We start from the raw sequence: 51,672 nt of genomic DNA on the forward strand, positions 1-51,672 counted from the left end.
TTCTTCATAGTATTGGATGAATGTCTGCCTGAGAAGCCTCATCTAACATTGCTTCATTTTCCTCTCATACATTCTCCTGGCAGTGGTTGGGGCAACTAGGCTCCACCTGAACAAGGGCCACATGCATGTTTCTTTTGCTAGCTTTTTGCATTTTTCTGGCTAAATGAACAACAGCATTTTCTTCCAAAAGATGCAAACCAGGCAACTCCCAAACAGTAATTTGTTCTTCTACCACCTGAGACCCTCCAGCTTGCTCTTCTCAAGGAGAGCCCGAACACTTTGGCAAACTAGCTAACTTTCCATCTGAGCTTTCTCCAACAGCAGTTTATCTCTGCTTTTATACATGACAATAACTTGTTAGCCAAATCCAGCCTCTCCCACACACCCCTGCCAGTTCTTTTCCTGGTTTTGTTGGTATTCCTTGTAAATATCTTTCCAAATCTCTAGGTTCTCCCTCCAGTTTTCACAGGGTCCAGTGCTTTTAGCCCATTCTCTTGCTAGGGAGGAATAAGGTAACTCCTCCCATCCTAGGATATCCATTTCCTTCCCTAAAACCCACTTGCCTCCAAATAGAGAGCCGATATTTTGCAATCCTGTTTGTGATGCCAAATGTATCACCAATGCAATATTCACAGTGCCCACGATGACTATGAACATGCTGGTATAGTTCTGAATTGCAAAATATAACAGGCTCTCTATATGGAAGACAGAACCAAAATATGTATTCAAACACCAGAAAGCCAAATCCATCACAGCAACAAAGAAATCCATACACAATAACAATGCAGGGGGCACCACCATTCCCAAGCCCTCCCCCTGCTAGGCCCCTCCCAGAAACAAAAACTCACAGCTAGCTGCTTCCTCCTTCTCCCTCAGCTCTAACTGCTCAGACCAAATTCCTCTGCTCTGCTCACCCTTCCTGTTCCACCCATTCAGCAAGGTCCTTCCACCACAGGCTTCATGTGGCTTAGGCTTCCATGTGACTTAAGCAGTCACATGGTCCTACTAATGGATGGGAAAGATCTTTAAATTAAGCAAAAATGTATTAACAACACACAGCTTTGTTTTATTACTTTGTCTAATCATTTCCCCCTTAGGAAGATATCATCCCTACATTATTATTTGATCACAAATACAGTTAAAATTGTAAGATATTCATACTTGCATCCTACTACAGTAACTCTGTGATGTTCTAGTATCAATCTATTATTTAATAAATTTAGTATTGTACTTACAGAACTTATTGATTATAAAAAATTGTTATAAAAGAAGAATAGGGACATAAATATACAGTAAGGGAATAATGCTTCCTTAACTTTGCGTCAATTCCAGGCAAAAATGATGTAGGTGACCAATTGCATTGAGCCAGCCTTGAAGTTAGCCAAGTGGAAAATTTTCTATTCTGTGTGTCATATTGGGGAAATTGAGTCAGGAGAATCCTACCTTAAACCATGCAAATAGTCATTCTTCCAGCCTTTCTCATGAGAACATCCCCTGCAATTCATAGATATAAAGCTCTATAGGATTGCTGGCATCATGGATCATTGGTTCAATAGTATTCTTTGATGTTTATACCTGGAGCCAGACTCAGAACAATATCAGTTAACAGTCCCAGAAAGTCTTGAATAGCAAGTTTCAATAATCAGAGCTTCAGGTGGGTTCAGCTTTCAAGGATCATGTATCCTAGATAGTAAATGTTGATTATAATTTCACATTGGTAATAGTAAGAGATTCATCATAGAAAAATACTACTGCTCTCAGAATCTCTTTAAACAATGGAAACGTCTTCAAGGTGAGTCTTAAGTAGTATGCCTATATTTCTACACATGTTCTAATTCCAGATTAAATAAAAAACAAACAAACATAAGTAAAATCAGATGATTTTAGATAAATACTGCTTATCATTTTAAGGAAAACTCCATCTATTCCTAGCTCCCTAGTGTTTTTAATAGGAATGGGTGCTGTATTTTGTCAAAAGCTTTTTCAGCATCTATTGAGATAGTCATATGATTTCTGTTTTACTATTTATATGGTCAAGTATGCTGATAGTTTTCCTAATGTTGAACCAGTCCTTCATTCCTGGTATAAATCTCACCTCGTCGTAGTGTATTGTCTTGGTGATAAATTGTTGTAATCTCTTTCTAATATTTTATTTAAAAATTTTGCATCAATATTCATTAGGAAAATTGATCTATAATTTTCTTTCTCTGTGTTGGCTCTTCCTGGTTTAGTGTTCAGCACCATATTAGTGTCAAAGAAGAACTTGGTAGGACTCCTTCTTTGCCTATTTTCCCAAATAGTTTATATAATATTGAAATTAATTACTCTTTAAATGTTTGGTAGAATTCACTTGTAAATCCATCTGGCTCTGGAGATTGTTCCTTGCAAAGATGGTTTGTTCAATTTCTTTTTCTGAGATGGGCTTATTTAAGTATTTTATTTCCTCTTCTGTTACGCTGGGATATTTACAATTTTGTAACTATCCATTCGCTTCACTTGAATTGTCAGATTTATTGGCATAGAGTTGGGCAAAATAGCTTCTAATTATTGTTTTAATTTCCTCTTTGTTAGAGGTGAATTCACTCTTTTCATTTTTGATACTGGTAATTTGGTTTTCTTCCTTCTTTTTTTAAAAATCAAATTAATCAAAGATGTATCTATTTTATTATTTTTTTTTAAAATAAAAGCAGCTCTTAGTTTTACTTATTAGTTCAATAATTTCATTAATTTCAATCGTATTAATCTCTCCTTTGATTTTCAGAATTTCAAATTTGATAATTGGGGATTTTTAATTTGTTCTTTTTCTAGCTTTTTTTAGTTGCATGCCCAATTCATTGATCTCCTCTTTCTCTATTTTATTCATGTAAGCATTTAGAGATATAAAATTTCCCCTAAGAACTACTTTGGCTGCATCCCATAAGTTTCAGTATGTTGTCTCATTATTGTCTTTGTCTTTAATGAAATTATTGATTGTTTAGCATATCTTTCCATGGCCCTTTATTAGATGTAATTTTTTCTTGCATCGTTATCTGACAAGGATGCATTCAGTATTTCTGCCTTTCTGCATTTGATTGTGAGGTTTTTATTCCCTAGAACATGGTCAATTTTTGTGTAGGTGCCATGTATTACTGAGAAAAAGCTATATTCATTTCTATTCCCATTCAATTTTCTCCAAAGGTCTATTATATCTAACTTTTCTAAAATTCTGTTCACCTTCTTAACTTCTTTCTTGTTTATTTTGTGGTTAGATTTATCTAGCTCTGAGAAGGGGAGGTTGAGGTCCCCCACTAGTATAGTTTGGCTGTCTGTTTCTTCCTATAACTCACTTAACTTCTTCTCCAAGAATGTGGATGCTTTACTACTTGATTCATATATGTTTAGTATTAATATTACTTCATTGTTTATTTTATCTTTTAGCAAGATGTAGTTTCCTTCCTTATTTCTTTTAATTAGATCTATTTTTGCTTTTGCTTCATCAGAGATTGAGATTGCTAGCCCTGCTTTTTTTCTTTTTACTTCAGCCGAAGCATAACACATTCTTTTCCAGCCTTTTACCTTTACTCTGTGTGTATCTCTTTGCTGCAAATGTGTTTCTTGTAAACAACATATTGTAGGATTCCAGCTTTTAATCCATTCCCATTTTATGGGATAGTTCATCCCATTCACATTCACAGTTATGATTGTTAACTGTATTTCCCTCCATCCTATTTCCCCATATATGCACTTTTCTCTCTCCTTTCACCCTGTCCCTCTTCACCAGAGTTTTGCTTCTGACCACTGCCTCCTTCAATCTTATCCCTTATCCCTTATACCACCCCCCCTTTTCTTTCCCCTTTCCCCTGCTTTGAACACTTCTATCCATTGCAAGAATAAGTTTCTATGACCGTTGCTGAGTCATTTCAGTCACATCCAACTCTGTATGGGCCCATGTAGGTTTTTTTTCTTTTCTTTTCTAAGATTCTGGCATGGTTTGCCATTTCCTTCTCCAGCTCTTTTTACGGATGAGGAAACTGAGGCAAACAAGGGTGAGTGACTTGCCCAGGGTCACACAGCTAGTAATTGTCTGAGTCCAGATTTGAACTCAGGTCTTCCTGACTTCCTGACTCTATCCACTGCACCATCGAGTTGTACGTCTTCATTTTCTTGGATGTTAGCTGACTCATTACCAGGGGGTGGAGGGAAGGGAGTCGCTATGTTACACCAGGTGGTGGATAACCCAATGGCCACACACCCAGACTCACCCTCCTCTTTTCTGCCTAGGTCACATCCAGCAGGATGGCAGATGATTTACTCATTAGGCCCCACCAGCCAGGGTGGAGCTGATACCAACTTGGATGCATTGATTCCTACCAGTCATGTCTTGATAATCCAGGTAGCATACCAGGCATCTTTGACGGTGACCTGCCCAAGGTCCCAATTATTCACTGCGGAATAGCCAATCTACAGCTCAAGGAACCTATTGGGACCATACAATAAGCTGGAACAGTGATCACAGACAATTCTAGGTAAAGTCAAGGGAGTAATCTGGTGGAAGTTAGTATGTGTTAATAAATAAATTCCAGCTGAGACTGAGGAGACATTGTGGATCCTGCCTACTGGACAGTCTGATAGGAATGAAGGTGACTAGAATTAGAAGGGAAGAGGTGGGCTGCTGGTGAGGAGAGCCCTAGGCTCTGGCCTGCACCCTTCATTGCTTATTTCCACAGGTAACACTGGACACTAGATGGGAACCAGATGGGATGCTCTAACTATTCATTGTCTTCCTTTTGACCTGTCTGATTCTCTCCTTGACTTTCAAGCCTGGCCATCACCCATATAATGAAGGCAACCAGATCCAGGAGCACCATGGAAGTGGTCCTGCTTTTTGCAGGACTCTCTTGGTGTTGTGTTTTCTGGCCAGATACAGCTTTGGGAAGCTAACAGCACTCAATTCCTTCCTGCACCTAGCTCAGCAAAGAAAGCAGCAGCAGTTTACTTTAGCAACAGATAGATGTCACCAACTCCAAAAAACACCTGCTGGGCATATCAGAAATGCCTTCCAAACCCTGCCCCTTTGAAAGACAGGTACAGAAATCATCATGTGGGTCACAGTGCACTCAGTACCAGCTTACTGTTTCCTTCACTGTCTGCCTTTTAGAGACTTCAGACAAGAGACCTTTAATCTGCATAATGGAATTGCTGGAGGGGGGTGCTGATTGTGAGCTGTTGCAAAATGGTTTTTACTGGTATATCCTCAGCACCCTATTTCAGGCTCTTGCTGGAATGATACCGTTAGGGTTAACTTTTCTAATTCCCTCTCTGATTTCCCTGCTCTGTATTTCTCCCACCTTATTAGGTAATTTAGAAAATACTTTCATTTTACTGGTACTATAGATAACAGGGCTCTTTCTTACTGGTATTAGGCTGGCTGTTTGTTGCAAATAATATATCAAGTCAAACTCTGAGTGTCTCAGGTTTTTGTCTGGAGCAGGAATAGTCCTTGCCATGTGACACCCTCTGTGGGCTTGGAGGCCGCACACTGAGACCACCCCTGTTAGCAGCTATTTTTATCCTTCTCTTGAGAGTAGTAACAAAGTTTGTTAACGCTATTTCTGTGTGAGATGATGCTTTTCATCTAGACTCCCCTGCATTACACATACCAATCACTTTAGGCCATAATACATATTTATTTTCCATTTTAATAATGATAGGCAGTTCACCAGGAGCAGTTACACAACTACTTTTCCATTGGCTCCACCACTTTTCCTAGAAAGAGAATGCTTCGAGTGGCTTTATCCAAAACCATCATGAGGAAGGGCCTATCGAAGACAATCAAAGCACCAGAGTGAACTGAAGCTGACCGGAGCTCCATCCTTAACTCTGTGGTAGCTGCAGCCTCGGTACCCTTTTCTCCAACGTCTAACACAGCTTTGTGAACCACCTGTCCAGGAAAAGCAAATATGATGATGTCAGCTATTATGACAGCCTTCATCCCCCTTCGCCCACCTTCCCTCTGCTGCTCCACCCCCCGCCCCCCCCCCCCCCCCACAAAGAGCAATCTCCAAATGGGCTCTAAGCTAAACATCAGAATAAGGTAAGGATGTAAAGAGAGCCCTGGAATGTGAATCAGAGCATCTGGGTTTCAAAGAGTTAGAAGGGGCCATAGAGGCCATTGAGTGCAATGCTTTCATTTTGCAGATGAATAAACTGAGGCACAGAAAGGTTAAATGATTTGCCCAGGGTCACACTAGCTAGTAGCTAGTGAGTGTCTGAGGCTGGACTTGAACTCAGCTCTTCCTGCCTGCAAGTTGACTGTCCTATCTCCTGTCTGTGCAATTCTGCTTCAGTTCACATCTCACTTCTGCTCACCTGTGTGACCTGTGGTGAAGTTTCTCACTTCCCCTCTCTCGGCCTTATTTATCTCATCTGTAAAATGGGGCAATGGGACTAGATGACCTCTAAGGACCTTTCCAGGTCTGGATCCTAAGAAAAATCATGAATATAGAACAAAGGGTATGCCTAAGAATGGATTTTTATAGAGCATTTATAATGTTTACAATAAGATGGCAATGCAGAGGAAATCTATTCCAGCCCCTTTCATTTTATAGATGAGAAACCAAATAAAATATTAGAGTAAATGGAGAAAGAGAAGAGATTTTCTCATTGTAGTATACTATAGACCACTTGGACAGAAGGAGGAAATGTTTGAGGGGGGTGAGAAGCCTGGCACAGAGGCTTGATACAACTGTAGTGGGAGAACTAAATTGTCCAGACCAGCAGTGGGCAACCTGCAGCCTTGAAGCCACATGTGGCCTTCTAGGTCCTTGAGTATGGTCTTTTGACTGAGTCCAAGTTTTACCAAATAAATCCTTTTATTAAGGGGATTTGTTCTGTAAAGTTTGGATTCAAAAGGCCGTACTTGAGGACCCAGAGGACCACACGTGGCCTTGAGGCCTCAGGTTCCCCACCCCTGATCCAGACATTTGCTGGAACTCTCAATCAAAGACAGAGTTGTTAATAGCATCTTGCCTCAGTGCCCCTTTCCTTCTTGTAAAGGTAGAGGAAATTCCATTTTGCACCTGATTCTCACTAATGGAGAAACTAGTCACTGGCATGAAAATGATGGGAAATCTGGGGAGGAGTGACCACTCTCTCCTAGAGTTTGCGATAAAGGAGAGACTAAATCTGGGCATTGCCTGACGTGCCCTTTAGATCAAAGGAAAACAAGGGATCAGAACACAGAGGGGTAGGATCCTGTGGACCAAAACTGCTTCAGGGGAAAGGAAGCCTAGGAGAGATGGGACATGCCTAAGAACAACCCTCTGAAGACACAAAGGAAAATATCATTTGGTGGTTATGCTGTATCAAGGATTCCTTTTGAGTGTATGGTTTGGTCTCAGTGGTCACTGAGGTCCCTTCCAACTCTCCAGTTCTCTGATTCTGCGAAACCAAGACTCATCTAAATGATTTTTAAGGTCACAGCACAAGTAATAAGTAGCAGAGTCAGGATTCAAATTAAAGTTTTTAGATTTTAAATGCAATTTTCTTTCCAACACACCAAGAAAAACATGATTATTTGTAAATATTACAGCAGTTTCACTGTCCTGGTCCCCCCTCTCCTGGATGCTCTCCAGCCTGTCAATCTTCCTTCTAAAATGTGGGCTCTAAAGCTGAACAAAATAGTGTAGTTGCGGTCTGCTAAGGTACGAGAACAGGAGGACTACAGTCTCCTCCATTCTGGACACTAGCCTCCTATCAGTACAAACTCAGACTGAGTTAGTTTTCTTATCACTTTGTCACACTCCTCACACTTAGGAAGTTTGCAGCCAGTTGTGTGCTGGTATATGTTTAACAACTAGCTCTGAAAACAAAACAAAAATGCAAAATGTGCACATTCAAGTTTAATCTACATTATTAACATTTTTAATTAACAATATTAACAACATTAACATTTTCTCTATAACTTTCTTAAGTCTAAAAATCCACAAAACAATAAAACAAGATATGACTTGTAGTGTGGGTCAGTTTTCAAGGTGTAAATGCTCCCACTGAAAATCTAACTTTGGCTTTTCTGGGCTGGTTCAAGCTGGTTCCAGCATATAACTGCCTACAGTCAAATAAAACCTCCACGATCTTTTTCACAGGAACTGTTGTCTATACACATCTCTCCCATAATATGCTAATAGAATTTTAAAATTGATGTGGAAGGCTATATTATGCCTATTAAAAGGAATCTACTACAAATGATCAACTCACATTTGAAATCTTCAGTTTGTAATGCTCTGAGATACCAGAAAAATCTGCCTGGTTAGTGAAAGCATCTTGGATTCCCATTCCTGGGAGGATGGTGTCCAGGTTGTATGAGGCAGAGATGAAAAACTTTGGAACATACAGATTCACTAGCCTATTAAAGAGAGGGAAAAAGAGATCAAGCCTCCAATGTCACAGGACCTGCTATCCTCACCCAAACTCCTGATGTTGGGAGTCTCACTGGCAGAGATGAGACATTCTATTGGGAATAAGTGGTGGGTGCAGAACTGCTAAGTAAGTCACTCAGAGAGGTAGCACAACCCATTTAGGAAAGATTCTCATATGATTTAGAGCTTCCAAAGACTGAAACATGTGAAATGACAGGCTCGGGGTGTAGGAAAGGGAAAGTGGGCCTTAAAGGAAAGTCAGGTCTCCAAAGCTTTTTCACACCCATTATTTCCTTTGCTCCTCATAATATTCCCAAGAGTCTGGAAGGGAAGAGATGATTGGCTCCATTTGACAAAGGGACTCAATTCCTCACTTTTCTGTTGAATTCCTACCTATCATTGAAGGCCTGGTTTAAATGTTACTTGCTCTATAAAAAGTCTTCCATATTCCCCTCAGTAAGAAATACTTTCTCCTGACTCAGACCTGACAAAGTCCTTCATTGGTACCTTAAATAATATTTTGTTTTGTAGTGTTTCATATATTATATACTCCTGTTTGACTATAAGCTTCTTGAGAAAAAATTATTTAAAAATTTGTTTATTAAACACTATGTGCCAAACACTGTGCTAAGTGCTGGGCCTACAGATACAAAAGTGATACAATTCTTGTCCTCAATGGGTTTCTATTCTAATAGGCAACACTTTTAAGGAGTGGAGAGCAGAAAGGGTGTTTGAGGACACATTGAATTTTATTCACTCTTTAACTCTCTCCCAGTGCCTAGCACACAGTATATGCTTAATGTGTACTTAGTGTAGTATCATAGTCTTTAAGTCATGCATAACTGCATGTGTAAGAGTACCTACTTGAGTCAAGACCCTATGCTTGACTAGAGAGACAAAAACGAAAGGAATTGCATACTCTTGACTTCAAAGAAATGACAGTCTACTAGGGAGATGAGAAACACAATTGGATAACTATAAATAAAAAAAAGCCAGAACAGGTCAAATAGCAGTAGTAGAGCTAGGTTTGAGCTCAAGTCCTTGGATTCTAAATCTAGCCAGAGCAGAGAATGATATTTCCTTTAGGGTCACATGTAGTGAAGTTTTATGCCCCCTCCACCCCTGGATAAAAGGACCATAGATTTAGAGTTAAAAGGAGCACTAGATGACATCAAGTCCAATTTTCTCTCATTTTATGAATGAGGAAACTGAATGTCAGAGAGACTGTGACTTTCCCAGGGTCAGAGAACTAGTAAGTGACAAAGGCAAAATCAGAGTCCAGGACTCCCTGAATCCACTATGCCATACTGACTCAGGCATGAAAGCCTCACTGCTAACTCAGGCAGTGAGATCTAGACTGAGCTGACCAGAGAAGGCATGAGCCTTCAGGTACTCAGCTATCACATCCCAGATTGTCCCTTCCAGTACTGGCACTTATGTTCTAACGAGAACTGCTCCATCTTTAGGAGGTTACCCTTTTTGGAGCAAGTGGTTCCATCTCCTCAGAGTTGTTGACATTAGAGTGTCCTCCAGTGGCTTCATCTGGCCTTGGTCAGGAAGGACAAAAATGGCCAGTGCATTTTTACTGTAGTCCATCTGAAGTACAGTGCAGTTCAGTATCCTATCCACAAAGTAAAAGTGTTCTTCAGTTTGGTGCATGAAGGAAACCTTCATCACATCTGACTGGCTCTTGTAAAAGTTGCCGTTTTCCTTGGTTTCCAGAGGGTCAAAAGGTTTCTCCCATTTGGCTTAAAGGACAAAGAAAATAGATCATTGCACTTCCTGGGGAAGGAGATTTGTAGTTCCACAACAACCCAATCAGGGTAGATTGGAGCCAGCAAAGGACCTTAGATAATAATATTGTCACTACTCATTTCTCTAAGGGCTTTTTAAGATTTTCAAAGTACTTTATTCACAAGAATTCTATGAGTGAGGTGGGACATGTATTGCTATCCCAGTTTCATAGATGAGAAAACTGGAGCTCAGAAAAGTGAAGAGAGGCTCACAGCTAGTAAATGACAGAAGCCAGATTCATCAAACCATAGGATGTTAAAATCGGAAAGGAATTTAATGGTCATCTCAGAGTTCTTGATGTATTGGTCCTGGAGTGGGAGTTGGAACACTCCTTCTTCCCCCGCCACTGCTTTCCTTCACCACCATTATTCAGCAATCTCTCCTTCTTTGAAATTCACTCCATATTTATCACCCCGTCACAACACTAGTTTGTGCAATTATGTGGCACAGTGGATACAGTGCTGGGTCTGGAGTCAGGAAGACTCAATCTTCCTAAGTTCAAATCTGGCCTCAGACACTTACTAGCTGTATGGCCCTAGGCAAATCACTTAACTCTGTTTACCTAAGTTTTCTCCCTTGTAAAATGAGTGGGAGAAGGAAATGGCAAAGCATTCCAGTATCTTTGCCAAGAAAACCCCAAATAGGGTCATGAAGAGTTGGACATGACTGAAAAATGAGTGAATGACAACAAAAGGTCATTCTCCATCTTTTCTCATGAAGTTCAATACCTTTCTCTCCACCCCACTTTCCTATCATTCTATATCTCTACTTCCCATTCACAGAAACCAAACTCCTGAGAAAACCTGCATCTGTTGCCACCACTTCCTGTTCTACCCTTTGCAATCTGATTTCTAACTTCATCACTCAAATTAGATACTCTCTACAAAGTCACCAATAATCTTTTAACTGCCAAATGGGAGAATTTATTTCTCAATCTTGGCCCTTCTTGATTTCTTTGTATTGTTTGATAGTGTTCCTTCTGCTGTATACTGCCTATTCTCTAGGTTTTCATGACATCTTGGTTCTCCTCCTCCTGGTCTGGCTGCTCCTTCTTAGTCTCTTTTCCATAACACGCCCTATAAGTGAGGGTGTGCACTAAGCTATGTTCTGGGCTATATATACTCTCTTGCTTGGTGATGTTATCATCTGTCATGGATCGACTTAGGCATCCTTTGTGCAGATGACTCCCAAATCTATATATCCAATCAATCAGCAAGCATTTATTAAGTGCCATGATAATGGTGGTTCTAGGTGATGAGGCTACAAATGCTACAAAGAAAGCTATCCTTCTCTCAAGGAGCTTGGATTGAGGGAAGATAAAATGTAAATAATTAGGTAGAGAATATATAAATATATATTACACTATATTTTATATCTATATCACAAATTAATACAAGGAAGCCAGAGAGGAAGCTCTTTTCTCCAGCCTCAGTCTTTCTCCTGTGGGGAATAATAATTGTTCAGAGTTGCACAGTAGGTACATGTCAGAGGAGGTGCTTGAAGAGAGCTTTCGCCAATTCTAAGGCTGGTTGTCTAATGGCTCTCTGTTACACCACATTGCTCTTCCCCCAACTAATCGCCCTCACAACACTAAAGCGGTTGGCGTTGTTATAGCCCTTTACGTTTTGCAAACTGCTTTCCTTACAACTCTGGTGAAGTCCAAGCATCATCATCTGTATTTTATAGATCATCGGAACATAGATTTAGATGAGGAAAGACCATTAGAGGCAATCTAGTTCAACCTCCTCATTTTACAGGTAAGGAAACCAACACCCAGAGAGGCTGGGACTTCCTAATTTTACACTTAATGTTTTTGTTTAGTTGTTTCAGTCACATCAGACTTTCCATGACCCCATTTGAGGCTTTCTTGGCAAAGATGCTGGAGTGATTTGCCATTTCCTTCTCCAGCTCATTTGACAAATGAGGAAATTGAGGCAAACAGGGTTAAGGGACTTGCCCAGGGTCACACAGCTAGTAAGTGTTTGAGGCCAGATTAGAACTCAGGAAGATTAATCTTTCTGAGTCCAGGGCTGCACCACCCAGCTAGCATGTGTTGAAGTTCAATAGTTTAGTTCATCTTCTCTCAGGTGTCAAGACAAGGAAATTGTTTCCTCTACTGTGATGTGTCTTATGAAAAAAAAAGTATTGGGAAACTAAACTTGGAATCCACAATTATCTATGTAAAGGTCCTTACCTTTAAGGAAAATAAAGTTCACTAGGATCATGTAAGTTTCCGGTACAAGATCTTTGATCAAGTCTACAACGTTCCCTTTGGTCTTCTTCTTCACATAATTATTGATCTTCTGTTCGGCTGCTGAAACATTTGAGAAGTCAGTAGAAAAGGCCTCTGACTCATATAGCTTCTGGACATCCGTTGTGAACTGGGTGAGAATTTTTACCTGCTTTTGAATGAAGAGGGCATTTCCTGCCTTCAATTCGAGTTCCTTGTTAGGGAGATTCAGGGTGTGGATAAGGTGATGGAAACCTCGGTGGATTTCCTCCTCTTGCGTCTCCGTGAGGTTGAAGCCCAGGCACTCTAGGATCTGAGTCTGTGTGTCTGATCGGGCCCCAAGGGACATCATAGCAAAGGCTGAGGACACACTCACCGGGGAGAAGAAAACATTCTTCCCAGTGTTCTCTGAGGCCAGCTTCCTATACAAGTTGAACGCAAAGTCAGCATTATTGGTGGACATCTCATAGAAGGTTGAGTTCCTTGGGGGAGAATGATTGACGTCATTACCTTGACCTTCATGCTGAGTACCAGGAAAACAATGAGCAGTAGCAGGAAGTCCAACAAATATGAAAACTATGTAGAGGGAAGATGACATTTTGATAGAAATTATATCTGCAGGGGGTGAAAGAATAGGAGAGAGATTATCTGGTTGTCAGAAGTGAATCAGTGATTCAACATTCAATTCGATGAACGCCGATGAATCCTTATTAAGTGACTAATATGTCCAAAGTCCTGTGCCCCACATTGGAGAAACAAAGATGAGCAATATTGTCTTAAGGACGCCTTTGAGTGAATAAGTTATTTTGACTATTATAAATACCCAAATTAACTATAAAAGACATATGAAGAAAGATGCTATCTGCATCCAGAGAAAGAATTTATATATATATATATAGTAATTTTACACAATATATATGTATATGTATATATGTATGTGTATTTTATATATGCATACATATATATCTATACATACATACATATGCGTGTCTATATCTATATCTACGTCTGTATATCTATTTCTGTCCAATGGTAGCCATCTCTAGAGTCGGGGCTACAGGGCAGGCAGAGGGAAGAAAGGAAGGACAAAAAGTATTACATGATAATTTTGCTATGTATTTGAAGGGAATAGCAAGTTGTACATAGCAGATTTGCAGTTTCATGTGCAATCACATTTTTTGATTTTACTATGTTATGGAAATGCTTGTTTTATTCCATAAAATAAATTAATTTTTTTTATACTTACAAAGAACTTTTACTGGATTTGTCTGTTGAATTGAAATAAAATATTTAAATTTGTTTTTCCTCAAAAAATCCCTCTGTGCCTTCCTAGATGGTCTTCATTTAGTTGCTGTGACCCCAAATGTTCCTTACCTGGTGGCCAGCCCTCGGGTGATTAATGTCTCCACAGACTCACATTCTGTTGTTGGGGCTCTCCTAGAAACTTTTCCAACATCATTGTACTTGCCAGAGCTCATGCTTCTTTTGGCAGAGAGGTCAGATTTATCCTCAGAATAAAATGGGGTATCTGAGGAAGACTGTTAATGTAGTAACGCTGAAGTATAGATTATTAGAATATTGGAATGTTAGAGTCCTTAGAGTCACAGAGCTGCATAGAATGTCAGAGCTAGAGTGTCAGGATCTTAGAATACAGAAGAGAATAGCAGTAAAGGACCTCAAAAAGTGATCCATTGTAGACAGGACCAAGATGATGACTGGAAAGCAGGGACTTGCTTAAGCTCTCCCTCTAAACACCTGTAAAAAATGGCTCTGAACAAATTCTAGAGCTGCAGAATGCACGAAATAGAAGAGGGAAATAGGGCTCCTCCCCAGGACAGCCTGGACGGTTGCTGGGAAGGGACTATCGCATGGTGCTAGGAGAGGAGCACAGCCAAGCATGGGCCACACCAGGACCAACCAGACCAGAAATTGGGCAGAGCAGGCCGTAGGGCCCTGAATCATTGAGCTATGGCAGTTACCAGACTTCTCAACTCACAAACGCCAAAGACAACAGAGCAGGTTTGAGAGCAGTGGGACCTGGGGGTAGTGGTGTGGTGATGGTGATAGCTGCAGCAGGAAGCTCCTCCGGAGGCTTCCAGAGCTCCAGCTGCAGTTGCTTCTGGCTCCAGGTCCACCCCATGGGAGAAATTAAGTGGTGGATCAGAGCAGGAATGCAGAGCTTGCTTTACCCTGCTTGGATCTGGGTTGTGGTGCTGGTTGGTGGTTCTTGGGGGAGGAGGAGTGCTGGTGTAACAGAGCTTGCTGTAACTCTGAAAACAGCAGTTCTTGGACCTTAAAGCTTGGGACGAAATACTCTCTACTCTACAAGCAGTCATACCCTGATAAAAAGCTCAGGGGTCAAGTAGTTGGACATGAACAGGCAGCGAAAACAGACTCAGACTCAGACTTTAGAATCTTTTTTTGGTGACAAATAAGATCAAAACATACAGCCAGAAGAAGTCAACAAAGTCAAAGAGCCTACATCAAAAGCCTCCAAGAAAAACATAAACTGGTCTCAGGCCATGGAAAACATCAAAAAGGATTTGGAAAAGCAAGTAAGAGAAGTAGAGGAAAAATTGAGAAGAGAAATGAGAGTGATGAAAGAAAATCATTAAAAACAACTCAATGACTTGCTAAAGGAGACCCAAAATATACTGAAGATAATAACACCTTAAAAAAATAGACTTACCCAACTGGCAAAAGAGCTCCAAAAAGCCAATGAGGAGAAGAATGCCTTGAAAGGCAGAATTAGCTAAATGGAAAAGGAGGTCCAAAAGACCACTGAAGAAAATACCACCTTAAAAATTAGATTGGAGCAAGTGGAAGCTAGTGACTTTATGAGAAATCAAGATATTATAAAACAGAACTAAAAGAATGAAAAATAGAAGACAATGTGAAATATCTCATTGGAAAAACCACTGACCTGGAAAATAGATCCAGGAGAGAAAATTTAAAAATTATTGGACTACCTGAAAGCCACGATGAAAAAAAGAACCTAGATATCATCTTTCAAGAAATTATCAAGGAAAACTTCCCTGATATTCTAGAGCCAGAGGGTAAAATAGAAATTGAAAGAATCCACCAATCGCCTCTTGAAAAAGATCCCAAAAAGAAAACTCCTAGGAATACTGTCACCAAATTCCAGAGCTCCCAGATCAAGGAGAAAATATTGCAAGCAACCAGAAAGAAACAATTTGAGTGTTTCGGAAACACAATCAGGATAACACAAGATCTAGCAGCTTCTGCATTAAGGGATCGAAGGGCTTGGACTATGATATTCTGGAGGTCAAAGGAGCTAGGATTAAAACCAAGAATCACCTACCCAGCAAAACTGAGTATAATGCTCCAAGGCAAAATACAGATTTTCAATAAAATAGAGGACTTTCAAGCTCTCAAAGAAAAGACCAGAGCTGAATAGAAAATTTGACTTTCAAATACAAGAATCAAGAGAAGTATGAAAAGGTAAACAAGAAAGAGAAATCTTAAGGGACTTACTAAAGTTGAACTGTTTTGTTTACATTCCTACATGGAAAGAAGATGTGTGTAATTCATGAGACCCTTCTCAGCATCATATACATACATACATACATACATACATACATACATACATACATACATATATATATATGTAGAGAGAGAGAGAGAGAGAGAGAGAGAGAGAGAGAGAGAGAGAGAGAGAGAGAGAGAGAGAGTGGGAGAGGGCACAGGGTGAGTTGAATATGAAGGGATGACATCTAAAAAATAAAATAATATTAAGGGGTGGGAGAGGAATATATTGAGAGAGGGAGAAAGGGAAAGATAGAATGGGGGTAAATTACCTCACATAAAAGTGGCAAGAAAAAGCAGTTCTTTTGGAAGGGAAGAAGGAGCAGGTGAGGGGGATTGAGTGAATCTTGCTCTCGTTGGATTTGACCTGAGGAGGGAATAACATACACACTCAATTGGGTATCTTACCCCACAGGAAATTAGGGGGAAGGGGATAAAAAAGGGGGTATGATAGAAAGGAGGGAAGATGGGGGAGGAGGTAATCAAAAGCAAAACCCTTTTGAAAAGGGACAGGGTCAAGGTAGAAAATTGAATAAAAGGGGACAGGATAGGATGGAGGGAAATATAGTTAGTCTTTCACAACATGACTGTTATGGAAGTGTCTTGCATAATGATACACATGTGGCCTATGTTGAATTGCTTGCCTTCTTAGAGAGGGTAGGTGGGAAGGGAAGAGGGGAGAGAATTTGGAACTCAAAGTTTTAAAAGCAGATGCTCAAAAAAACCAGTTGTTTTTGCATGCAACAGGGAAATAATATATATAGGGAATGGGGCATAGAAATCTATCTTGCCCTAAGAGAAAGTAAGGGGAAAGGGGATGGGGGGGAAGTGGGGTGACAGAAGGGAGGGCTGACTGGGGAATGGGGCAATCAGAATATATGCCATTTTGGAGTGGGGGGAGGGTAGAAATGGGGAGAAAATTTGTAACTCAAAATCTTGTGGAAGTCAATGCTGAAAACTAAAAAAATATTAAATAATAAAATATGGAATTAAAAAAAGAAGTTATCCATTGTACTACCCACATTTTACCGATGAGGAAACTGAGACCTAGAGATTTGCCTAAGGTCCCAGAACTAAGTAGCAGATGAGTAAGGACTAGAATCTAGTTTGATTTTTTTCAACTCATTAGTTTCTTCATGTAATAAGGATCCATAGGAATGTATTTTCCATCTAACTATATTTTCCATGATGCCTAAATAGAATTTCTAGGATTGAATACTATAACTGAAACATTTGCCTGGGCACAAAGGACTTTACCATCAGGAGAAAGAGGAGAAAAGACAGATACTTGCAGTGGCACCATCCAGGAATATGCAGACTTCGCATATTCTTGAGACTATATAAGGGAAGGTGTTCTTGGTTCCTGTAGGTGGAGAGCCTGACAAGAGCTGTCTGATGTCATAAGGCATAATATGCTGAGAAATGATGCCTATAGTTCAGGACATATTCACCAGACTCCAGAGACTGAAGAAAAAGGAAACCCAATAATTTAACTTCTCACTGATTCGGCAAGCTGTATCTAGTGTCAGACTGAATAAGCCTTGCTATGATCTATCTTCTTTGTCAGCTACTGTAGGGTTAATGGGATATAAGATATTCCTTGTCCATTAATAGGCACATAGAGCCCTGGCCCAGAGCTAATCAGTCTCTGACTACAGGGATTTTCTAATTAATTGCTGAGGCACCCTGGATATTCAAGTTTCTCGGCACTAAGTCAGTCTTTGTTTGCAAGGAGATTTATATTGCTCTGTGGGGAACTTGCTGGGGGTTGGGGGGAGGCTTGATGGGCAAAACTCCCTTGCAGGAGGAGAGAGAAGGGAGGAAATTCCCCAGGGGAACTTACTCATAGGGGTGTCAGCACTCCTTGAATTGGAGATGAGTACCTTGCTAAGTCTTGCTTTCTAATATCTCAATAGTGATGTCCTGAATAAATATTTTGATTTTGTCTTGGAGGAGAGAGTTTATAACATTTTGTGAACCAACCCTGGAAATACACTTGTATATTCATGGCAGCTGCTATGGGTATCGTGTTGGCATTACAGCTGCTAAGCTAAGAGAAGCTTTCGAATAGCTCTCCCCTCACTCCCTCTGGCTCCCCAAAAGGACTGATCTCTCACTTTAATTCAGTATATCAGATCTGATACAGTGACACTTCACCCCTACTTTTTCCACAAAAATTTATTGTGTTCTTTTGCAATTTAAGGCCATATACTTATGTATATGTTATGTATATGTTATGTATCTATATTATGTATAGTTTTCTTAGCTTGTTTTATTAAAATAAAACAATTTATTATAATTTTAACAGAAACTATTTAAATATAATAAAGAAACATATTTAAGTATTGGCAAAATCCTTAACAATCTTTACATTTTTAACTTATGAAACTAATAAGCATAATAAAGTGGTTAATGTGATGGCTAGACTTGAGGTTGCATAGATTTTGAGAAAATATAGTGTGAGTGATAATATTAATATTGGATTCTTTTTCAACCATTAATTAAGATTGAAGTTTTGTCTCTATGACTACTACAGAAGAAAACCTGGATTCACACAAAAAATATTTCAAATTTTAGCAAGTTTTAAATTGCTTTGTTTAATAACAAAGAATTCTATTTATAGTAGTTAGTCAATAAACATTTATTAAGTACCTACTGTGTACCAGGTACTGTGCTAAGCATCAGGGGTACAAAGGAAGGCAAAGGACAGTTCATGCCTTCAAGGAGCTCACAGTCTAATGGGGGAGAGAACAAGCTAATAAATATGTACAAGCAACCTACATTACAAGGTAAGTAGGAAATAATTAAAAAGGAGAAAGCATTACAATTAAAGGGTGGCTAGGTGGTTCAGTGGACAGAGTGCCAGGCTTGGAGTCTGGAAGACTCATCTTCCTGAGTTCAAATCTGGCCTCAGACACCTATTAGTGGTGTGACCTTGGTTAAGTCATTGAACCCTGTTTGTCTCAATTTCCTCATCTATAAAATCCGCTGGAGAAGGAAATAGCAAACCATTCCATACCTTTGCCAAGAAAACTTCAACAAGGGTCACAAAGAGTCAGATGTGACTGAAAACAACTGAATAATAACATTAGAATTAAGAGGGGTTGAGAAATATTTCCTGAAAAAGATGAGATTTTAGTTGGGACTTAAAGGAAGCCAGGGAAGCCAGTAAGGGGAGATGAGGAGAGACAGCATTCCATGCCTGGCAGACAGCCAGAGAAAATGCCTGGGGCCAAGAGAGAGAGCGTCTTGTTTGTGGAAAGCCAGGAGGATCAAAGAGTACATGGCAAACTCTTTTGAGTGGTGACTGATTGGTTTCAGGTTTTTTAAAAGTTGTATTTTTTTTGGAAACCAACTTATTGCCAAAATGAAACATGTAGAGAAATATAACATGACAATTCTAACTGCCACCCAAACTTGTTTAGCTTCATATCGAATACTTCATGCTCAAATGCAGCGTATTAATGGATCACACACGTGTTATGAGCCTATGCGGACTGGTTGTGGCAGATCATTCCCATGTCAAAATTTGGCACATGCTGACTCAAATATGATTTTGTGTTTTGCACACTGAGCCCTTTTTGGGACTGCTCATCCGCATTTGCCATTCACCTTTCACTCAAGTCTCACCTAAGAAATTGCAACATCCATAGAGGCCACACCCCAGTAAAACTATTTCAGCAGAGGTGCTAAACCATGTTGAGGGTAACTAATGGGCTTCAAACCCCTTAGTAAGTTAGGAAGATGTCTACCCCAAGCAAGTGAAGACTTCTTCTGTGGAGTAAGCAGATATGAATAATTTGTTCCAATGGCCATGAGAGTGCTTAGAGCTTGGTGAGACATCAAAGACACCAAAGTCATCTAGTGCATCCCAAGCCATTTCCAGGAATCTTGACGTTTGTCTTCCAACTGGACTGGTGGAATTTCTGGAATGAAAGAATGAGGCCAACACAACTGTGCCTCACTTAAATCCAATTTGTGTTGAAGTCAAAAGACATCAACAATACCATATTACCATTTTTATCTACCTCTAAGTCCTGTGGTGATGGGCAAGTGATGAAGCAGCACGTGCAGATACACTGGGAACTATAGTTACAACTCTGCACTCAGGCAGCCTGGGACATAGGGTCATCTTCTCTTTAGAATGAAGTAGCAGTGGGATTTGGCAGGCCACTGGATATCTGAGCAGCCTTTTTAAAGGACCATACTGCTGTGGCTTGAAAAAGTGCCCTCAAAATTGTCTGCTTCACCTAACCTAACCCTGGTGTGCTTACCACGGCAGGCAGGGATTCTGCCCCATGGTTAAAACACAAAAAAGTGTACAAAAACTTTTGCAAAGATGATTCCTCTCACCATTTGTACATGGAATATATTCATGCTTATGGACAATAAGAAATCCAGTAGATCTGAAAGATGAATAGCTCTCATTGTGAGAGAACTCAGCAGGTATTCCAATAACAGTTCTGAGTGAAACAACACTGGCAAATGAAGGTCAGCTTACTGAAGTTGGAGCTGGATACACATTTTTTCTGGAGTGGTTTCACCATTGAATCTAATCTAGTCAACAAGTTTGCCTCCCAAAAGGAGCAAAAGAGAGGCTCATGACAATTCAATTGCCATTTTCAGGAAAGTGTCATGCTACCACCCCCAGTGCATATGCTCCCACCATGATGAACCCTGATAATGTCAAAGAAAAATTTTACGAAGACCCTCATCATCAATGTGCCGAGAGGATAAGTTTATAATTCTGGGTGACTTTAACACTCTCATAGAAGGCACAGATTATCAGACATATTAGGGAGTCCCTGGGAGAAATGGAGTCAGAAACAGCTATAGAAAGGGTCACTTACTACTGAAGACTTATGTGTTTCATGACCTTATCATCAACACGGCCTTATGTTTATCTAAATGCAATACAACTGCCTGGATACACTTTTGCAGCAAATATTGGCATTTAATAGACTATCATTGTATGGAGAAGAAACAGACAGGATGTGAAAGTGACAGAGGTGATATGTGGCACAGAGTGCTGGACCAATCATAGACTTATCCTATCTAAGCTAAACATTCTCATTCAATAAAAGGGGGTGGCTCCAAGGGAAGACTTAATGTCAACAGATTAGAACACTTCTCACAGTGTGAACAGTTGGTTGCTAACTTGGAGGGAAAACTGGGCCAGTACATGGTTGGCAACAGTGGAGCAGAAAAGGAGTGGGCAGCTTTCAAGAGATTTGGTGTACAGTACCGCATTTTCTCATCTGGGCTAGAACACTGCAAACATTGGGATTGATTTGATGAAATGGTGGGGAAATTCAGAGGTTACTAAATCAAAAAACAAGAACTCCACAGGGTTTACCAGCAGGATAGTTTGTCCATCTCTAAGAAGGTAGCATTTAACTCCATCAAAAGTAAAGTGTAAGCATAGCTTGGAGAAATGCAGAATTCTTGGCTCAGTGAAAAGGCAGATGAAATTCAGTTTTATGTTGATAGTAACAATCCAAAGGACTTTTACTATGCCCTGAAGCCTATTTATGGGCCAAAGACCTATGGTGCATCTCAACTACTCAGCACTGATGGAGCCACATTGATTAATGATAAGGACATGATTCTGGGCTGAATGGTTCCATAATATTCTCAACAGATTGTCATCAACCAATGTTGAAGCCATTGACTATATACCTTAGGTTGAAGGCAATCCCTCTCTAGATGAATTTCCAGCTAAATAAGAGATTTTGAATGCCCTTAGGTTCTTCTCATGTTGCAAAGTGGCTGGTTCTGATTCTATTCCAGCTGAGATTTGCAAGGCAGGGGGTCCACTGCTCATACAAAAGCTGACTGAAATCTTCCAGGTTATTTGGCAAAAGGAATTTATCTCCCAGGAGTTCAAGGATGCCCTCCACCTTCCATCTCTATAAAGGAAAGAGAAATGTTGTTCCATGACAATCACAGGGGGGGTCTCTCTCTTAGTCATTGCTGGTAAGATTCTTTCCAGAGTCCTCCTTAATAGGCTGATCCTTCATTTGGAAGATGACCATCCATCTGAGAGGCAGTGTAACTTCAGAAAAGGCTGAGGAATAGTCGATCTGGTGTTTGTTGCCTGACAACTCCAGAGGAAATGTCAGAAGCAGAAGAGGGCTGTATACAACATTCATTGATCTAACCAAGACCTTTGATACTGTCAGTGATGAGGACTTGTGGAAGATCATGGCAAAATTATGTTGCCCCAAGAAGTTCATCAGTATTGTACAACAGTTCCATGGTAGCATGCTTGCCTGGGTTCTGGATAATTGACAATGCACTCACCCTTTCCAGTCACCAGTGGAGTGAAGCAGAGTTGAATGATTGCTCCCATGCTTTTTAGCATGATGTTTTCAGAAATGTTATCAGATACCTTTAACAAAGATGAAAATGGCACCAAGGGCAGCCACTGTGCTGATGGTAAATTATTTAACTTGGTAAAGTTGCTAGCCAAGACTAAAGTGGAGAAAGAGAAAGAATTGGTGTGCAACATTTTTTCACAGATGATTGTGTAGCTTCTGAGGCTGAGATGCAACAAGTATGGATTGATTCTCTGCTGCTTGTGCTAATTTTGGCCTGAACAGAGGTTCTTTACCAGTCAGTACAGTATCATCCATATATGGAACCATCGGTTATAGTAAATGGAGAAACTATGAATGCTATGGATAAGTTCACTTACCTTGGCAGTATATTTTCCAGGGATGTACACACAGATGTTGAGATCAATGAATGCTTTGCCAGAGCTTGCTCAGTGTTTGGGAGGCTCCAAAGGGAAGGAGGAAAGAAAAGGTATCAGGCTGCCTACCAAACTACAGCAGGGCTGTTGTGTTGATATCATTGTTGCATTCCTGTGAAGCCTCAACAGTATACCAGCACCATGCCAGGAAATTAAATTGCTTCACTCTCTTTTACAAAAATTATGAGGCTAGGGCTTCAGGTGAAAGGTAGGGATTACTGTTGAAAGCCTGAGAAGAAAGTAGATTTGGATCAGCCATTTTGGAGAGTGGAATAGAAAATCACTCATGGGGAGTAAAATGATTTCTTTTTATAGAGAAAGTCTAATTGAGATTAGATAACATAAATGTCAAAGTTATTTATCTTATATTCTATATTGTAATGGGTATAGTCACCATGGTTCTAAGACTTCTTCCACCTCCGTTCAGCAGCATATGAGTAGGAAAGCAGGAGGCAGATGGTAGAGGTAATTCAGCTTTGGTGTTTGGTTAAGTGTGTGCAGTGGTAGAACAAGGTACAAAGGAATTAAGAGTAGAGGAGAATGTAGAATTCTACAGACTCCCTTAGGGGATGAGATTGGGAAGGAAGGATGGTGTAATCAAATCAGGGACATGGCAAATATTGAGGGTTGGAGAGATTACAGGTCATTGCAAGAACAAGGGATGCATCTGGGAAGCATGACACATAGGAAGAAACTGAATAATAGGAGATTGGCACTGGATATAGGAACTTTGGAGTTCTTTATTACCAGACCACTTGTGAGTGATGCCATTCATAATCAAGGGTGTGACCATCTCTGTGTATAGCTGAGGTAGAGTGGAGGAGTAGGATATGGGAGTTCAGCACGCTGAGGAACTGGAAGGTTAGTGCATTTGAGGGAACAACACTATATCATTTGAAGTACCTTAGTCTGACAACAGGTGTTGAGGTGGAGAGGGATACTGCAGACAAGGTACTGAATTCATTGAAAAAGAAGAGATGATATCCTGGGGGACAGGAAGGAGTTACTGGATAATAACCACCAGGATCCAATAGCCTTAGGGCTGAGGAAATGGAGATGACAAATATAGATGACCTTTTCTAGTAGTTTGGCTATGATAAGCAGAAAAGCTACAAGATGATAATTGAGGGAATGGCATGGTCAAGTGAAATTTTTGGTTTTTGTTTTATTAATGATGGGCACAATTTTTCACATTTGTACATTATGGAAAAGAACCAGAGGGTAAGGAATGGTTGAGAATGAGAGGAAGGGGGGAAGAATGATTAAGGGGAAAATTCTGGAGAAAACAAAAGGGCATGGTTATCAAAAGCATAAGAAAAATGAAAAAAAAACACGAAGGAAGGTAGCCTAGCTGTACTAGATCTAAAACTATATTATAGAACAGCAATCATCAAAACTATTTGATACTGTCCAAGAAATAGAGTGATGGATCAGTGGAATAGGTTAGGTACACAAGACAGTAGTCAATGACTATAGTAATCTACTGTTGAAAATCTCCTCTCCAAACTCCAGCTTCCAGGATAAGAACTCACATTTGACAAAAAAATTGCTGGGAAAACTGGAACACAGTATGGCAGAAACTAGGCATCAACCAACACCTTACACCATATACCAAGATAAAGACAAAATGGGTACATGATTTAGACATAAAGAGCGATAGCATAAATAAATTAGGAGAGTGAGGAATGGTTTACCTGTAAGATCTATGGTAAATGGAAGAATTTATGACTAAACAAGAGATAGAGAACATTATGAAATGGAGAATGGATAATTCTGATTACATTAAATTGAAAAGGTTTTGCATAAACAAAGCCAATGTAACCAAGATTAGAAGGAAAAGCAGAAAGTTGGGAAACAATTTTTACAACCAGCGTTTGTCATAAAGCCCTCATTTCTAAAGTATATAGAGAATTGAGTCAAATTTATAAGACTACAAGTCATTCCCCAGTTGATAAATGGTCAAAGGATATGAACAAGCAATTTTCAGATGACAGAATTAAAGCTATATGAATGTGAAATAAGAATATGAAATAGAATATGAAAAAATTCTCTAAATCACTACTGATTAGCAAAATGAAAATCAAAACAACTCTGAGGTACCATTCCACAGCTATCATACTGGCTAATATGACAGAAAAGGACAATGAGACGTGCTGAAGAAGATGTGGGAAAATTGGAACACTAATGCATTGTTGGCAGAGTTGTGAACTGATTCAATGGTTCTGGAGAGCAATTTGGAACTATGCCCAAAAGGCTATAAAACTGCATACCCTTTGATCCAGGAATATCACTACTAGGTCTGTATCCCAAAGAGATCATAAAAAATGGAAAGGTACCCACAGATACAAAAATATTTATAATAGCTCTTTTTGTGATGGCAAAGAATTAGAAATTGAGGGGATGCCTAGCAGTTGGAGAATGGCTTAAGAAGTTGGGGTATATGAATGCAATGGCATACTATTATGCTTTAATGATGATCAGGCAGATTTCAGAAAAACCTGGAAAGACTTACATGAACTGATGCTGAGTGAAGTAAACAGAACCAGGAGAACATTGTATACAGTGACAACAACAGTGTGAGAAGATTAACTATGGTTGACTTAGCCTTCCTCAGCAAATCAATGATCTAAGACAATTCCAAAAGACTCATAATGGAAATGCCATCCACGTCCAGAGAAAGAACTATGGAGTCTGAATGTAGATCAAAGACCTTTTTCTCCTCTCATGTTTTTTTCCCTTTTGTTCTGATTCCTCTTTCGCAACATGACTAATGTGGAAAAATGTTTAATATGATTGTGCATGTATAACTTATATCAGATTGCTTACCATCTTGGAGAGGAGTAAGGGGAGGGAGGCAGAGAGAAAAAGAAATGGAACTCAAAATCTTATAAAAATAAATGTTGAAAACTTATCTTTACATGTAATTGGAAAAAAGATACTATTAAGTGAAAAAAAAGGAAGAAAAGAGAGAAAAGAGTTTTGATGAACCATGAAACAATAAACAGAAGAATGTAGAAGGAAGCTCATAAGATGGCACAGATGGGTAAGATGGTTTTGGAACTACCATGTTAAAAGCGGAATATAAAGCAGAAACAAGTTGTCCACAATGGAGATTCACGGTATGCAGTATTCTTTTTTTGTTCTTTGTATAAAGAAATGTTCATATTTATTGATACTTGACAAATTCATAACAAAAAAGAAATTTTTAAAAGATTAAACAAAAAAGCAGAAGATTTGACCTTGGCAAAATAAAGTCACCTCTTCGGAGATTGGAGCCTAGGAGGATAGAGTTGGGAGGGGATGGTGTGAGAAGGTCAGATTTTGAGTTGTGGAGTAGAGGAGGTGAGGGAGCACATGGCCAATGAACTCCTTTTTTCTCAGTGAAGGAGTATTTGAGGGATAAGGGATGAGGGATTTGGAAAGTTTGGAATAGCCATTTCAAAGAATTCAATCAGAGTAAAATGTAAAATATGCCATATAGTAGTGAGGGCTCAGTTGACTATAGAAAGCATAAATTTTCATATGTTTGTAACAAAATTCAGAAGGAAGAAATAGGAAAAGAAATCCCAATCAAGTAACAACAAAATGTCTCACACATCTGGGAATTAACATACCAAGATACTTGAAAAACTAATTTAACTATGACAATTAAACAATTTTTGCAGAAATAAAAGATCCTAATAATTGGAGAAAGATTCTGTGTTCATGGATGGATTGCACTAAAAGAGTAAAAAAAAAATGATGATATAACCCAAGTCTCTCTACAGATTTAATGCTGTACCAATCAAATAAGGAAACATTGAGGAAGTAGACAAAATAATAACGAAATTCATTTGAAGTAATAAAACATCAAGGGATACAAAGAAAAAAAGTAGGAGGGTGTGGGGTGTGGTGCTATAAGATTTCATACCATTTTACAAAGCAGTAATTGTAAAAAAAAGATCTGGAGTTGGATTAAAAATGTCTAAGAATGAGTAAGATAAAAAGAAAAAATAGAAACAGCAATGTAGTATTGGGTAAGCTGAGTCATACAAATAGCTAGGAGATGGATTGTTGAGAATTGAGAAAACTGGAAAGCATTCTAACAAAAAATGGATTCATATTTAGCACCTTCTATCTTATACCTCAAAAACTTCAAATGAATAAACAATCTCAGTATAAAAAGGAGAATAGGATGTTATTTCTTTCATATTACAAGGTGTGTAAAAATTCAGAACTAGAAATGTTTGCTAAAAACAAACAAAAATCTAGAACAGACAGTTTGGATCATGTCAAACTCAGAAAGCTTTTGTACAAATAAAATTAATGCAACTAGAATAAAAAGAAGGAGAAGAGGGAAGGGACTAAGCATTTACACAACACTTACTACATGCCGGGCACTGTGGCAAGTGCTTTAAAAATATTTAATTTGATTCTCATGACAACTCTGCGAAGTGGGTGCTATTATGATTATTCCCATTTTACAATGGAGGAAACTGAGGGAAATAGAAGTTAAATGACTTTGCCAGGGCTATACAGCTATTAAGTGTCTAAAGCCAGATTTGAAGTCGGGTGTCCTTGACTTTAGGCCCAGGGCTCTTTACGTTATTCTATGCTGCTTTCTCATAAGAGGCAGAATTTAAAAGGAATGAGGACTATGGAAAAAATCTTTGTGTGAAATATTCTGATAAAAGCCAGGCACCTCAAGTTTGTAGGGAAATGATACACCCATGAGATTGAGAACATTCTCCAATGATGACGATAGTAATAGCTCACATTTGTATAATTATAGTAAACAAAGGATCAAAGCATATGAACAAATCATTTTCTAAAGAAGAAATCAACTATCAATAGCCCCTTGAAAATAGCTCAAAATCATCGATGATCTGAGAAACGCATTGAAACAATCCAGAAGCATCACCACACATCCATCCTGCTGGCAAAGACAGCAAAAGCCTTCAAAACCCACTGGTGAGAGGCTGTGGGAAGAAAGAAATGCTACTTCACTGCTGGTGGCCCTGGGGATTGGTTCAGCTGTTCGCAAACAATTCGGAATTATGCAAGAAAAATTGCTAAACTGTTTGAGCCAGAGAATCCACTACTGGGACTATGTCCTGAGGAGGTTAACTGCAGCAAAGTCAGCTGCGCAAAAATATCCAGAGATGGATCATTTATGATAGCAAAGATTTGGAATAAAAATATGAGCCCATCAGTGTGGGATGACTCAACAAATCATGGTGTATGTCAGTGCACAGAGAATGATAAATGTGAAGAATCCATAGAAATGTGGATAAACTTGGATAAACTAACATAGAGTAAAGAAAGAAGAGTCAGAGAAACAAACGGAACAGCGACTGCAACAATACAAGTACGATAAAAATGGGGAGGCGACAAAGTTCAGTCAATATGACAGAATTATTAGCAGGCTTTAGTGTCAGAGTTAAAGGGCATGTCTCCTTCCTACAAACAGTCAATAAATTATTTTTCGTGCAACATATTTCATTAATGATGTTTGTTATGGTTTTTGTTGAGAAGTGTGTCTTGTGTCAAAACAAAATGTGTCAATAAAGCATCATTTTAAAAGCATGCTGTATTAAGAATCCAGAAACTTATTATGTGGTTTTATGCAAATAACTTCCTCTCTGTGCCTGAGTTACCCCATAAACAAAATGAGATGAATGGACCAAAGTAGTGGTTCTTAAGCTAGGATGCTTGAACTTTTTTGGGGGGGGGAGGGTAATGATTTTATAACTATATTTCAATATAATCGGTTTCTTCTGTAATCCTATTTTTTTATTTTTCCACTTAAAAGTATTTTTCCGAGAAGGGTTTCAGAGGTTTTCCAGTCTGTTAAAGGGATTACACAAAAAAGGTTAAGGACCCCTGGACTAGAGTAGCTCTAAGTTATCTTCTAGCTCTAATATCCAGTGAGTCTATGTTTTACTACTACTACTACTACCACCACTACTACTACTACCACTACTACTACTGCTACTGCTTCTACTACTACTACCTCTACTACTACTACTGCTGCTACCACTACTAGTGCTAGTATGACAGGCACTATTCTATTTTCAGTTCTGCCACTAACTAGGGCCTCAGTTTCTTTACCTGGAAGATGAGGGGGTTGGACTAGGAGATCTCTAAGTTGCTTTCCTAGTCTACTGCATGTCACATCAGTCTCAGGTCAACTTGTTCTCAAGATTCTTTAAATTATAGGCTACGACAATGAATGCTGCTCTCCCTAAGAGGGCTGTCAAGAACTCGCCAAGCCCTTTCTCTTCTAATGACAGGTAGATCTTGAATCCTTTTTAATTCTTGACATATCCTTGAAACTATAGGTCAAGAGGCTTGAGGTTTAATCTCAGCTCTGACCTAGGTTGTGTGATCACTGGAAAATGATTTTCTCTGAGACTCAGTTTCCTCATCTGTAATGAGGGATAGTAATACAGTACTTACAAAACCTACCTTCCATGACTATTGCGAGAAAAAGCTGTAGAAACCTTAAGACAACATAAATTTGACTTGGTATTGTTAGCATTACATCACTCATAAAGTTGCTTCCAAATACAAATTCTGCGATCCTACAATTTTTGAAAAAAAGCATCTAACTCCCTCCACTTTCCTCAGCACCCCACCGAGTACGGTCGCCCGACTGTTGCTGCATACTGTTAAAGTGTTTTGGATGTGCATCCTCTTTATCTGTTGGCTCTACCTCTCAGTGAGCAGGTCTGTCTTTAGACTGCTTTAGTTAGACTAGGGCTCCCAGAGGTCAAGCCCTGGGTCTTGCTTACTCCACACAACACCATGCATAATAACTACCTGTAGTAGTGATTTCCTGTCAATCAGATATCTGTTTTTTATCTCTTGGTTAATGGGAACTGGAAAGTTTCCCAAAGGAACCTTTCACTCTACAAACCAGACAAGTACTATCTAATCCCAAATCCTGCTTCTCCTTGAAGCTTTCTGGGCTAAGAATAAGGCACAGTCATCTCTCCCCTTTGAGGCAATAGGACTTACTATCCCCCAAATTCTATTTAGCTTGGTGCTCAAACATATGTTGGACTGAACTGCTTAAGAATTGTTATCTGTCTGGTCTATACCCAGAGATTGTAAACTACAGCACTCGAAGGGTTTTATCTCATAGTTACCTCACCTCCCCACATATAGCCAGTGGCTATCCACTGATGGCATGATTATTCAATATTTCATTCAATATTGAATGAATGAACCCTCTTCATAAATGCATCATCACCTCTTATTCCTTGGAAATCTCCAGTGAAGAAAACTGTGCAATCTGTATTGAGGATATTCTCCAAAGTCTCATTGTCCCTTGCATTACAAAATGCCTTCCTGGGTGGTGTAGTTGATAGAGTGCCAGTTCTGGAGTCAGGGTTCAAATCTGGCCTCAGACATTTACTAGCTGTCTTACCCAGGGTATGTATAAAACGAGCTGGAGAAGGAAATGGCAAACCACTCTGGTATCTGCACCAAGAAAACTCCAAATGGGGTCATGAAGAATCAGACATGACTGAAAAGTGACTAAACAACAACGATGATGCTTAACTTGAATAGCTCGTGCCGTAACTTTGGACCACTTCTTATCCCGAGTAAGAAGGTGGCTGTTTCATTGACAAAAATCTATGTTCAGGCTCCAGTCTTATTCCTACCAGTGACTTCCCTTTCCGGGTTTCAGCTGACATCTAAAATCCCTTTTAGCTGTCACATTCCATAGTCTAATAATCTGAGTTAAAAGGTCCTTTATAGCTTTATCACTCTGAGAGCAGGGACTGCTGTTTTTTCTATCCTTAGCACATTGCTTTCCACATATTAGATACTCAATAAGTATTTGTCTAAACCTATATCATAAACTTTTATGTTTTAAGGGCCTTACAGCTCTAATATTTGATGTTTTATGACCCCCTTCTAGAACTAACATTCCATGCTCTAAATTCCTTTCTTATTCTAAGAGTTTATGATCTCTGTTCCATCATTTTATGTTCTAAGGTCCCTTCCAGTGCTAACATTCTATGCTCTAACATTCTTTATGGCTCTGACATTCTTTCTTAGAATCTCTGGTTCTATGTGGAGTGGGAATGAAGGTACCCAGAAGCACATTTGAATTTCTTTTTTTTTTTCAAAGTTGACCTCTTTGTACAGTTACAGGACACATTTGAGACCAGGCACCCACTAACGATCATCCATCACTCAGGTAACTGTGTTTTCTTTGGCAACATCCATGCCAACAATGATGTAAAAGAAAGGCTATGTGCCCCAGGAGTCAAGGGTCCCCCTCATAGCACTCTTCTCCCTCATTCCCTCTTTTCTGAAACTTGGGTTTCTTCCTTTACGAAAGTAGTTTCCCAGTGCCATCAGGATAATGTTCAGAAATGCCATCCTAGAGTAAAACATATAAATGGCAAACCACTCCAGTATCTCTGCCAAGACTGGCAGAGGCCAACTGGTCACTGAACAAACTCAGTTTCCTTTCAGGGACAAGACATGGGTGGACTGGCAGGGCTGAAATGCCATGAAATCCCAGATAGAAAGGACTGCAGTCAAATTCCGTGGAATCCTGACTAAGGACTAGTACATTTCTAAAGAGAAATGGGTACTTACAGCACCTCCCCAAGCAGCTTCCTCAAATCCCCAGGAGAACGTGTTCTTTCCTCACTTATGCCAGGAGATATATTGTGAAACAGAAGTTCTGGTTATATATTAACATGAGCGGCACAGGCCCCCATTTTAAGAGATGGTTCAAAGATATCAAAGTAAAGAGCGCTGAAGTGATAAGTGATGGAACTTTGGATAGTTCTCTTGGTCGAGGTCTCTTCTATTCACTATCAATAACAATGAAGATTAGAACTGGAATTTATATAGCATGTTTAGATTTGCAAAGCTCTTTACATTTATTGTCTCATTGGATCCTCATGAAAACCCTGGGAGGTAGCCTTCTGTCCCCTCCTGAGCCTTTTCCTCTCTATTATTATCCCCATTTTACAGATAAGAAAACTGAAAATGAGAGGTTAAGTGCCTTGCCCATGGCCATACAGATAATACATGTCCAAGGCAGGATTTGAACTCAAGTATTGCTGGCCCCAATCCACCACTCCATCTGCTACACATAGCATATTGGAGCTAGAAGGAACCTTAAAATCATGAATGATAGAGATCAGATGGAATTTAAGGGTCATTTGGACTAAGCTAATCATTTGACAGATAAAGAAACTAAGGCCCAAACTCACATAGCTAATTAGTGGTACAGTCTGTACTGGAACTCAGCTCTCTGGATTCCCAAGGCAGTGCTCTTTCTATTCCTCAACACTTGTATTTGCATCACTTAAAATGAAACTCATGTCCCAAGTGAAATGGAGAGCCAACAATTCAAGCTGAATCTAGGTTAGCAAAAAAAGCCCCTTCCCTTATTTTTTATTATAGAATGATACTGTCTTTGGACTGGAAGGAATCTTGACAGCCACCAGTCCAACCTGTACTCCCCAAAACAATCCCTTCTAAGTTATTACCAAATGGTCATCCTGACTTTTCTCAAAGACCTTCAAAGAATGTAGATGTGAGAGAAGATAATCTATTTCCAGTTCTGCCACTAACTAGTTGTGTATCCTTGAGGCCATCACTTTCTTTCTCTGGGTCTCAGTTTTCTCATCTGAAAAATGAGATTTGAACTAGAAAAATCTCCAAGTTCCTACTATGTATCACTCCTTTCTCCCTCTGCCTCTCCTTCCCTCCATCTCTCCCTCCCTCCCTCACATTTTTCCTTCCTTTCTTCCTTTGTTCCTTCATTCACTCCTTCATTCCTTTGTTCCTTCATTCCTTCCTTTCTTTTTTCCTTCCTTCCTCTCTCTCTCCTTTCCTTCCTTCATCTCTTCTTTTCCTCCTTCTTTCCTCCCTTTCTCCCTTATCTCAAGGCTAAATTTGCCTTTTTTGTAACTTTTGCCCTTTGCCCCTTGGTCTGTCCTCAGGATCCAAACAGGGCTCACCAAATCTGTATTCCACATAACATCCCTTCAAGGACTTGAAGCCAGCCATCCGTTCCTTCTTGAGTCTTTTCCTCTCTAGGCTAAATCAGGTAGAACTTGTTTGCAAATGCTGTAACTTTAGTCACATAATGGTCTGTTTATGTCCTTGAAGAACAAAGAGAAAGAAGAAATGATCACAGCATTAGATAATATCAACTCTCCCTCCTACCCTTCCTCTCTTCCTCCTTTCCTTCTTTCCTTTGTTCCTTCCTTTCTTCCTCCCTCCCTCTCTCTTTCTTTTTTTCTTTTCTTCCTTACCATCTCTCTCTCTAGCCCAGGCTAGAAGTGCTGTGGCCAAATGTGGTGGCCATTCACAAGTCCAATCCCACTACTAATTGACACAGGAGCTTTGATCTGCTCTGTTTCTGATCTGGGCCTGTTTGTTCCTCCTTAGGTAGCCTGCTGGCCACTTGCTCCCAGGGGTTATCATTTTGGTACTGTACTTAGTGTGGAAATCTGATCACCCTAGACTATTGCATGTAGTTCAGACCTCCCCAGCTCGACTGAGATACCAGCCTTAGCTTGCCTAGCAGCAGAAATTACAGGTGTAAGTCACCACACCTGGCCTGAAGGGTAATATTTCTATAGGCAATGATGGAAGTGGGTTAAGATAGGATCAGATGAATAAGAATAAGGCATAACAGAATGAGCAGTGGCAAAGAGGTTGGGAAGTATGTTTGTGGAACTGTGAGTAGCACATAGAATGTGTGAACAAGAGCTAGGTGATACTGGCTAAAAAAGATTGAGTGGAGTCCAATGATGGAGAGCCTTGAAGGCCTGCCTGCCTCATGAATTTTGGTTTGATTCTATAGGCACAGTGGGTGAGTCACTAAAGGTTAGAATTAAAATCTGTCACAAATAAAGGTGGAAGTCTATGGATCAGCGGGATTTGTATTAGTGGAGGGAGGTGAAGGGGAATGCCTTTAAGGACGGAGAATTATATGGGTAAAAGAGAAAAGGTAGGAATATTCATGGTACACGTGGGGGGCCAGTGTAGCAGGAGTAGAGATCTTATATTGTTAAGTTATATGGAAATAAGATTGGAGAATTATGATGTGTAATAAGTAAGGGAGAAGTAAGGCAACTCCCATTGCTCAGCTAAGGAGTTTGGACTTTTTCCTGTAGACAGGGAGGAGTGATGGAACATTTTTCACCAGGATAAGGACTTTATAGGAAATATTTTAGGGGCAGGATCTTAGGATATGGAATGGGAAGGGTCCTTGGAGATTATCTCATGCAACCTCCTTATATAATAAGAAACTAAAGTCCAGATAGGGGAGTTGACTTGCTCATGGTCATATAAGTAGTAACAGAGCTGGGATTAAAATTTATGTCCTTGGATTTCAAATCCAAGGCTCTTTGAACTATACTCCACATCTGTTCCTCTATATTTTCTGCTGTGGCTTGCTCCCATCTATCTTCTATCCCATTGCTTCCTTGTGAGGAAAATATCCCTACATACAGAATGTGTATCTTGTCACGGCGTATTGACAACCTGGCTACCTAGAGTGCACAAGGAAATGGAACAGAGAAAGATGACGGGCATTTTTTGTGCCCAATAAAACTGAATTTTCAATCATTCGGCAAACATTGATTAAGTGCTTACAAGGCACAATTCACTGTGCTGAGTGCTAAGGATAACAAAGAAAGGCAATTCACACTTTATGGAGAAAAATAGCCTCTGTATTTAATAAATCAGAGCTTGTATCAATTAAAACAAACATATGTAATAAGGGATGATGAGCAGGGAGACCCTGATCAATTTGATGAGAAGGGTCGCTTGCCAAGATCACATGGCCATCTCTCTGATTGGATCCCAATGACCAGGGCTGCTTACAAAAATGTGTGGTGACTGAGAATAATGGGGTGAAGTTGGAAGAGCCACTTTTTTCTCAGTGTCCATAAAAGTGAGTTGACTCAACAGCACTGGTCTTTTCCTCATCCACACTTTTTTCTTCCTTGGACTTTCAGATCAGAGTAAAGCAAGGAGACAGTGTGCTACAGTGGAAATGCACTGATTCTGGAGTTAAAAGACCTAAGATCAAATCTATCTGTTGATGGTTACTACTTCTGTAACTCTCCACTAGTCACTTAATTTTCCTGGGCTTTGCTTTCCTCACCTGTGCAAAAAGAAAATTGTACTCGATGGCCTCTTGGATCCCTTACCATTCAAGATCTGTAGTCCTAAGCGGGAGGAGACATTAGGGTATTTGTTCCTTCCTCCTCTCCTTTTATCTCTGCAATGAAGAGTAATAGACATTTTCCAAAGAAATATATTGCAAGGTTGAGATATATTCAGATGCGATAGTTTGCAAGCTTAAGGATAGTGAAAGGATTTCCTGGATCATGAGTTCCTGGCATTCTTCTGCCTTTCTGGTTCTTCTTTTTGAAAATAGTATAGAGATCAGAGATATCCAGAATAGGCTTTTATTTTTAAGCTTTGGCGCTTACCTCACAAGTTTGAGAGTTCTTAAGGGATCCAGAGCTGTTGCATTCAATTATTTGCTGACTGACCACCAAGAGAGATATTTTCTTCACATCACATTATTTGAAGAAGGAAGAGGATCATTAACCAAGAAGCTTCCTGGAGCTAAAGTACTGAAATGATGCCAGGGGAGGAGATTTGGACCTTGGCAACCCTGCGATTGCTTTGAATTGCTCAGACAGGGCAAGTCTGATGTATTGTTTATTCATCAGTCCCACAAAATGTGTTTACATTCTAGGAATCTAGGAGTTTTAATGGCTGACTTGAGAACTTTATCTTTCTGCATTTGTGAGTCCTTTGCTTTCTATGTATTTAATATGGCAAATGAATTAAGGGTTGTTCTATACTTGATGCCCGTATTATACGTTGAGCATATGTATGGAAATTGGGGATCCTTTACCCACTTGGGGGAAACTGAGACATTAGCCACATTTAACTTTAATTAGGGCAATTCCCAATAATAAAAGTCTGAGATGGGGGCAAGAACCAAAGAAAGAAACTGGCTTTTTGGGGCAAAACCCCAAGTTCAGAGCTAGTCTGTGTGAGCCCTGAGTCTTAGAGTACTCTGGGCCATGGAGGATACAGATGATTATGAGCCAAGAAAAAGTCGAATCAAAAGACACCTCATCTGTTGCCAAGAGTAAGAAACTCTCATGGTGTCAGAAACAAAACAAGGTTCAGTGACACATGATCAATAACCAGGAATGATTATTCTGATACAGACTCGTAGAATGTTAGAGCTGGGAATGACCTTAGAGATCATCGGTTCTTCTTACCTCCTCATTTTTTTTTTGTCAGATGAGGACACAGAAGTTCAGAGAAGGAAAGGGATTTATCCAAGGTCACTCCAAGTAAACGGCAGCCTCAGGACTAGAATTCAATTCTTTTGATTCCAAATCCAGTGATCTTTCAGCGTTAGGAATGTCGTTACATATTTGGTTTGGAGTGGGTTTTGGCACCATCATTAAGTTTAAGCTCTGTTAATGATTAACTCCTCTCCTAAAAATTTTGCTGATGCTTTACTATGATGCAGAGTTAACTCTTGACTCTTACAGACAATGGCAGGCAATGGCTGTAGCACAAGCTCTAGCAAGGCCTATCAAGCTAGGAAAACATTGAACACCCGCCAGGGGATGGATAACATTCCTCTTATATGAAGGTCACCCTTGCGAAATTTGGAGAGATCCATCACCAAAAAAGCTGGCAGTCTGCTAATGATTTGGGGGTGGGGTGGGCTATCATAGCAAGCCATGAAAAATATCCACTGGGTCTCACTCAGTGTAGCAGCAGCCCTTGGGAGTCCTAATTAGTCAGCATGAGCCTGATGGCCCAGCCATGGTGTCAGAAACCCACGACTGGCAGTGATCTCGGTGCAGATCATTCCTGAATGGGAGTCTTTCCAGCATGGGAAAGTGGAGATCATTGTTAATGATAAAGGAAATAAGGCCATGCCGAGCCATGTCACTTTCACCAAAATAAAACATTTGATTAGTAATGCTGCAAAACAAATCACATCGCAAGGAACCCCACCAACACAGTTTTTAAAAAATTGTTTTATTTATTTTTAAATAGTATTTTATTTTCCCCCAAATTAATGTACAGACAATTTTTACCGTTCATTGCTAGATTTTGAATTCAAAAATTTTTCCCCTCCCTTCCTCTTTCCTCTCCCCTCTTCCTAAAATGGTAAGCAGTTTGATAGAGGTTATATATGTGCAATCATGTAAAACATATTTCCATAATGTTATTGTGTTTGTCCTTTGTTTCTGAAGAGGATTATGACATCAGGGAAATGATGACATGACTTGTAGTTGACTTTGATTCGAGTGAGGGAGAGCTGTGCAAGGTTACCAGCCTCACTTTTTCCTCCAGAGCTAACTGGATCCAGGAGCTAGATATTGATCAGGAGGACTGGGGATGGCCCAGGATGCAATGGGAGGCCCTGGCCCTTTTAGGCTAAAGACTTTTTAGGTTCTCACTTTGAGTGAGGTAACACCGTTCAGTGAATAGGCCTCTTTAAGAATTGAGTCAAGGGATGGCCCCTCTAATTAAAAAAAAAATCAAACTGGGTGGGGAAGACCCTCAGGGTTGCTGGCCAAAAGAGAAACAGTTACTATTGACATTCACTCTGAACCTGGAGGGCCCAAAATATAGCCTTTAAAAGTGGTGCTTGGGCAGGGACCTATTGTGGTCCAATCTATGAGCTCCAGGGTGAAATGGATTTAAGGTTTGGTCTTTGAGAAAAGAGAAAGAAAGAAAGAAAGACAGATAGAAAGACAGATAGAAAGAAAGAAAGAAAGAAAAAAAGAAAGAAAGAAAGAAGAAAAAGAACAAAAGGAAAAAACAAGAAAAAAATAAAGTGAAAATAGTATGCTTTAACCAACATTCAGAGTCCATCATCTCTTTGTCTGGCTGTGGATACCATTTTCCACCACGAGTCTTTTGGAATTGTCAGATCATTGTATTGCTGAGAAGAGCTAAGTCATTCATAGTTGATCATTGTACTAGGTTGCCATTACCGTGTACTGTTTTCCTGGTTCTGCATATTTTGGTTTGCATCAGTTCATGTAAGTCTTTCCAGGTTTTTTTTTTTTTGAAATTTGCCTGATCATAATTTTTTATTGCAAAATTCCATTACATTCACATACCACAACTTGTTCAGTCATTCCCCAATTTATGGGCAAATCCTCAATTTCCAATTCTTTGCCAACATAAAAAGAGCAGCTATAAATATTTTTGTACATGTAGGTCCTTTTTACTTTTTTATGATTTCTTCGGGGTACGGACCTAGTAGTGCTGTTGCTGGATCAAAGGGCATGCACAATTTTATAGCCCTTTGGGAATAGTTCTGAATTGCTCTACAGAATGGTTGGATCAGTTCACAACTCTGCCAACAGTGCATTAGAATCCTAATTTTCTCACACCCTCTCTGATATTTATCATTTTCCTTTTTTGTCATACTAGCCAATCTGATAGGTATGAAGTGGTATCTCAGAGTTGTTTTAATTTGTATTTCTTTAATCAAAAGTGATTTAGAGCAGTTCCTATGACTATAGATAGCTTTGGTTTCTTCATCTGAAGCCTGCCTATTCATATCCTTTGACCATTTATCAATTGGGGAGTGACTTGTGTTCTTATAAATTTGACTTAGTTCTCTATATATTTGAGAAATGAGGCCTTTATCAGAAACACTTGCTGTAAAAATTGTTTCCCAGCTTTCTGCTTTCTTTTTTATTCTTGTTTGCATTGGTTTTGTTTGTGTAAAAATTTCCTAATTTAACATGGTCAAAGTTGTCTGTTTTACATTTTATAATGCTCTCTATTTCTTATCCAGTCATAAATTCTTCCTCTCTCCATACATCTGACAGGTAAACTATTCCTTACTCTTTAATTTGCTTATGGTATCACCCTTTATGTCTAAATCATGTACCCATTTTGACCTTATTTTGGTATATGGTGTAAGATGTTGATCTATACCTAGTTTGTGCCATATTGTTTTCCAGTTTTCCCAGTAATTTTTGTCGGTCAGTTATTATCCCAGAGCCTGGGGTCTTTGGGTTTATCAAATACTGGGTTACTATGGTCATTTACTACTGCGTGTTTGTGTACCCAACCTATTCCACTCATCCACCACTCTATTTCTTAGCTAGTACTAGATAGTTTTGATGATTACTGCTATAAAATATAGTTTAAGATCTGGTATTGCTAGGTCACCTTCCTTTGCATTTATTTTCATCAATTCCATTGATATTCTTGACCTTTGTTCTTCCAGATGCATTTTCTTGTTATTTTTTCTAGCTCTATCACATATCCTTTTGGTAGTTTGATTGGTATGGAACTGAATAAATAAATTAGTTTAGGCAGAATTGTCATTTTTATCATATGGCATGGCCTACAATTGCTAACTTTCCAGTTGTTGAGATCTGACTTCATTTGTATGGAAAGTGTTTTGTAATTGTGTTCATATAGTTCCTAGGTTTTTTCCTGGGAGGTAGGATCCCACATATTTTATATTGTCTACAGTTATTTTAAATGGATTTTTTTTTCAATTTCTTGCTGCTTGGCTTTGTTGGTAATATATAAAAATTCTGATGATTTCTGTGGGTTTATTTCACATCCTACAAGTTTGCTAAAGTTCTTAATTATTTCAAGTAGTTTTTTAGTTTTAGGATTCTCTAAGTATATCATCATGTCATCTTCAAGGAGTGGTAGTTTTGTTTCCTCATTGCCTATTCTAATTCCTTCAATTTCTTTTTCTTCTCTTATTGCTAAAGTTGAAATTTCTAGTACAATATTGAATAACAATGGTGATAATGGGCATGCTTGCTTCACTCCTGATCTCATTGGGAAGGCTTGCAGCTTATCCCCATTATAGATAATGCTTGCTGATGGGTTTTAGACAGATACTGCTTTTCGTTGTGAGGAAAGCTCCCATTATTTCTATACTCTTTAGTGTTTTTAATAGGAATGGGTGCTGCATTTTGTCAAAAGCTTTCTCTATATCTATTGAGATATTCATATGATTTATGTTGGTTTTGTCATTGACACAGTCAATTATGCTATTAGTTTTCCTAATATTGAGCCAACTTTGCACTCCTGGTATAAATCCCACTTGGTCACAGTGTATGATCCTTGTGATATATTGCTGTATTCTCTTTGCTAAATTTTATTTAAAAATTTTGCATCAATATTCATTAGGAAGATTGGTCTATTTTTCCAAATAGTTTGTATAGTATTGGAATTATGGCAATTTATATAGTAACTGTAATTAATTGTTTTTTTAAATGTTTGGTAGAACTCACTTGTGAACTCATCTGGCCCTGGAGATTTTTTTCTTATTGAATTTAATAGTCTGTTCGATTTTTTTTTCTAAGATGGGATTATTTAGGCATTCCATTTCCTTATCTGTTATTCTGGTAATTTATATTTTTGTCAGATTGTTAGATTAAGTGGCACATAATTGGGCAAAATATTTCCCAATGATGGATTTAATTTCCTCTTCATTGTTCATGATTTCACCTTTTTTAATTTTTGATGCTGGATATTTGATTTTCTTCTTTCTCTTTTTTTAAATGAAATTAGCCAATGGCTCATCTACCTTAGAGCTTTCCTCCTGTAAAATCAGCTCCTAGTTTTATTTATTAGCTCAGTAGTTTTCTTACTTTCAATTCTATTAATCTCACCTTTGCTTTTCAGGATTTCCAATTTGATGCTAAATTGAGGTATTTAAATTTGATCTTTTTCTAGTTTTTTTAGTTGCCTGCCCAATTAATTTTCTCTATTTTACTGATGTAAGAATTTAGAGAAATAAAATTTCCCCTAAGTACTGCTTTGGCTGCATCCCATAAATTTTGGTATGCTATCTCATTGTTGTCATTCTCTTTACTGAAATTATTGATTGCTTCTAGTATTTGTTCTTTGATCCACTTATTCTTTTTTTTTTTAAATGCAATTTATTTATTTAACATATTTGGTTTTCAGCATTGATTTTCACAACATTTTGAATTACAAATTTTCTTCCCATTTCTACCCTCCCCCCCACTCCAAGATGGCTTATATTCTGGTTGCCCTGTTCCCCAGTCAGCCCTCCCCTCTATCACCCCCCTCCCCTCTCATCCCCCTTTCCCTTCCTTTCTTGTAGGGCAAGATACATTTCTATGCCCCATTGCCTGTGTATCTTATTTTTTAGTTGCATGCAAAAACTTTTTTTTTGTTTTTGAACATCTGTTTTTAAAACTTTGAGTTCCAAATTCTCTTCCCTCTTCCCTTCCCACCCACCCTCCCCAAGAAGTCAAGCAATTCAACATAGGCCACGCATGTATCACTATGTATAACCCTTCCACAATACTCATGTTGTGAAAGGCTAACTACATTTTGCTCCTTCCCAACCCATCCCGCTTTATTGAATTTTCTCCCTTGACCCTGTCCCCTTTCCAAAGTGTTTGTTTTGATTACCTCCACCCCCATCTGCCCTCCCCTCCATCATCCCCCTGCCTTTTTTTTTTTTTAATCTTCCTCCCTCTTCTTTCCTGTGGGGTAAGATACCCAACTGGGTATGTATGGTATTCCCCCTCAGGCCAAATCTGATGAGAGCAAGGTTCACTCATTCCCCCCTCACCTGCCCTCTCCCCTCCTCCCATAGAACTGCTTCCTCTTGCCACCTTTATGCAAGATAATCCACCCCATTCTATCTCTCCCTATCTCCCTCTCTCAGTATGTTACTCTCTCATCCCTTAATTTCATTTTATTTCTTTTAGATATCTTCCCTTCATCTTCAACTCACCCTGTGTCTGCTCTCTCTCTTTTACATATATATATATATGTATATATATATACATATATATACATATAAAAACATATATATATAAACACATATATATATACACATACATACACATACATACATATACACATAGATACATACATACATACACATTCACTTATATATATACATAAACATATATATATACACATATATATATATATGTGCATATTCCCTTCAACTACCCTAATACTGAGGTCTCATGAATCATACTCATCATCTTTCCATGTAGGAATGTAAACAAAACAGTTCAACTTTAGTAAGTCCCTGGCAATTTCCGTTTCTTGATTACCTTTTCATGCTTCTCTTGATTCTTGTGTTTGAAAGTCAAATTTTCTATTCAGTTCTGGTCTTTTCACTGAGAAAGCTTGAAAGTCCTCTATTTTATTGAAAATCTATATTTTGCCTTGGAACATGATACTCAGTTTTGCTGGGTAGGTGATTCTAGGTTTTAATCCTAGCTCCATTGACCTCTGGAATATCGCATTCCAAGCCCTTCGATCTCTTAATGTAGAAGCTGCCAGATCTTGGGTTATTCTGATTGGGTTTCCACAATACTCAAATTGTTTCTTTCTGGCTGCTTGCAGTATTTTCTCCTTGATCTGGGAGCTCTGGAATTTGGCAACAATATTCCTAGGAGATTTCTTTTTGGGATCTATTTGAGGAGGCGATCGATGGATTCTTTCAATTTCTATTTTGCCCTGTGGCTCTAGAATATCAGGACAGTTCTCCTTGATAATTTCCTGAAAGATGGCATCTAGGCTCTTTTTTTGATCATGGCTTTCAGGTAGTCCAATAATTTTTAAATTATCTCTCCTGGATCTATTTTCCAGGTCAGTGGTTTTTCCAAGGAGATATTTCACATTGTCTTCCATTTTTTCATTCCTCTGGTTCTGTTTTATAATATCCTGATTTCTCATAAAGTCACTAGCTTCCACTTGCTCCAATCTAATTTTTAAAGTAGTATTTTCTTCAGTGGTCTTTTGGACCTCCTTTTCCATTTGGCTAATTCTGCCTTTCAAGGCATTCTTCTCCTCATTGGCTTTTTGGAGCTCTTTTGCCATTTGAGTTAGTCTGTTTTTTAAGGTGTTGTTTTCTTCAGTGTATTTTTCAGTATTTTTTTGGGTCTCCTTTAGCAAGTCATTGACTTGTTTTTCATGGTTTTCTCGCATCCTTCTCATTTCTCTTCCCAATTTTTCCTCTACTTCTCTAACTTGCTTTTCCAACTCTTTTTTGAGTTCTTCTATGGCCTGGGGCCAGTTCATGTTTTTCTTGGAGGCTTTGGTTGTAGGCTCTATGACTTTGTTGTCTTCTTTAGGCTGTATGTTTTGGTCTTCTTTGTCACCAAAGAAAGAATCCAAAGTCTGAGACTGAATCTGGGCATGTTTTCGCTGCCTGGCCATATTCCCAACCAACTAACTTGACCCTTGAGTTTTTCAGTGGGGTATGACTGCTTGTAGACTAACGAGTTCTATGTTCTACGTTTGGGGGGGAGGTGCCAGCTCTGTCAGAGCCTCACTCCTCCTTCCCCAAGGACCCCCAGTCCAGACTGGACTTAGATCTTCAGCAGGCTGTTGCACTCCTGCTCTGATCCGCCACTTAATTCCTCCCACCAGGTGGGCCTGGAGCCGGAAGCAGCAGCAGCTGTAGCTGCCCCACCTCCGCTGCCCCCGGGGCTGGAAGCCGAACCGCGAACTCCTTCCACTCCCGCAGCTTTTCCCACTAACCTTCTCCGCAGTCTTTGGTGTTTGTGGGTTGAGAAGTCTCGTAACTGCCGCAGCTCACATATTCAGGGCGCTAGGGCCCCCCTCCGCCCGGCTTCTGGTCTGGATCGTCCACGCCTCTCAGGCTGGGCTCTGCTCCACTCCGTTCCCAGCTCCCAGCTCCCAGCTCCCAGCTCCCAGCTCCCAGCTCCCAGCTCCGTGTGGGATAGACCTCACCCAGAGACCATCCAGGCTGTCCTGGGCTGGAGCCCTGCTTCCCTCTGCTGTTCTGTGGGTTCTGCCGTTCTAGAATTGGTTCAGAGCCATTTTTATAGGTTTTTGGAGGGACTCGGGTACGGAGCTCACTCTAGTCCGTGCTTACCAGCCACCATCTTGTATATTTTTTCTGATCCACTTATTCTTTAGGATTATATTATTTAGTTTCCAATTGATTTTTAACCCAGCTTTCCACTGCCCTTTGTTGAATGTGATTTTTATTGCATTATGATCCACAAAAGGATGCATTTAATATTTTTGCCTTTCCACATTTGATTTTGAGGTTTTTTAGGCCTTAATACATGGTTGATTTTTGTATAGGTGTCATGTACTGTTCAGAAAAAGGCATATTCTTTTCTATTCCCATTCAATTTTCTCCAATGGTCTGTCATATCTAACTTTTCTAAGATTCCATTCACCTCCTTAATTTCTTTCTTGTTTATTTTTTTACATTGGATTTATCAAGTTCTGAGAGTGGATAGTTGAGGTCCCTCACTAGTATAGTTTTGCTATTTCCCCCTGGAACTCATTTAATTTCTCCTTTAGGAATTTGGATTCTATACCACTTGGTGCATTTATGTTTGGTATTGATATTACTTCATTAACTATAGTATCTTTTATCAAGATGTAGTTTCCTTTCTCATCTCATTTAATTAGGTCAATCTTTACTTTTGCTTTGTCTGAGATCAGAATTGCTACCCCTGAGTTTCATTTTTACTTCAGTGTAACAACAATTTGGCTAGCAGCAGCTGTTGAGGTGTGAGACCCAACAAGACTGGCAACAAGAGCTGCCAGCAGAGTTTCTTTGATCTGCTTTACTAAGGAAAGTAACATTAAGGGGTTAACAATCTTACTTTAATCAATACATACATACATACATATATATATATGTATATATATATATATGTATATATATATATATATATATATATATATATATATATATACTCACTTAGTTCAGGAGGAAAAACCAGCAACCTGAACTTCAGAGCAAATACAAATAAATTACAAACATACATTATAAACAGACCAAATACAAACCAACATCTGGGTTAGCAAAGCTGGGGGCCAGTTACAATGGCTTGCCCAGAGTCACAGGCCACTCTTCCAGTGAGTGGGAGCCCCAAGGGAAAATGCCAACCTTTGAATTTACATATTTTGTAAAGGGTCAAACGGCATCACAACATGCAACTCAAACCCACATGGCCTAAAAGCCTCTGGAGTCACAAACATGTGACTCAAACCCATGCAAACCAGGCTTTCCCTTGAGGCAAGGAGGTCATCAAAGACTTCTGATCCAATCAAAGGCACCCCTGATCCTTCAAGGGCACTTGATTAAATAAGTGCTAAAAGAGAAAACAGTAAAAGAAAGTCCCACCTTAATTACTGGTACATCTCCACCCCTTCCAGGATACTTGGCTTTATATAATCTAAATAGCCATGGATCCTGGAACAAATAAAAGCATTATACATTGTGATCAAATCAATCAGGGAACTAAAACATATCATTCACAACAAAACAAAACACATCATTCAGTATCATCCCCAAAATACTCGTTTACAATACACGGTCCACCCTTAGGTCAAAGCAAGTCAATCTCTTTAGTCAATACAGAGAGTCCAAGTAAAGTCCTTCTCGAGGGTGGGTCCCTCTCCCTAACCCTGCTGTTGCAGGCTTCCTCCCAGTACCCTCAGGCATGGGCATGCTTTAATTAGTAAAGTCCCAAAGCAAACAAAAAAGTCCAAATAAAGTTCTCTTGGGGGTCTATTCTCCCCACACTGTTCCAGCCCCCGATTCCAAGTCCTGAGGGTGGCTGGGCAGCAAAGCCAATAGGGTGGGGTACCTGGGGGTCCAAGGTACTTCCCCCCCACCATAGACAACTCTACCCCTCCCTCCTGGGTCCCAAACATCCCCAGGAGATGGCAGCAAAAAAGCACACTCAGGGCCTTGCTGCAAAGTCACCATCTTGCCCCAGGACTGAATTCCAAGCTCCTGGGTTGCTGGATATCCAGTGCATGCTGGCTGCTCTTTGAGCCAATTCTGAAGAGAATAAGGTTCAATTGATGCCCTTCACCCACCCTCCCATCTTCCCATACACTGTAATTAGTCTTTCTTGCCTCTTCATGCAAAATTATTTACCCTGTTCTACCTCTCCATTTCTTTTGCACCCAGTGTATTCCTTTTTCTTACCCTTTTTTATGTCATTCCCTCAAATTCACCTTATGCCCATACCCTCTGTCTATGCATACTCTTTCTAGCTGCACTGTTAGTGATACAGTTCTCAAGTATTACAAGTATCATCTTCCCCTGTGATGATGTAACCAGTTTAGCCCTGTTGAATCCATCATACTTTCTTTTTCTTTTTTACCTTTTTATGCTTGAGCCTTGATATTCAGTTTTTTCAGATATCAGTTTTTTTTTGTTCAGCTCTGATCTTCTCCTTATAAAAGCTTAAAATCCTTCTATTTCATTGAATGACCATTTTCCCCCATTGAAGTATCATGCTCAGTTTCACCAGGTAGGTGATTCTTGGTTGTAGTCCTTTGCCTTCCAGAATATCATGTTCCATGAACTCTGATCCTTTAATGTTACAGCTGCTAAGTCCTGTGTAATCCTGATTGTGGCACCCTGATATTTTAATTGCTTCTCTCTGGCTGCTTGCAATTTTTTTTGACCTGGTAGTTTTGAAATTTGGCTATGATGTTCCTTGGAGTTTTCTTTCTGGGATCCCTTTCTGGAAGTGATCAGTGGATTCTTACAATGTCTATTTTGCCCTCTGGTTCCAGGACATTAGGGCAGTTTTCTTTGATAATTTCTTGGAGTATGATGTCTAGGTCCTCCTTTTGGTTGTGCCTTTCAGGTAGTCCAATAATTCTTAAATTATCTCTCCTATATCTATTTTCCAGGTTGTGTTGGCAAACAAAATGGGCTCTTAGCACTCAGTTCAACCAAGTGCCCTTGAAGAGTTTGGCCTTTGTTTCCTTGATTAGATTGGGAGTCCTTGGTGACCTCCTTGCCTCAGGGAAGGGCCTAGCTTACACATGGGTTTGAGTGACATGTTTGGGACATCAGAGGCTTGTAGACCACATGGGTTTAAGTCGCCTCTTTGTGACAAATTTAGGTCATGTGGGCGAGTTGCATGTGTGACTCACCCTTCACCCTGAAAAATATATAAAACCAGGGGTTGGCTTTCTCTTTTTCAGAACTCTTACCCACAGCCTTGGTGGTGCGAGTGACTCTGGGCCAGCCCTTGTTATGAGCTCCCGGGCTGAACTTAGATGTTGGTAACTATGAATTGTATTTGATCTGTCTGTCAATGTTTGTAATTTGTTTGTATTTTGCTCTGAAGTTCAGGGCACTGGCTTTTTCCCCTGAATTAAGTGAATGACGTCTGCATGCTGGATTAAAGTAAACTTGTCAGCCCCTTAACATTGCTTTCCTTAGTAAAGCAGATCAAAAGAACCTGGGCTTTGGCAGCATTCTTGTTGTTGGGCTTGTGTTGGTCTTTCACCCCCAGAACAGCTGCTAGCCAGATTGTTCAAATACAGGTCAGTTGTTTTTGTTTTTTTCCAGTGAGGCATTTTACATTTTTCTTCTGTTTTTCAATTTTTTTTGATTTTGTTTGATTGATTCCTGAATGTTTCATTGAGTTATTAGGTTTTACTTGCCTAATTCTAATTTTTAAGGAATTATTTTCCTCAGTTAGCTTTTGCTAAATAGCTTTTCCTTTTCCATTTGGCCAATTCTACTTTTTCTTTTGAGGGAAGAAGGCAGGGCAATTGGGGTTAAGTGACTTGCCCAAGGTCACACAGCTAGTAAGTGTGTCAAATGTCTGAGGCTGGATTTGAACTCAGGTCCTCCTGACTCCAGGGTCAGTGCTCTACTCACTGAGCCACCTACTTGCCCCACCAATTCTACTTTTTAAAGAACTGTTTTTTTTCCTGTGCTATTGACTCTTTTCCCATAATTCTCTTTTATCACTCTCATTTATTTTCCCAGTTTTTCTTTTACCTCTCTTATTTGATTTTTAAATTCCTTTTTGAGCTCTTTCATGAGTTCTTTCCGGGCTTGAGACCAATTCCCATTTTTCTTTGGGAGCTTTGCCTATTGGTGTTTTGACATTGCTGTCCTCTTCTGAGTTTGTGTCTTGGTCTTCCTGTCACCATAATAACTTTCCTTATCTTTTCCAGCCTTTTCCTACAGGAAGACTAAGACACAAACTCAGAAGAGGACAGCAACGTCAGAACACCAATAGGCAAAGCTCATCATCACCAATGACAAAGATCACCCAAGGAAAGAGGATGCTGAGCACCTGGTCCAGGAAGCAGAGAAATATAAACTGAAGAGCACAAGAGGAGACAAGGTATCTTCTAAGAACTCCCTTGAGACATATAACTATAACATGAAGTCTACAGTGCAGGATAAGAGACTTTAAGTCAAAACTGATAATGGAGACAAATAGAAGATCCTTGAAAAATGTAATGAAATAGTAAAACTGGCTGCATAAGAATGAGGAAAAAAAATTGTGCTTCAGTTAAAGAAGTTGCAGAATTTCTGCAACCCCTCCATTACTAAGCTGTGTCAGAGGCATTTCCAAGAGGCATTCCTGGGACATTCCTAGATGACGAAGCAGCTCAACATAGAGATTCTTTTTCTGGACTCAGCACTGAAGAAGATGACCAAATGCACTAGAAGAGAGAAAATTTCACAAAGCCTGTCAAAAATGGAAGGATCCCAATTTGCAGCCAACGTTGAGTGTGGGGGCAGTTTGAAAATCACATTTGCATTGATATTAAAGGTCACTTCAATCTGAGCAACACCATGGGGAGCAGAGAGGAGTCCTGTGAGCTCAAATTTGCCAAGTAGGTTGTTATCCCTTGTTCTTGCCTTTCCACCTGCATCAACCTGGAGAAGCACACCAATCTGGTTGGCCAATGGAATGGTCCTGGTCCATGGCTGTCTGTTGGACTGGAGTTAGGGAGTATTTGAGCTTAACCAAATCTGATATAACCCTGCCAATACTTTTAACAGCAAAAGAAAGAAGAATGATCACTTTGCTGTGTAAAGTTCGGACAGTCTGAATCCTTGATTTCGTGAAGAGGGAAAGAAACTTTGTCAGTACTGAAAGTAAGTTGAAATGCAATCCTTTTCCTGGAGAATAACAATCTATTTAAAACTGAAAGGAAATCTACCAGGACAGAGAATAATTAGTGGGGGAATGTTGGCTCTGATGAAACACTAGATCCCTTGAAATACTGAAATAATTATTGGGAGAGTTGTTTGATCAGAATGTACTCTCCTTAACCTATCCTTCAAACACTGCATGCTGTTATGGAAAAAAGCTCTGGGTCTGGCATATGACCTGGGATCTAGTCCTAGATTTAACCTAGCTCTGTCCCAGCTGTGTATGATTTTGGGCCAGTCATTTACCTCGTATTTCTCTCAGTATACTCACTGGTGAAATGAGAGTAAATAATTCCCGTCCTACCTGCCTCTCAGGGCTGTTGTGAGGACTGTGGTTTACAAAGTACTTTCTTGTACATCAAAGCACTGTAATACTATGTCAAAAGTAGACAATTCTTTTAGCAGACATTTAAAAATGTGCTTCAGAATCTGTCAGGGATGTAAATTGGCACTTAATAAATAATGATTGTAATCTGTGTAAATGAAGTGTTTTCTTTTTTAAAACCAACTAAACTTTTTTTTTTTTTATCAAAAAGATTCAAAACAGCTCAATTATCAATAAGAATAGTTTTTAACCACTGATTTGTCTTGGCTGTTTTGGTAGGTCAATAACTTTTGGAATCACAGGATCAGAGAAACAGAGAGTTAGAAGGGGTCTCAGTGGCCATCTAGTCCAATTGATATAAGAAAGAAATCCCCCATCCAGCCTCTGCTTGAAGATCTCCAAGGAGAAGGAATCTACCACTCAAGGCAACCTATTCCACTTTTGGGCAGCTCAAATTGTTGTTAAACTCTTCCTGACATCAAGCCCAACTTTGACACTTTCACTTGTTTTTCCTGGTTCTGGCCTCTGGAGAACATGTATGATCTCTCGTCTACATGACAGTCCTTCTGATACTCGAAGACAGCTAGCTGTCCCATACCCTCATGAGTCTTCTTTCCTCCAGGTTAAATATCCCCATTTTCTTCCACTTCTTAAAGTTATTGAATGTAGTTTTGTGAAGGCTGCCTGGAATGGACTCTGAAAAAGACCTAAGCTGAGTTCCACGGAATTCTAGATAGGACTAAGTATACCAGCAAAGTATTTTTTCCCTCTGACCTTTGGACATACATGCAGACACCACAGTACTCAACAAACAGTTACTGTCTGTATCATTGATCTCAGGCCCCACATGGTCTTTTACCAGGAAACCAAATAATCAAAGTTACCTTACATGAGGATTTTTCAAGCTAATTCAATTTGGGTAAATTCAATTAGATTCAACAGATATTTATCAAGTCCTTATGGTGGAGTAGGCCAAGCAGTAGAATTCTAGGTTAGGGTTCTGTAACTTCAAGCTAGATGGGACCTTAGAAATAATCTACTCCAATCTGCTTATTTTACAGACAAGGAAACTGAGGATGCAAATATAATGGAGGGAAAAAATGTAGAATTTCAAGCCAAAGGACCTGGGTTCAAATCTCAGCTCTTCCATTTACTACCTATATGGCCTTAGGCCAATCATTTAAGTTCTGTGGGCCTCAGTTTCCTTATTTTTACAATGAGAACTCTGGACTCAATGACCTTTGAAGTCCTCTCTGACTGTAGACATCTTCTCATGTTCCTAAGTAACAGAATCAAAATGAGTCAAAAGACAGCATCAGAGTTATTGTTATTCTAAAGCCTGCCTCTCATACCTTATTGTACTAGAGAGGTGAACCTGGGTTCTTGAAGGTTGTAGGCAGAAACAAGCTTTAGCAAAGCCAGTTGAAGTAGGAAAGCTTGGCAGAGGGGCATGGTACTAGTCTTTTTTTTTTTTCTGTGCTCTAGAAAGTAATCTAGCTAATTTGGAAGTCATTTGTCATTAAAACACACATGGGGAATGTGTTTTTTTTTTTAATTTTAGATTAAAAAAGTTCTTTTTTAGCCAATGTGATGTTCAAAGACTATTTAGGGATTGTTGTAGGAATAACGATTGGACTTGTGATTCATTGGTATAGGGAACTCCTGGGTGAGAAAACTCCCTCTGCCAGTGCACACTTGCACCTTTTCTGCAACTCAATGTTAGAAAGATGATTAGGGCACCCAGAGGTTAAGTGGCTTAACCAGGGTCACATCGTCAAACTGTGTCAAAGGTAGGACTCAAACCCAGACCTTACTGCAGCTAGGTGGCACAGTAGATAGAGCACTTGGCCTGAGTCAGGAAGACCTGAATTCAAACCCAGCCTCAGGCATCGCCTTAATAACATCATTGATAAGATGATTATCATGATAGCACCTACTCCTAAGGGTTATTGTGAAGGTCAGACAAGTCAGTATTTACAGAATGCTTTGCAAATCATAAAGCACTCTATAAATGCTCTTATTGTTATTAATTATATTCCTGATTTAAATATGGTTCTCTATCGACTTTGCCATCAGTTCTCAAACTTCTCGGTCTCAGGACCCAAAACTGTAATCTCAAGAATTATCGAGGGCCCCCAAAGAGCTTTTGTTTATCCAAGTCACATGTGTCAATACTTAGCATATGAAAAATAAAAACATATCGATATCATTACGAAAATAGTTTTGACCTTGTGGACCCCCTGACAGGATCTTAGGGACCCCTAAGGGCTTTGAGAATCACTGCGTTGTGCTATGCTGACTCTTATCCAGTTGTAGGTTTATAATCTGTTTCTGGGCTACCATGGAACCGAGGGAATCATGATTCCTCGAAGTGTGAAAGTTTTCTCTGTTAGCGGGTTTTTGTGATACATCAGGGTGGTCCTGGGTTCTTGCACGGCATACTCTGCATGACTGGAACTTGAGTGCTGGTGGCCCACCAGGAGACATGAATTGGAACCCTGCCTCAGACACTTACTAGCTGTGTGACCCTGGGCAAATCAGTGAACTTCTTTGTGTCTCAGGTTCCTTATCTATAAAATTTAAGATGGCACCTATCTCACAGCTCTATTGCTTTTCCTGTGTTCTCCTCACATGGCTCCC

General features: G+C 39.5%; 1 protein-coding gene across 2 annotated transcripts; it reads right to left on the minus strand.

The window, feature by feature from the left end:
- Nucleotides 1–5,657: 5,657 nt before the first annotated feature.
- LOC118843504 (thyroxine-binding globulin-like) lies at nt 5,658–31,369 on the minus strand. 2 transcript variants are annotated; one of them, XM_036751162.1, is made up of 6 exons: nt 31,319–31,369; nt 12,931–13,035; nt 12,385–12,842; nt 9,871–10,144; nt 8,236–8,383; nt 5,658–5,920 (listed from the first exon to the last, which is right to left on the minus strand). In XM_036751162.1, exons 3-6 carry the CDS (start codon nt 12,770–12,772, stop codon nt 5,717–5,719), a joined length of 1,014 nt encoding a protein of 337 aa, XP_036607057.1. In that variant the 5' UTR covers nt 12,773–12,842; nt 12,931–13,035; nt 31,319–31,369; the 3' UTR covers nt 5,658–5,716. The 2 variants fall into 2 exon arrangements, with proteins under 2 accessions (XP_036607057.1, XP_036607056.1); XM_036751161.1 differs by having other exon boundaries at nt 12,385–13,035; nt 31,319–31,360.
- Between the last annotated feature and the right edge of the window lie 20,303 nt (nt 31,370–51,672).

Source organism: Trichosurus vulpecula, chromosome 3, assembly GCF_011100635.1.
Source record: "Trichosurus vulpecula isolate mTriVul1 chromosome 3, mTriVul1.pri, whole genome shotgun sequence".
NCBI lineage: Eukaryota > Metazoa > Chordata > Mammalia > Diprotodontia > Phalangeridae > Trichosurus > Trichosurus vulpecula.

Bases quoted from the DNA above. Each gene is read 5' to 3' on its own strand.
- LOC118843504 (XM_036751161.1), bottom strand. From the start codon at position 13,018: ATGTCATCTTCCCTCTACATAGTTTTCATATTTGTTGGACTTCCTGCT. The intron at 8,384-9,870 runs GTAACCTCCTAA...TCTCTTTAATAG, and splicing joins AACCACTTGCTCCAAAAAGG to GCTAGTGAATCTGTATGTTC. The intron at 5,921-8,235 runs GTGAGTTGATCA...TTTCCTGGACAG, and splicing joins ACAAACTGAAGATTTCAAAT to GTGGTTCACAAAGCTGTGTT.